Raw genomic sequence first — 72089 nt, forward strand, 5'->3', positions numbered from 1 at the left:
GGTGCTCACAGAATCAAAGAGAGCAGGTAAACGTAATACCTCTCAATGAGAGCACATGTTAAAGTATGATAAACTGAGATTTATGATGCAAACTAATTTAATGAAATTGGTAAAAATGTATCCAATTGTGCAAGAATTGTGCAAGAATGAAGTATTCTACTGTAGACTTCAGACGGGTTATCTTGAAAAATTGTATTAATATTTGGAAGGCATGACACATAAGTAATAATTGACATTGTGTTCTTCTGGGGATCATTGTTAAAAAGCACAGATTATATTGTCCTGATCATGTACAGGAATTTATGTACAGGAATTTATATAGCGCAAATCACCAAGCGGTTTCTAAGCGCTTGCTTAGGGAACCCGTCCTGGTATTCCCATGTGAGATAACCCCGGCAGGGTATCCGCAGAGTGAAAGCCAGGCATCCTGCCGCGAGGGGCCGTTGTGGAGATTAAGCAAGCTATTGCCCAGAGTCGCAGAGTGTGAACCCGTGAATCGAGTAGGCACCGGAGCGAGAATTGTCGAGTCCATGGACATTTTAGGACTCAAGCCCCGCCGAGCCGGGAATTGAACCCTGGTCCCAGGGTGATCTCTGCTTCCAGGTCTGCCTCCTCTAACCAGTGAGCCACACTTCTCCACAGGATTTGCACAACAGAAGACTGAAACGTCGACCATACTGTCCAACTCCTCATGTATTTATATACATCAAGTGACTGTGTTATCTATTAAAAATACTGGTCATTTTGTATGATTTTATTAGGAGAGGAGGTCGACCTATGAAATTAGAGTGTAATTAAGCTGTATCTTTTTTCATACGTAAGCATTTGTTTTCAACGTGTATGTTGAATGTACCCTATTAATTTTGAAAAGTGAAAAGAAAATACAATTTCTTAAAAAGATATTCCCGTGTTTGTCGTTGAATTTTGATCTAAACATTAGTTCATAAAATGCCTATACCAGTGATTTACACGCATAGGTTCAAAGAATTTATAGATATTAAATCTTTGTAATCTGAAAAAGTGAATTTTTGTATATAAGCAAAATCCCTTGTAGGCACCTCTACTTGATACTGTTGTTTCTGCCCAAGTCTCCAAGGGTATATTTGGTATCCCCACATCCTTACTAAATGTGGTGACACAGGCACCCTTGCACCATGGTGGTAGGATGTCAGTGTCATGTGGAGTTTGTTTTTGTGCAAAAAGACACACCTTTCTGCACAAAAACAATCAGTGAAGACATTTTTCTCCTTCAATGTATGCTGTGCATTTTAGCATACATTCAAAGAGAAAAAATTAGGAGAAATTAATAGAATTCTCCCTGTTGTGCCTTGCTACACTAATTGAAGGATGTTGCAGCATTCACACACATGTCCAGATTTATGATTTATGATAAAACTGGAGCTGTGTCTTGTTCTATGAGTGTTCTGTCCAAACACGCACAGTAACACCTTTAGAACGCCTTTTCAACGCAAAGTGGTATGTATGATGAGGTCGTATTTATATGGAAAAGAAAAGGTACACATACTGACTTTTCCTCTGTTTGTAAATATGAAAGAGTGTCTTGTGCTATGACTATGTTACAAAAAGTGACATATTGTTGGTAGAAAATGCTTCTAAATTTGCACCATAAGTGCTTAGGTATTGGCAGACTGTTACAATAACAACATATTGCTAGTTCATTGTTTGAAAAATTGCATGAGAGTGACAGGATGTAAGCATAGACTTATGTTTGTAATCATGCTCAAAGATGATTGCGGTTCTTCAGTAGGTACAATAAAAAATATTATGAACCAATCAGATCTTCTTTTTTCAGGTCACACAATTAACCCTGGGCGAAGCACTACGCTACGCTCGCGTAGTTTGCGAAGTTTGCGCAACTTCGCACTACGCGAACTGCACATAGCACAGTGCAAACATTTTCTGCTTGCTCGCTGTCCTCAACGTTATGTTGGCGACCGCGAGCAAGCAAAATGACATCCTCGCGAGACATTTTCCTTGTTCGCGATCAGCAACATGAAGTTGCCGATTGCAAGCATGGAAAATAAGCCTCCCGGCGAGATTCTCAATGCGGGGAGGTCAGGTATCTCATTGCGAGTGGTCGCGATGAGAAACTACCAGTCCGCATTGAGAAAGCTGCAGCTCGAGTAAAAATCTACTCGAGCGGCAGAAAAGAACAGCTTGCACTGTGCAAGATGCTGTTTTCAATTATTGCACAGTGCCGGATGCTTGTCCGCACTGTGCAATCATTGAAAGCGATGTCTTGCACAGTGCGAACATGCTACTACGCAGTTCACATAGCTACGCGTAGCGCTACTTCGCGAACTAAGCCCACCCCTACACACAATATCCTATGACAGTGAGATTCCATAACTATATTGGTATAAACTGGGTGTTTTCAAGACTATATTAATACTTTGTAGCTTCTTGCACATTTGTTTGCATAGTATATAAAGAAATTAACTAGTACTGGCATTAATAGTTAGACCAATCCTTAACTATACAAGTAATAAGTACAGTAATTTCAGTACTGCAAACAGAAAAGACGATACATTTATAATTACTTACGTTTTGGCAAACTGATAGGACACCTTTATAGATTAGTGAAGTGAAGGGATGGGGCCTGATGTGACATGTGCAAACACACTCTGTGACGTGTTTTAAGTTAAGGAGTTTTGTCTCTTTTAATCCTGAAAGTACCTCAGCCCTACTAACACACCATGTCTCTCAATTAAATACCATATAGCTGTGTTGCAGAGAGGTCCTCTGAAGCTGTGTCGTATTTTATACGTCTCTGCAATGCAACTCTCTGGCACTTTCTACACATATCTGGTGAGTTAGTTGGCCCCCAGTGACACTTGGTGTTAACTTTATCCTGTAACTTAAAACATCCACAGAGCATCTTTCCACACATATCTACTTCGTCCATCTCCCCTTTCTTCACCTGTGTGCAAACTCAGGCCATTGTGTTTCAATATTTACTATATGTAGCTGAAAGGGTCAGTATGGGAAAGCAAGAGCAGTAACAGGGTGTTTGCTGGAGTGTATGGATACCGACTAGGGAATTGTAGGCCTGAAACACAAGTGAAAATATGGTTAGACCACTACATGCATAGTTCATAGGAGTTTAAAGCAGTCCATGTCTTAAGGTCTAGCTCGCTGCATGAGTGCATAGATACTTACTGAATGATTAGAGTACTACAAAGAGATACACTGGCTGAACTTTAATTGGTTAAGTTTTACTTTAGTGAATGGATTAGTACATAGTACTTAAAGAGTGACTATGGGATTGCAAGAACAGTCACAGGATGTTTTCTGAATTGCATGGCTACTGACTGGGGTTTGTAGGCCTGAAACACAAGTGAAAAGGTAGTTAGACCACTACATGCATAGTGCGTAGGAGTTTAAAGCAGTCCATATCCTTATCCTAAGAACTGGCTCGCTGCAGAAGTACATTGATACTAACTGAATGATTAGACTACTACAAGGAGAGACACCGGGCGAACTTTTGATTGTAGACATTAAATGGATTGGACAGAGAGGGTTAAAGTGAAACCAATTGATACCATTGGTTAAATCCTTTTGGCCTCTCCAACACCCTGACCTCATAATTGTGCACTGTGGTGGCAATGACCTAGGCACTTTGACTGGGGTAGGTCTGGAAATGCTTATAAAGGACACATAGACAGAATTGATGTCACTTTTCCCCCAAACTGCTTTTGTCTTGAGAAAGCTAGGAAACATGTCAATAAATCTGTTTCTGCTTTTCTCCGAGATTATAAGATGGGGTCCATTTACCACAACAATCTGCAGTTCAATATGGATGGCATCTATAGGAGAGATGGTGTACATTCTACAGAAGAGGGTAATGGAGTCTTCCTCTTTAACTTTAGACTCGGCATAGGGGCTTGCTTGTGGGTACCAAAATCTCTCAATAAACACAAGGGCTCTTTTTGGACCCACCCACGATCTAAACACATAAGCTTGATGTATAGCTGAAAAAAAAATATTTTTTTTTGCTTGGAGTCACGCACCTAACGCGTCAGAGTTGTGCACACAACACGTAGAAGTTGTGCACCAAACGCTCTGGAGTCGCACACCCTACAGGTTAGAGGTCGTGCATCCACCTCGTGCACACCAGAGGGCCGCACTGAGCACCGCGCTGGGTGAGCGACTCCTAATTTTACCGTAAAAAATTAGCCCCTATCACTAATTTCTATTATCCCCGGAAACCCCCATCCCCATGGGGCTTACATAAAAAGTTGGGGGCCTTGGGGGAACCCCAATGCCCCCACGGTCCCAGCCGGCTCCCTGCTTCCTTTGGGAGCCGATATTGCTTTTCTACATGGGGAGCTGCTAACATGCAGCTCCCCGTGTTGACAAGCAAAATTGTATGGATTTTGAAAGAGAGAGCAGGTTTCCTGCTCTCTCTTTAAAAATCCAAACCAAGTTTGCTATGGGAGGGCGGGAGCTGCAAGACTTCCGCCCTCTCATAGCAAACTGCAGTTTCCGGGGATCGGCATCCGAGACACTGCAGGAGCCGGCCCTGGGGGGTCGAGGTCCCCAGGGCCGCAACAAGGCTCCAGGAGGGGGGGCCACACAGCCCACTCCAACAATACACAAAGCCCTGGGGGGTAGTGGTCCCTGGGGCTTGGGGGTTCATTGTGCCCCACCCACATATTTTGCTGAGGGAGTGCCTTGGAGCCCCCCAACTATTTATTTTGTAACCCCGGGGGGACGGACCCCGGGGCTGGGGAGCCCCTCTGGGCCCCCATTAAATGTAATAATTTTGCCTCCGGGATTTGGCCCCCCCGGGGCTAATTATTAAAGAAGCTCAGTTTTATTGTATTTTTTAACGGTAGGATCCGCGCACCCTATGGCAACCTGCCTGTTTTTTTTTTTTAAATAAAAAGATTTTGGGGCCCTGGGAGTCCTTGTATTTCTACCATGCCCCTTTTATAAGTTTTGCACACGTATTCCACTAACTTCTTCAGCCTTGCATCTACCGAGGCACAAAATGGCTGCCAACAATTCCTGGTTTCTAATGTTGACAACCACTTGACAGCCAATTAGCATTCGCTGCGCGATCGGGACGGTGCGCTTAGGGAGTGCTCAGGATGCGCGGATCCATCGGGGCCATAGATATATATGTACTTTTAAATGTCATTTTCTCAGGAACTACTGAACGGATTTTACACCATTTAAGCAAAAGGCATGAGTCTGAACTAAGGACTACCTCTTTGCCAAATTTGGAGTAATTCCGTTCAGCAGTTCGGGCTGTAGCCCAGATGAACAGTTCCTAAGGTAAATTGCATGGGGAAACACGTTTTGGGACCCCCCCTTTTATCTTTGCCCCCGCATGACAAATCACCTCAAGACTTTCAGGATAGGAGCAGACCATAGCTGGCCATTAGTTTTGAAAATTTCGCGAAAGTTTGTCAACCGGCGCCAAAGTTATTCTAAATAGAATGTTGCAGATTTCCTATGGAAAATAGGTCCTAACTATAACTATATATATATATGAACACACCATCCAGCTCCCACAGAATGAACCATACAAGCAGGCACAGACACAAAGCTGTGAGGGTACCAATTTATTCTTTATGGGCACCCTCAACCCATGAGATAAAAGAAGATGCGCCTTTCGGCATAAGCCTTTATCAATCTAGTTGGCCCCATTTCATGCACTCTATATATAGTCACTCCCACTGTAAGTAAACAATGAAAATAGAGGGCATACTCTCCAATGAGACTCCACAATGTATGGCTCACAGAGCCTATGAATATGTACTGCAAAATTATGTTCACAATATAAGTAAGGCCATTGTTGAAATATAAAAGTGCACATTGCATGATTTAAACAGCTTATAACAATTGCCTCATACTGGCTGACATAGATCAAATAGCATTTGCAGGCATTGTGTGCTGTAACGTTATATTGGGAATAATATTAAACAGCTAAATGTGCCGCTAAACTAAACCCTCTCGTAACGCCTGAACTCGTGAAATTTAATATATGCATGTTTAAAATTAAAAACCATCATACTGCTGAAAGTCATTCCCTTGTTCCAAGGAGACAGTCTCAGCCCCAAAGAAGATACCGCCTCTGATCACAGCAATGCAGTGACGCGCCCGCTGATCTCCATTTTGCAAACCGAGAGAGCTCCTGAACTGTATAAAGATGCTGCATTCCATTACAGTTATAAAAGGGCATGGCAGGGGAAAAATGGTAGACGCACTCCGGAGTATTAAAGTACAACAAGTGTGCAATGTCAAATATCGGCGTAAATGCCCACCACTCACCGGAATATAAATCACAGGACTACCAATCCCAGAATGCCCAATGATGATTCAAAAAATTGTCCTCAGGAGATACCGGCAAATCTTGAATACCATAGGTATTGAATAGAGGATACATTTTGACCAGGGCCGAGACGAGAGTCTCAAAGTCTAGAAGAATAGCAGTAAAAATAATAACCAGGCATAGACTCCAGGTTGAAGGGAGCCAATGGAAAAATAGGTGAGTAAGCAAAACAAGCCTTACCGCTTCTGTATAGGCATCAGCAGTGTCCAGTCAACAGTAGGTGCCAGTCTCCTGGGCAAGGAATTTATTGCTGGGAGTCATGGACCCTGCGCTGGCAGTCGTGGAAACCACCCTGCTGCAGGACCCAGTTCCTTCCCAGCTGCCATCCTTGTTCCTCTTCATGGACGTTAAACTAGGGGCTCCACCCATAGCACTCCCGTACTCCTCCAACAACTTTATGATCATGGGCGGACAGCCACAGACGACTGGGGTTCTGTGAAAAGCGTGACGACCGCTCACGCTGCATAAATAAACAAACCTTCAGCTCCCACAGAATGAACCATAGAAGCAGGCACAGACACAAGGCTGTCAAGGTACACCATCAATTTACTCTTTATGGACACCCTCAACTCATGAGGTAAAAGAAGAGACTCATTTCTGCAAAAGCCTTTATCTATATGATTGGCGCCATTTAATGCACTCTATATATAGTCACTCCCACTGTCAGTAAACGATGAACATAGAAGGCATACTCTCCAATGAGACTCCAAAATGTATGGCCCACAGAACCTATGAATATGTCTTGCAAATTATGTCCACAATATTAGTGAGGCCATTGTTGAAATATAAAAATGCACAATGCATGATTTAAGCAGCTTACAACAATTGCCTCATACAGGCTGACATAGATCAAATATCATTTGCAGGCATTGTGTGTGCTGAAACGTTATAATGGGAATATTATTAAACAGCTAAATGTGCCACCAAACTAAAACGTCTCGTAAAGCCTGAACTCATGAAATACAATATATTCATGTTTAAAATTAAAAACCATCCTACTGCTGAAAGTAATTCTCTTATTCCAAGGAGACAGTCTCAGCCCAAAAGTAGATAATGCCTGTGATCACAGCAATGCTGTGACGCACCCTCTAACATCCATTTTGCAATCCGAGCTCCTGAACTGTATAAAAATGCTGCATTCCATGACAGTTATAAAAGGGCATTGCAGCGAACAAATGGTAGCCGCACTCCAGGGTATAAATGTACAACAAGTGTGCTATGTCAAATATTGGCATAAATGCCCACCACTCACCGGAATACAAATCACAGGACTACCAATCCCAGAATGCCCCATGATGATTCAAAAATCTTTAAATATTTAAAAACACCTCCATTTTAACTGCTTTACCTCTGAAAAACTACTTATTTCAGCTACAGCCTGCTACTGACTACTATTGCTCCTTAACTTCAAAATGCTTAGAGTACAGATTGTGGGCCACAGCTATATCTGTTGGGCTAAAGAGGCTGCAAAAAAGAGAGGTACTGACAGGGACTTGGGCTTGTCAAATGTGCAGATACTTGGTTTGGCCAGAGAAGGTTAAAGTTGAATCAGTTGCTGCCTTTGGTTAAATCCATTGTGGATTACCAAGCTCCTCACCTCATGATTGTGCACTGTGCAGACCCCCCAGGATATAGCGGCATGGATTCGCAAATTTAGCGGCACAAATACGGAAATTTAGCGGCACAAATATGGAAATTTAGCGGCATTTTAGCGGCACTTTATTTTACTCATAAGCATTCGTTTTCTGTCTTAAATCAATGGAAACTGTTTTAGCAGAGTATTCCACTTTGATTAGGCAATCTGGAATATGGAATAGAGGAAGGTTGTAGTAGAAATATGTGTTTCCAGCTCAAAGGTTACTGCGCCCAAGTAAAATGTACATCAGCAGTTAGTTCCACCTCTTCCTGGGGAAACATTTCATAGCAGCCGGAGACACCGAACCTATCTTTTTTTAAAAAAATGATGTGTCCTCTCCGACGCCGGCTTCCAGAGCAGTGCTCTGCCCTGCCCGGAGTTTCCCTGATGCAAGTACATCGGGTTCTGCCCCACCACGGGGGAGGGGGGCAGTAAACACATATATGCGCACATATACACTATTTTACACACTAGGTGTTTCTTACAGTATTCTCTAAAGTCGTGTTTTAGTATTTTTTCACGGTGACTGAAGATTGTGATGACATCAGTAATCATGAGTTCACCGGACACTTCCTGAAAGAGGAAAATAAAAGCAGACATTCAATGACCACCAACATATCCAAAAATAATATGTAAAAAAAATATATTCTGAACATATTCGCAAATTACTATTCACATACTTCTTTCAAAGCATGTTTAAACTCATATTTTTGTACTACGTTTCTTTAAAAAACATCTTTCAGAACTATTTTCCGTTTTCACAGTTATTTGGGACATCGCGATGACGTTGTTATCCGCGACGATTGCACCTTTTCCATAAAGTGAAAACACATATATTCCCAACACCTATGCAGAGGCAGCTAAGCAACATGATATAAAAAGCGGACAAAGACTGACAGGGGGGATAAAATAAATCAGAGAAATCCAATGGAGGTAGAAAAACTGTCATTAGGGGGGGCTATAAGATCCAAAGCCCAGAGCACTTTAGCATATATGCATAGAAACACTACCATCTACATGACAGGGATACCGAGGCTTAGCCCAAATGTATATGAGAGCAGGGATTCTATCTGTAACAAGGCTATACACTGGCTGCGTCATGTGAGAGGGTGTAGGTCAGTCATCAGGGAAGATATGGTTAAAGTTACAAGACTGTCCCTGTCTAGCTCTGTTACAGTTTGTATCGAAATTCAGTTGGGCAACACGGCACTGGCAGAAAACTTAGTGACCCTGAAGTATAGAACTCCCCCCCCCCCCCCCGGTGTATTCAAATATACAAATTAGACAGTCTCCATTATGGTCAAAAGCCAGCTCTTATGATGACTCAGACCTAAATAAAATTGACTGACTAGGGAATGGCACGCAATACCACAATGTATCTCATATATATCCAATAGGAAAAACTGGGCACTGGCCTAGGCCCATTGTAAACGATATTGAGCCAGGGGAGGAGATGCCACTTAGTAAAGAACTCTCGGGCTGACAGGAAAGAGCGGGGGTCCAGAGCACACCCTACTAAGCATAACAAAAGAGAGTTGTGAGCTCCAAGGTTTTACCAAAGGCTTTGTTGAGAACGCAAAAATAATTAATTTGGTCTCTTGGAACATAGCGGGTCTCTTAAAAAAACTGGATAGCCCAGAATGGAATCAATTTATTGAGAGATTTGAGATTTGCTTGTTCCAAGAGACATGGAGTTTGATCCCACTTTATAAAAATGGTTATGCTACTTATTTTATTCCGGCAACCACTGTAGGGAGAGGCCGCCCATCAGGCGGTCTCCATATATGGATTAGTGTGGTACTAAACTGGACTGTTTTGGTGCATAAGTTACCAACAGAAGACATACTACACATTTCCCTTAAAGGCCCACACATCGCAACAATTATAGAATTCTTTTGTGTATATGCTAGAGGCATACAGGGTGGCCAATCTTCCCCTACGATAGCACTACTTGACTCAGTACTAGCAGGTCTTCCCCCATTGTCTAATATTATTGTAGGTGGAGACTTGAATTGCACATACGAACCCTTAGCTGAAGAAGATTTGGTGGGATCCAGTGCAGAGGACTTAAGACAGTCGATTCCCTTATTAAATCTGTAACCCATTAAGAAATGGTCTCCAAGAGCGATACAATTAAACGCTCTAACATTAGAACACAACTTACGTGCTCTAAATGGGAGGACTCCCTCTGATGCAAAGGGGGCAATGACGTATAATAGACTTAGTTGCCCGTCGCGCAATGATTACATCCTACTGGACACCAGATCTTGTGGAATACTAGTGGACATGGAGGTTATACAATCTCAAGATAGTGATCATAACCCACTATGTATAAAAATCAAAGGGGGGAATGAGGGTAGAGCGATAAATGGCCCATTATGATCACTAAAGAAGTAATCCCCACGCATTGTAATCGCAAGCTAAAATGGAACAGAGTTATGTGCCAAGAGGACAAATTGACTAGTATCAAAGAATTTGTGCAACTAGAAACCAGAGTTCTGGCGTCCTCCATGTCTCTGCAGGCGAATAACCCAAGTTTTATTCTAGTTGATTCTTACAAAAACTTAATAGAGAAGATCTGTGCCTTCTTCTTTACTATGGGAGAGACTAGAGGGCCCATAAAGAACAAACTTCATAACAAGGGAACCCTGTAGTACACGGCAGGCTGCAGGGCAAAGAGAAAGGCTATTTCGTCCTCCATTAGGAGAAAAGATCCAATAGCAGTGAAGCTAGCCCGCAAGGACTATCAAATTAGTATAAAATTGGCTAAAAAAGAGTGGGAGGAAGAGCATTGGCAGCAACTTAAAAAAGCTGCCGGCTTGAAAGATTCAACCACTTTTTGGAACTTGGTAAACTAATTTGAGAGAAGGGATGCAGAGCCCATTCGAACCACATTACTGAAGACCAGTGGTACGCCCATTTTGCACAAGTGTACTGCGACCCAGTAAATTTGGGGCAGCACACAGTACCACCAATTACAATTATACCACAGATCCATAGTGATGCCGAATCCTTTCATCCCAGGGAAGTACAAGATGCCATTAGAAACCTATCTCCTGGTAAGGCAGCAGGCCCGGATGGGCTCCCTGGCGATTCATTACTATATGCACATGGATTATGGTCAGACTTCATCACCCTCCTAATGAATTTGATTCTCCAGGGACATCCTGTCCCTGAGTCATGGAAGGGTGCTGAGGTTGTGACCATATAAAAGAAAGGCAATAGGGAGGACCCGGCCAACTATAGACCAATTAGTTTAATTGACACTGTTCAGAAAATAGTTGGCAGGGTCATCGTTACTAGAATAGGGTCCTGGATAGAGGAAGGCAGTATACTCACCCATTTCCAGGCAGGTTTTAGACTAAATGTAGGAACAATAGACCAGGTCTTCAGGCTGTATGCTATCTATTGGAAGACGGTGTGTGTTGCAAAGGGTTGTTTATATCTAGCCTTCATAGATTTAAAAATGGCATTTGATTTGGTCCCTCGAGATAAACTCTGGAAGGTGCTGCTGGATATGGGGTTCCCGAATTATCTCTTGGAGTTGATTGTAAGGCTCCATCAGGGAAACTACGCCAGAATCAGGTGGGGGGCCCAGGGACAACTAACAGGGAGGGTGCCTGTACAGAGGGGAGTCCACCAGGGATGTGCGATGGCCCCGACATTGATCTCCCTCTTTATCAATGGGGTGGTAGACCATTTGAGGGAGGACTCTGCGGATGCCCCTGCCCTGGCGGGTGAGAAAACACATACTCTCCTCTTTGCAGATGACACCCTCCTACTGTCCAAAACCCCTTCAGGGCTCCAGAAGCTACTAGACAGATTCGGCGTATTTTGTGCTGAGAGGGGGCTCACTGTAAACACAGCCAAAGCCAAACTGATGGTGTTGTCCGCAGGGAGAAAAGCCAGGAGAATAAGTATAACCTTGAATGGGTCCCCACTAGAGGTGGTGGAGGAGTTTGACTACTTGGGTGTCAGGATAAATAACAGAATGAAATGGGACTCCCATGTGGCCAAAATGCTCCTAAATCTTAAAAGAGCTGCTGGAGCAATCCTGAGAAATCAGCGCTTGTCCATCAGCAGACCGGTAGACCCAGCTCTGGCAGTCTATGATGAAAAGGCCTTGGCCTCTGCTATCTATGGCTCGGAGCTGTGGGGATGTGAAAATACCATGGACCTGGTAAGAGCGGAGAATTAGTTTATGAAGGATATAGTTGCCCTTCCGCCCTCTACTCCTCTTAAACCCCTTTTTTTAGACATGGGAAAACACTCAATTGCAGACGTAGTGCGCCTCCGTCCTTTGCTGTTCTGGGTGCGCCTGCGAAGGACGCCAGAATTGGCAAACTATGCCCTGGTGTTGGATGAGTTGATTATCTTGAATAGTTCAAATAAGATCCACTGGCTAAATAAACTAAAGCAGCTGGTTTTGAATCTAGGTTTGGGAGAATTTTGGGTCTCCCAATCCCCTCCCCATAAGCAATTTTTGTTTTTTTTATTGGGAATGGGTTCAGGCGGAGGAATTAAAAAGCACAAAGTGGGGGACTCTAACTACAAAATTTTTGGAACACAAACCCACTAAGAAGTTTGAACTCTTCCTAGACTTTATCCAAAGCCCAAGAGATAGGTCGCTCTTCATGAAAATGAGATACGGAGTACTTCCGCTGAATAAATTCATGGAGGGATGGAAAGGATTGAGGACTCATTCTCATATCTGCCCTGGGTGCCCATGTATGAGCGAATCTCTACCCCATTTCTTGCTTGCGTGTATAGCATATAAAAAACACAGAACAAGATGGTTAAAACCTGTGTGTAGAGAGTTGGGAGTGAGAGATTTTAGGATTGCTCTGCATATTCTCTCATCAGATACTACATCTCTGTTTGTCGTATGTGGGATTGCTAAGTACCTATCAAATGCATGGTTCATACGAACAAGGCTGCTAAAAACTGTTAAAAACTAGACCATGGCACCCATCTTGTCACTTAAACCCACTATTGCATACGTCCTACATGACTTTTATATCATTATGTGTTTTATATGTAAATATTCTTTTATCTTTTTTAAATCATGAAATGAATCGAATATGGTATTTTAGACATGTGTGTTGTATGTTCGAATTGTTTGTACTTTTATGATATGTATATATCGAATAAAGTATTATAACATATGGCTATGCACACACATTAACTCACTATATAAATAACTCTATACGAACATTTATCAATGTCTCTATACCATTGCATACTAATGATTCGTTGATATATTTTTTTATATTTTCACCAATCTTCGCGATGACATTGATAGTCGCAATGTCCCAGTGATGGTAAACGGGCTGCACTGGGGGTCGCAGTTTAGTCGCGAATATCGTCGCTATTAAAAAAATCAATTTGCGCTCATAACTTCTGTCACTAACACCTCCATTTTTCAAACATGGGGTCAGAGTATTTCCACCCTGACCCCTTATGTGGGCTTTCACACAGGTTGTCAGCCCGGGGAACAGTTCCTGGTAGATAAAATGGCACCCGCAACTTTCTATTCAGGTTGCGCCCTGCCAATTAGAGCATTCCCATTGTAGTGTGCATTCACGATTCATTGCAAAACCTTCGTGAAATATCCGTGGCCAGAGATATCCCCATTATTTTTAACTAACATTTCTTAATAACTACTGAACGGATTTACACTAAATAAGCAAAAGGCACTTCCTTAAATCGACGTCTACCTCCCTGTCAAATTTGAGGTAAGTCCATTCAGCGGTTCGTGCTGTAGAGCAGGCTAAAGGTTCCTATGGGAATTACCATTACAAATTCAACCTTATTTCGCGCCCCAAATTCTCGGCCCCCACTGCACAGATCACCCTCAAACTTCCCAATAAATAGTACCCACTGTGACACTTTTGTGGCAAAATATCATGCAGATTGGTCAAACAACGCCAAAGTTATAGCCAAGTAAAAAAATGCTTTTTCTATGGAAACTAGGCCCGAACTATAACTACCTACTGGCAACTGCCAGTAGGTAATTAGGTTATCTGTGAAAACTGTAGACAATATATTGTATTTGCACTAAAATTGCAAGCTAAACTAACATGATTGGTGTTCGCCAATGACCTAATTTGCAACGCAGTTCTTATCAAATGTGAAATTAACATGCACATTTAAACTTAGGTGATACCTAAAAATACAACATCAAGCAACCAGCATTGTCAAGCATATTACTGAAAACTTCCACCTCGAGAACAGCAAGGACAGACGCTCCACCACCCTGCTCAACAACCTAGACAACCTCGGACTCAAACAGCTCATCATGACTCCCACCCGCTGTACACACGCTCGACCCCATCTTCTCCATCAGCCACACCACCGAACTCCACTAGACCGACCACCGCTGCATCCACTTCACCTTCTAGAAGACCACGGCGCACCACCACACACAACGGGCCCCCCGCCGCAGCTGGAGCAAAATCACCGAAGATCAGCTAAACACCACCTTTGCCCGAAACCCACCTACTGACACCACCAACCCCGACATTGCCCCCCGCAAGTTTAGGCAATGGATGGACGACTGCGCCAACAATCCTGCCCCGCTCAAGAAGCCCTCTAACAGATGCACCGACAGAAAGGCCACCTGGTTCACCGCCGACCTCCAGGCATCCAAGCAGGCCCGCTGCAAGCTCGAGAAGAAGCAGCAACAGGAACAGACACTGGACAGCAAAGCAGCCTACAAGAGCGCCATTCGCAGATACCAACAACTCATCGGAACCGCCAAAAGGACCTCCTTCAAAGAACACATGGAAAACAACGCACACAACAGCAAGGAGCTCTTCAAATCGTGAAGGAACTCTCCAACCCCAGCTCCAACTCCAACAACAGCCTGCCTTCACAAGACCTATGCAACTCCCTAGCCACCTTCTTCCACCGCAAGATCGCAAACATCCACGACAGCTTCAACAACCATGCCCCCTGACAGATACCAACACTTCAGACTCACTGCCCCCCAACCACACCGACCTCCTGCTTTCCTTGACCCACGTCAACGACAACGACAGCATCCAAATCATGAACACCATTCAATCCAGCTCGTCAGCAGACCCCTGCCCGCACCACATCTTCAACAAAGCAGGTTCCACTATCGCACCCCATCTCCGCAAGATCATCAACAACTCCTTTGAGACCACCACCTTCCCGGGGAGCTGGAAGCACACTGAGATCAACGCTTTACTCAAGAAACCCAAGGCGTACCCCAAGGACCTCAAGAACTTCCGGCCCACCTCCATACTTCAGTTCCAGGCAAAAGTAATCGAGGAGATTGTCAACAGGTAACTAACCTCCTTCCTCAAAGAGAACAATATCCTGGACCAGTCCCAATCGGGATTCCGCTGTAACCACAGCACCGAAACAGCCATCATCGACCGCCACCAACGACATCAGGGCCAGGCTGGACAATGGAGAAACCGCAGCCGTCATCCTCCTTGACCTTTCGGACGCCTTCGACACCGTCTGCCACCACACCCTACGCACACGCCCCCACAATGTAGGAATCCACAACAAAGCCCTTGACTGGACCACCTCTTTCCTCACCGGGCAGAACCCAGAATGTCCGCCTCCCTCCATTCCGATTTAAAGACACCAAGATCATCATGCCCCAATGATCGTCCCTTAGTCCAACACTGTTCAACGTTTACATGGCACCACTCCCCAATATCGTCCAATCGCATGACCTCAACATCATCTCATATGCTGACGACACCCAGCTGATCCTCTCTCTCACCAAGGTCCCCACCACCACCAAAACCAACCTCCTAAAAGGTATGAAGGCCATCACTGAATGGATGAAGAACAGCCGCCTGAAACTGAACTCGGACAAGACGGAGGTCCTTATCTTTGGATCCACCCCCTCCACCTGGGACGACTCATGGTGGCCGGCTGCACTGGGAGCTGCACCCACCACGGACCACGCACGCAACTTGGGGGTCATCTGGAATCATCACTATCAAAGGCCCAGCAAGTCAACGCCGTCTCCTCCTCCTGCTTCAACACCCTCCACATGCTCTGCAAGATCTACAGATAGATCCCCACCGGAACAAGAAGGACAGTCACCCAGTCCCTCGTCAGCAGCAGGCTGGACTACAGCAATGCCCCCTACGCGGGAACCTCAGCCAAACTCCAGAAATGACTACAACACATACAGAACGCCACTGCACACCTCATCCTCGACATCCCACAGACACATCACAGCCCACCTGAAAGAGCTGCACTGGCTCCCCGTCAACAAGAGGATAACCTTCAAGCTCCTCACCCACGATCACAAAGACCTCCAGAATGCAGGACCAGCGTCCCTCAACAAACGACTCACCTTCTACACCCCAAACCGCCAGCTTCGCTCTGCTGACCTCGCCCTTGCCACTGTCCCCGGCATCCAACGAGTGACCGCCGGCGGAAGATCTTTCTCCCACCTCACCGCCAAGACTTGGAACACCCTTCCCCTCCGCCTACGACAGACTCAGGACCTGCTGGCTTTCAAGAGATTCCTCAAGACCTGGCGGTTCAAGCAATAGCAGCACCCCCGCCCTCCACCAGTGCCTTGAGACCCTCACAGGTGAGTAGTACGCTCTATAAATAGTTTCATTGATTGATTGATTGAAAGTGTCTCTTACTTCATTAGTGAGAGTATACATAATACGTAGACTTTACCACTGAGCTTTGCAGGCATGCATCCATTTGCCCCCCTAGTAAGTCATTCTTGCATTCACCAACTTACCCATTCACAATAAAACATACAGAAAAATAAAAAAATACTGTCATGATCTAAGCTTGATCGGCGAATGTTTCCAATAAAAAAGTATATTAAACATAACTGTCAGTGGCTAACTTGCAATGGTGTTATACCTGATTAGGAATGCCATGGTGTCTAATATGATAATGATCATGCTTGCTGGAAACCAACACTGAGGTGTGAGCATACATTTCTCAAAAAGGAACCATCATAAATAAAGTCCTATGTTTCCAAATATGTTCAAAACTACAGTATTCAAACAATATACACCTTTTCTAGGAGGAGTTAACAAGTACTATCAAAGCACAAGTTTTTTACCCTAGAGTTTGCCAGAATGTGTGACCAATCCCAAATCCCTTGTCTGCTCGTAATGTGTGAGATTCAATGTAGCAGAATGTCATTCTACAGGCTTGAACACGGTGAAATACAAAGCCACCCCTAAAGGCCTATTTCCTTTAACTAATGCTATTCTCAATAACTAAGCCAGTTCTAATGTCTTTCCTGTAAATTGTCAGGAGCTGAGATTTTGCTAACAGGCCTAACTAACCCAAGACAAGTTTGTGAGTTTATTACAAGTGAGGTTGTGCAACCACACCATATAATAACCTGCTTTCCTTATATCATTTCATACCTAGGGCAGCTGGCATAACCTTTCCAAAGAATCAATCAGGTCTACAGCTTTTATCATTGGATTCCCATTTTAACCACTCCAGGGCTATATTTCCCAAAAGGCAACCATCAGCTATACAATAAAATTTTAAATAAGTTTAAGTTTAAAGTTCAAATTTAAAGTGCTTAAAATTGCGCAGCTACTCCATTGAGAGTTTCGGAACTCATAGATTAGATGGCTCAAATTCCCACAGTACATACATATACAATTATTTGAAAAACAATATACAGATTTTCGTAAGAGTTCCCAGTGAGGATTATCATTATGCAAATCTTCTACCAACAAAGGTTTAACAGAGGGGGATAACCAACCCCCCAAAAAACATTGTGTCATTCCTTGTAACAAAATAGCAGGCTGCAGCCTACAACTCAGTATATTAACAATTCACCCTTAAAAGTCATATTAGTTTTAATATATACTTTTTGCAAGAAATATGTTGGGTTTAGTTCCCTCGTAGTAACTTTTCATAATAAACAGATCATGCCTATTGCTTTGCTCATTAGGTTTTCATCATAACAACTTAGTCCTACTGTTTTGAGCATAAGAGTGCCAGAAAGCAAAAAATGTAATGCAAACACTCTTTTTTAAGTCAAGAGTGCAAAGGCTTACTAATCAAACGCTGTATTCAAAGAACTTTACATGTGGGTAGAGTTACAGCTCTTTTTCTTTTAATCATGTATGGTCTGGCGACAGCTGTGCTGTCAAACAGTCAAGCCAGAGCCACTAACAGCAAGTGCTAATTAGCAGTACAGCTTTTTTAAACGCATGCAGCTTAGTAGTGACAACTCACTCATAAAAACAGAGGGGCATATTATCAACACAAGCGATACAATTATCGCTTGCTTTATCGGCAGAAAACTGCCGCTAAAGCCGCTTTTGCGGCAGAAAACTGCCGCAAAAGCGGCTTTAGCGGCAGTTTTCTGCCGATAAAGCAAGCGATAATTTTATCGCCTGTGTTGATAATATGCCCCAGAGCTCGCAATTTGATGTGTGTTACCCCTTAGTCTCCGTGGCACTGCCTAGCCTGTGAATGCTATGATGTTTGAAAAATGGGTTGACTGAGAGCAGCGGTCGAAGTGAGTGAAAAAATTATGGGAACTGTGGGGCATATTATCAAGGACCGGTGTTAAAATTATCACTGTTTTATCGGCAGGAAACTGCTGATAAAACGGCGATAATGGGCTTGATAATACGCTCTTGTTAATTCCCATAGAAGCCCATGTTCTGATGTTAACATGGGCTTCTATGGGAATTAACAAGGGCGTATTATCAAGCCCATTATCGCCGTTTTATCTGCAGTATCCTGCTGATAAAACGGTGATAATTTTAACACCGGTCCTTGATAATATGCCCCTGTGATCCTGGCACGCATGAGGTCGGTGTCAGTGATTGTGGTGGCGGATTAACGCGCATAACAGAAAAGAAAATCTATTTTGTAATTATACTGTTGGATTTTTACATAGAGGTAACAGTAGGTAGAATATAATGCACAAACCTTAAATGAAAAACAAATGCAAGTTCAACTAAGTTTCACAGTGCAGGAGATTCCCCTTCTTTCCTTTTAACCTGAAGCAAATCAAGGTTGCCATTACCATTGCAGCAATGGTTATTCTTCACAAATACAGTATGGGAGCTGTTTTGGTAAAAGTAAAACGCCTGGAATGTTCCACTTCAACCGCAGGTTCAGACTGCTTGCAGACAGGCACTTAGGAGTTTCAGTGTCAGGCTGAGCAGAGCGGTTCTCTATTTCTGAAAGGGGAGCTGTACTCTTGTTCTCTTATCTCTGACCGATGAATCCAATTATGTGCAGGCAAGTTCAGTCTTCGTTTCAGCAAGAGGGTCCATCTTTGAAATGTAGTGGAACAATATCTGTTGATGAATGCAGCTTGATTGATGTATTTATTTGGCAAACGCGAGCTCGAGGCCTTACCAAAGACAAGTCCAAGAAGGTCCCTTTCGGTATGTCTCGTACATCAGCTTATCCCCTTTTTGTAGGCATTAGTTCAACATAAAACATTCTCCTTTAATTGCAGATCATTACCCAAGCACAAATTTGAAATCTTTAACCTGCTAACGGACGAACACCCTGATGCACTATTTCTCACAGAAACGTGGCTTCAGGAGAGCTCAGGTCCGGATATAGCGGCGGCATTGCCCGATGACTACGCTATAGTAATAATTGATCGTATAAACAAAACAGGAGGATTGTTAGCTATCCTCTCTAAAAAAGAATTCAGCTGTGACCTCACCCGCTTGCCTATGCCTAACAGTGAAGCTGCTACTTTCAAGCTTGCCCTTACACCTAATTATACTTTCTCTGGCGTTTTGATATATCACCCACCTGGCTCTGCCACGACTTGGGCAACAACTCTTACGGAGATTTTAAGCCCCTTGGTGATGAATGCGGCGAATTTTTCCCTTATAGGGAATGTTAATGTACATTTAGATAATTTAGCCTCCACCCTTACGTCTGAGCTAATCTCCGACTTAGCCTCTTTAAATTTAAGCTTACTCAATTCAGGACCCACTCAGTCAGTCAAATATCTTTATTCGATTATTAAAAATCATAAAAGAGCGAGCAATACATGAGAACAATTCATCAGGACACATAATATATATAGATCAAAATTTTATTTAAAAAGAACCCTAAAAACACGTTATACAAGATAAAATATACATTAATATTTAAAAAGAGTAAAATCAATAAAATGTAGGAGGTACACATTAATCAGGGACAAAGTGCCTAATTCTAGAGCGATGCTTGTTTATACGTGCACCAGCAACCAAGAAACTAGCAACATGAAATGCCACTTTTAAATTCGGTAGAAGTTGCAGGAACAGCATAGCTGGTTTTACCTGTGTAAAACCCATATTGCACAATATAGGCAGCAAATATTTTTTCCTACTCTCTTTATAATGACCGCAGAACAGGATAAAATGAGTCGTGTCTTGGATAGAAAAGTAATCGCAGTCACATGGTTCAGCATTTTCAGGTCTAATCCACTGTTTGAAATTACCTAGGATAAAGGGAATCAGATCAATACGAAATCTTGTTAGAAGGAAACGATGGTATGGTTCATTTACCAAAAAAAGGTACGGTTCCATACCTGGGACAGATGTTAGCGTACAATGTTTCCTAACCGTAGATTTGTTTAACTCTGTGGCTTCCCTCTCCAAGACATAACGATCAGTCAGGAGATTTTTGACTATCTTTATGTCTTCCTGATTTATCGTATGTGGGGAAGAAAAAAGTTCTGGTCGGCCAACCAGAGTTAGCTGCGTCTGAACATATTTTAGCCATGGTATACTGTGTGCTCTATCCAGGGCTAAACAATCTTTAAGGATGTTATGGTTTAAAGTAAGCTCCTGGTTGAGCCACACTTTCAGCCATCCAATAACTGGGGCTAACTTTAAAATGTCGGTAACATAGCCCAATCCAAGCTATGTGTGTATTATATATGTAGAAGTCGATTGGGGGATGGAAAGCAGAGTTCTCAAAAATTTATTTTCTACTTTCTGAATTTTGTCGTATTCATGATTAGTGTACCCCCAAATGACAGAGCCGTATTGAGCAACCGACAAACATTTGGCTTTATAGACCTTTATAATGCTTTCCATGGGGCGGGCTCCAAGTTTTTTAGCAAAACCAAGCAACCCAGCAGCCGCTCTTGCTACAGCATTGCTTTTGGCCAAAAGCTGGGGGCCCCACTTGCCCTTTTCGTCAAAAGTCACGCCTAGGTAAGGGAAGGATGGAACTCTCCTAACCTCTTTCCCATCACAAAAAAATGTTTTGGTCTTTCTTTTCAGGACCCACTCATACGGCTGGTCATTTTATTGACCCTATCTTTTCTAATTTAGAAGAAATCAGTGATCTGCCAGCATGGCCTATCTGCTGGTCTGACCATTTCCTGATTAAGTTCTCACTTCAAGTAATAATGCATGACTCAAAAGCCCTATCCAAGGCACCCACACTGATAAGGAATTGGAAAAATTTAGATATTGATACACTTAGCGCCTTCCTTAGTTCCCACCTTCCCAGTACACTACAATCTATATATTCCCTGTCCACGGCAGTACAGAACTGGCTTTTGACAGCAATTGACACATGTCTACCCTTAACCAAGCTAAAACGTAAAGGCCTCCGCCCTCCGGCCCCGTGGTTTACCAAGCTATCGAAAAAAGAAAAATCGGAATGCAAAACTTATGAACGCAAATGGAGAAAGAACTACTCCTTAGAAGCCAAAAAAATGTATAAAAGTAAACTTGCCATATACCACTCCCTTTGTAACAAGGCCCGAGCTGAACATCTGTGCTCGACCATCTCAGAAGCTTTAAACCAATCCAAGACCCTATTTAAAATGGTAAAAGAGCTGGCAGGGTCAAAAACTTCGGCCTTACCACCGGAACTAAACAAGCAACAATGTGACTCTTTGACTAACTTTTTCATACACAAAGTGGACAAAATCCACCTAGATATTACCACTGCTCAAAACAATAATTTACCAAAAGGAGAAAACTTGCCTTACTCTAGCCCAAGTTACGCCACCTATTACTTGGATAGGCCCACCCTTCTACACCCAAGTAGTAATCTGGTTAGCTGGCCCATGATTACCATGGAAAATCTAACCAAAATTCGAAACACTATAAAATCAGGATCTCCTCTTGATCCCCTTCCCTGTGCAGTACTGAAAAAACTAGACCCCCCGTCTTTGAGCACTGTCATGGATCTTCTTAATACCTTCCTTCGTGAGGACACCTTCTCCAATACTTGGAAGCACGCAATGATCCACCCTTTGCTAAAAAAGGCTTGAGCCGACCCGGATCAACCTTCGAACTTTAGGCCCATATCTTTGCTTCCTACGTTTTCCAAGATTTTGGAAAAACATGTATACCATACTCTTAGTGAATTTGTTGTCTCACAAGATCTGTTGCCTCCTGGCCAATCTGGATTCAGAGCTGGGTTCTCAACTGAAACCACTCTGCTGGGGGTTACAGAGAACATTCGCAGCCAATTGGACAAGGGCGGGACTGTGGCCCTAATATTATTGGACCTAAGTGCCGCCTTTGATACGGTGTCACATACCGTATTAATAAAAACACTTGGCTTGCTTGGTATTTGTGGCTCGGCACTTAGTTGGCTCATCTCTTTTTTAACAGATCGCACCTTCCAAGTTTTCTCCCACTCGGCCTGCTCAGACACCCTGGTTTCGAAACATGGGGTCCCTCAGGGATCCATACTTAGTCCTCTTCTTTTTAATCTCTATTTGAGCCCCCTAGCTAAAGTGGTTGAGGATGCCGGATTACTGATGTATTCATACGCCGATGATTCGCAGCTGATTTTCTCTCTCTCTTCTGAGAATTCTGACACCCCCTCCACACTTAAGGAAGGTCTTGTTAAAATAGCTGGATGGATTGCAAGATAACTTCCTCAAATTAAACAGGGAAAAAAACGAGGATATAATCTTTGGAAAAAACAAACTCCTGTGGGGCCCCAATCACTGGCCACAAGAAGTCGGCGCACTCCCTGTTCCAGTTACACAAGCACGTAATCTCGGTATCATTATTGACGACTCACTTAACATGCACCAACAGGTGATAAAAATCTCAGCTACGTGTTCTGCCATCCTCAAATGGCTAAAAAAAGAATTGCTGGATGCTGCCTGAGCCTACCATAAAAACAGTAGTCAATGCTCTAATTACTTCCAGGCTTGACTATGGAAATGTGCTCTATTTAGGGGCAAATAAAGCTTCAATTCGCAAGCTACAAGTCATCCAAAATTCAGCTGCCAGGCTACTATGCAAAATCCCTAGATTCACCCCAACCACCCGATATCTTCGTGACCTTCATTGGCTAAGAGTCGATTGCCGAATCAAATTTAAAACACTTTGTTTCATGCACGAAATCTATGCAGGCACGGCTCCCAAATATCTTCAGTCACTTGTCCATTTATATCACCCTGGCCGCATCCTCCGATCCTCCTCATCAAAAAAATGTGTCATTCCCAAAATTAAGCTCATGCGTATGGGTGGCCGGTCCTTCTCTTATCTCGGGCCAGCGCTATGGAATGCTCTTCCATTAGCTGCACAAAATGAAACGAACTACATGTGCTTTCGTAAAACCCTAAAAACCAGACTATTCAATATGTAGTAGCGTTGTCCCCTGAACCTTACTTACAGTTGCTCCACTTCTTGCGCCGGGAAACCCTTTGTGGGTAGCTGATGCGCGCTATAAATGCAATAAATAAATAAACAAAGAAAATTAGTGGATTTATGAACGAAGTGTCCAGATAATTAGCCAATCGATCCCATAACGAGTAGAAGCTTGGAATCTGTGTGGAAATAGACAGACACAAGCACGACAGCTCAGGCATCTGCGTTATCAGATAGGAGCTGGGGTGGGGTGGGGGCGTTGTTGGTGCGGCACTATTGCAAACAAGAGAGAAATATCTTGTTGCAGTTAAAAAAAAGTTGCAACAAGCAAAGCCAGATCGACGGTAGCAAAGGAAGCTTCCATAGAGAGTTTTTGGGCTCTGAATTACTTTTCTGTATTGAGAAGGAGAAAGAAACACCAAGAGCAGATTCCAGGCATGGATGAGGGGAGTCAGGTGAATATAAGTGTGTCTGTCACAGTGACCTAGGCATCTTTTGAATCTGTTTTAGTGCCTGCCTATTCCCTGCTGATCCGTGTATATCCCTCATAATCTACACCTACCCACACCCCTTCAAATATATCAGAAGGACGGTTCTTTTTCTAGTTATCTAAACATTTTGTGACATTGTGGCCAGTGCTTTAAATAGAAAGGTGCTGTCCGGGACTGGGTTCCTTCGCTTCTTTATTTAGAAAGGGATAGTTTCTGCACTTCTCAACACTGGTGCAATGCATTTAATGGAAGAGTACCAGCGCTTCTAACGAGCAAGTTGGCACTTTGCAGAGTGAGTACCAGCACTTCCATATTTCCATTTAAATCACTGCTTGTGACCCAAAGTTTTTAAGTGAGGTAAAGAGAGAAAGACCCCAGGCTATGAAGAACTCCCCAGTAGTACCGAATACAGTGAATAAGAATCACCCAAACCATACAAAGGCACATCCATGCAGTACCACCTGTTATTTCTGGCTCAGACATTCATATCCACAATGTTAACGAGAAAGACTAGTTCTGAGGTACTGGGTTTTTAAGAACCGGCACAGAACCGGCAACCCAGCGGTGTCAGGGTACACCCAGAGACCTCGGGTTCTTCCTGATTCAGACCACAGAAACTCAGAGTCTTCTAGGTGAAGTCAAGGATCGATTTATTGGCTGCAACCAAGGTAACAAGTGTCCTAGAAGTACAACACACGGGGAATTATATTCTCAGGAGACTGCTCGAATTTACAAAGTCAGGCTTCTCTCTTTATACAGAATTTCAGCTTCAGGCAAACATTCTTCGAATTTGTAGTATATCATTTACAATTCTTTGTTACAAAAGAAAAGCAGAGTCATGATGACATGTACATATTTCACTTCGTGCTGCCCACAACAAATCACCCGGCAAGGCCCAACATTTCATCAGATATCGGTGGACCCCCAATAAAACAGGCACCTCCCCACCATAAAGTAAGTGAAGCAAAAAGGGTAGAGACAGATGTGAGCAAAATACGGCAGGTGTGCGCGCTGAAATGGTTTTATGGCTTGTTGAGCCTTGATGCTATCTTGTTCGGCCACTGGGAGGGGAACTGACCTAACGAGTTTGGCCTGGGGCAATGGTTCCAACTTGCACATGTCAAAGGAAAGTCGATTAAGGAGTATGTGTCCTTGTGGAATTGAATTCAGCTGGATTAAGGCCTATGTAAAGGGCAACACATAAATGGAAGCCAAGGGTTCAGAACGCAAGTGACGATTTTGAGGTGAAATCGTCACTCGAATATGCTGAAAATATTTGTACATGGTGTGCTCGTCATTCTCGGTCTTTTGATACCAAATTCGTCATGTTCCGGCGAAGTTTAATTCTCGAGTTCAGAATGATTACACGAGTCCGGAATTTTTCAGAACCACAAACCCTCCTTTTGCCCTTACATAGGCAATTAATCTGTCCTCATGCTAATCTGAGTCCAGATCTATATTCCTAAAGTCATTGAGATGTTGCTGTAACATCATTCTAGTACTTAGTTCGTCTCTTGATACAGGTTTCCTTACACATGATGTGACACAAAGGCCACATATTGCAGGAGCACACTGCACGCATAGACAGAACAGAAAAAGAATGGCTAAGACCATTCCAATGACCATCAGGATTTTCCATCCCCAGGCAGATATCAGTTCCCAGAACCATCCCAATAACGACCAATCTCCTTTATCCACATGAATAGATTCGGAAATCTTATGTAGTTTGGAGATGGCCTGGTACACTGTTGGAGCGTTATCTGGGATGAAAACGCAGCAACTCGATTGGATCAATCTGCATACCCCACCTCGGTCTGCAAGTATGACATCTAACGCGACCCTGTTCTGAAGGGTCATAAGTCGGTCCGACTGGAGCTCAGCAGTCAAGTTACCAAGGGCACCAGCAGTTTCAATCACGGTGGACTCAACTACCCTTGTCAATTGCCTTATGTTCCTGCTGTTAGCCATGGATCCCCAGAATGGCAGAAAACCCTTTGCAAAGTCCCCAAATTCTTGGCCTGCAGTGTCTTCTGTACTCAAGACACCTCTAACTATCCTTGTCCTGTGGTAATCTGCCGCTTCGGTGTAGGTGGGGGGCAACAGAAATGAAACAAAACATGAGCCCGAAAAGTCAGGCGGCAACCATGTATAGGCTCTATCAAGGCAGATGAAATAAGTGCCCTTAGCTGCTAAAAACGCGGGGGAAGTCTGGACTGCAAAAACATATGTTTTAGTGCAGATACTTTTCCCTAACTGAGCCCTGGGATTCGTGCCATTACCTTGCAGACACAGATGAGGAGTATCGGATAGATCTACTCTCCCTTTCGTCTTTTCCTCTGTTCTAAGAAAACAATCGTGCTGTTCTGAAACACCTGATTCCTCTACAATTGGCAACAATGTGGCTAGGTTTAAAGTACTGCACCTTTTTATGTGCACATGACTCGCTAGCAATGTTAATTCGTAACTGGACAATCGAGCACTAGTTAAGTGCTGTGTCTTGGTTCTATTTAACAACGTGTCTACTGCATGTGGGACCATCACGACTAGTGTATTATTCATTACTAGACCAGCAGACTGTCGAATAGAAACAGCTGCTGCTGCTGTGGCTCTTAAACAACTTGGCAATGCTTTAGCTACCAGATCCAAAGTCGACGAAAAATAGGCACATGGACGCTGCCTACCTCCAAATAACTGAGTCAACACTGACAATGCACAGCCCTCTTTCTCGTGAACATACAATGTGAAAGGCTTACTGTAGTTGGGGGTACCTAACACAGGAGCCGAACATAATGCTGTGCGCAATTCGAGAAAACTTTTCTGACACTCTTCAGACCAAGGAATGGACTTGGGTGTATTTTTGCACGTTAATGCCACCAAGGGTTTGGCTAATAACTAAAAATTCGGAATCCACTGTCTACAGTACGATGTAATGCCCAAGAAAGCACGCACTTCTCTCTGTGTTCTTGGCACACTCAATTTCGCTATTGCCTGAATTCTTTCTGGGGTCAGTTTCCTTCCCTCCTTCAATAAGAGGTGACCTAAGTAGGTCACTTCTTGTTGGCAAAATTGCAGTTTGGAAAGTGACACCTTGTGATGAAGATCACACAGATGACGCAATATTGACAGCGTGGCCTTTTTACAAATTCCCTCAGTGTCTGCAGCAATGAGCAAATCATCCACATACTGTACAAGAGCAGCACCTTTAGGTAGAACAATCGTATCAAGCTGTTTTTTTAGAGCTTGACTGTATATCGATGGACTTTCACAGTAGCCCTGAGGAGCGCGTTTAAAGCGGAAGCTGCGACCTCCTAAACTGAAGGAAAAAATATCCCTGCTTTCCTCAGCAATCGGGATGCTGAAGAAAGCATTCTTCAGGTCAATCACCGAAAACCAAGAGGCAGATGCTGGAATCATAGTCAATAATGTGGTAATGTCGGGGACAACTGGGAATTGTGGCACAACTATTTTATTCACCTCTCGAAGGTCAATCACGAATCTGTACACAGGTGGCTGGGAAGGGTCAGTTCGTTTTAAAACAGGCAGAACAGGACTATTCCAAACGTTGCCACGTGTTTCTTCAATCACATCTTTTTCAATCAATTCGTAAACGATCGCTAGCAAAGCTTTTTCACCCTCACTAGATATCCTATATTGTGGAATTCGTGGCATTTGAACATTGGCTTTCAATGTTACAACATATGGTGGAATTTCTAAAAGACCCACGTCATTGGGACCAGCAGCCCAAAGAATATCTGGAAGAAACGACAATTCTGCTGGAAGTTTATCCCTCGACAAATACATGGGAGAAACCACTTTCTTACCTAAAGTAGGTTGCACTCCTGAAGGAGAACAGTACAAAGTCGCATACAATCTTTTTAACAAATCCAATTCTAGCAAGTTTTCACCACAACCTGTTGTCAGAATGAGGGGTGCTTTGAATTCGCAAGGACCAACAGAAAGAGACAAAGGGTCAGAAATCGGATTTCTAACTGGGGCGCCAGAAAAACCTACAGAAACGTTCATTTCGCCAGACAAAGGTGCGCCAGGGAGTTTGGAGTGCATAATAGAACTCTTTGTAGCACCAGTATCCAACAGAAAAGGCTCTGACACACCTGATGTAATCACCTCAATGTAAGGTCCACTCTGATCTACTGGAACTGAAACAACTCCCTCTCTTTGTCTATGGCTGTCCTAGCAATCATTACCCTCCAAATACTCATCTTCTGTATAGTAATCATCAACATAGTATTGAGCTGTCCTGCCAGATGCGTTGTTCTGCTGATCGAACCTATTCATAGAATTTTGTGGTGGAAGGGGACGTGCGTTCTGAGGGACGTTTCCACGTCCTCTACCTCTAGGCGCTTGCTGAATCCCACGACCTCTTACACCAGAAGTACCATTTGCACGCTGTAACAAAATAGGACAACTATACTTGAAATGACCCTCTTCCTTGCAATACGAACACAGGTTGGGGCCTACAGGGACACGTGGCTGAGTGTACTCGGGTCTTTGCGAGTTCCTCTGATACTGTTGAGGGTGCTGAAAATTATTCTGGTAGTGATTCTGGCCACTATTATTTTGATTACCACCACCACCACGTGGCGGATATGCTTGCTGTAATAAAACCTTCATTTTTAACTCCTTAGTTTTCTTTTCTGCTCTATCTTTCTCGTCTTTGTCTCTATTCTCGTGATATTGTGCAGTAGCCAATATCTGGGCTGAAGATGACACAGCCCAAGAACTTTCCGAATCTTTTAACTTTTTACACAATTCTGGAAGCAGATTGTGCACGAATTTATCGACGAACAATCTCTGACCACCTTCTGTGGTCATATCTTGACCGCTGTGGTCGACAAATGTTTCTTCAAACCTGGTGAAGAAATCTGAGACTGTCTCTTCTTTCTTCTGCTTGCATGCAGACAACTTATCCCAATTTACGCGTATTGCAGGCATTATCGTTTTCATGTAATCAACTATTCTACCAGGGAGTTCTGCTATCAAAGGCTCAGGCTTAGCACCACCAACTTGTCGGGCATCTGCAGCAGCAATATTAGCCCATGAGTCACCTAATTCCTGATCATGATCTGCATGACGAATTTTACCCCATAAAGGCTGTGGAACAACATTCCCAAATAACATATCAATATCGGCTCAATTCATTATACATGACCCAGCAGTCTGTGACAACTCTTTGTAGTACCCTGCAGGATTTTTACGCGGATCAGGTAATGTCTGTTTGAGCGCTAAAACTTCAGCTCGCTTCCATGGGACATGTACCCATACACGCTGAAAATGTGGCAGAATAGGTGGGTTAACAGTTGTGTCGCCCTCTCTCCATTGTGGGGGAACTTCTCTCATCGGGTATTGCCGCGCCTTTTTCCTAGTAGACGCACCAGGCTCAGATTGTGACCCAGAACTGCTCCCCTTACTCCGATATGATAACAATATTTCAACCGCTTGCTCTACATCGGGACCTACAATCATGCCCTCTCCAAACTTAAACCGTACACGACACAACTCTTGCGGGTTGCATTCCAGATCATTGTCTTCCAAATCCTCACAAAGGAAAACGCACATCTGTTCAAAAACATATCTCTGCGTCGGTGCTTCCCATTGATGGAAGACTTCCATGACAGACTCTACATCATACTTTACAGTGTCCATAACCCATTTCCGTGCTAACCGATTCAATGAGTCTCTCTCTTGATAGTCAGGCAGTCGACTTCGCAACTGTCTTCGTCTCATGTTAGGGGTCGTAGTAGGCGACCCAAAAAGAGGTGAGAAAAGGTTAGTGACAGTGCTGGCCATTTTCTGCCGAATGGAAGGTGAAACTGAAGGAAGAACGGGTGGAAAAACAGGGTGAGATAAGGCAGGGGCAGAGACAATAGCAGAGGAGATATCAGGAGAAATAGAAGGAGCACTAGGCAAAATCGTAGAGGGAGCATTAGGAGAAGTAGAAAGTACATTAGGCAGAATCATAGAAAACACAGGTGAAACAGGTGTGATCGGTGGGCCTTGAGGAGGCTGCACCATAGGGACAGGAGCCAGCTGGAGAACAGCTGGTGGGTGCTGCGGAGGAATAGGAGGCACAGGTTGCACAACTAAAGGTTGCGGGGGTGCCGTGGCATTTTGCGCATAGGGGGGTGGCGAATTTAATAAATGCGACATTAATGGATCTTTTTCACGCTCTTTTGCTGCCTCTTGCTGAAGAGACGGCAAAACTGGATAGCATTTATCCGTTGCCATTTTACGTTGCCTGTGCAACTGCTCACTCATCTGCTCTTCTTCATTGTCTTTAAACTGCATAGCAGCTTGCATTACTGAAATTCCCCCTTCTCTCTTATTTTTCTTAGCTAATTTGATTTCCTTCTGTTTGGCCTCCTTACGCCATAGGCGAAAAGAGTCAAACATTGCCGGCCGGGCTTTCTTTTTTAAAAGTTTAACTTCAAGGTTATCTAAGATTTCGGTATCAAAGCTACCATATTGGGGCCATTTTAAAACACCATCTTTTCTGGTGTATTTGATCCACACTTCATTGTATGTGATGGGGCCTACTCCGTGTTTGACATATAACTCGTAAGTTAGAGTTCCAACCAGAGGAACCGGACATGAGTCCTCCAATCGGGAGTCCCTATTATTACAACTTAGACAAAACAAATTTCCAAGTCTAAGACTAGGCATTTTCGCTCTCTAGTCTAGTTCCAAACTTCAAAGGATTATCGATTACGATATTTGTCGTGAATACACGAGTCCTTCGGTTTTGGTGCTTGCAAGTACCAACAATTATCCCAAAGGATACCCAAGATTTAGGACCAACTAAGGACTGGGAGACGCTCCACTTATACTTAACTGAGATATCGATGACGTCACCAGAAGACTCGTCTTAGTGTTTCGCTCTACCAAACTTCAAGGGTCCAAATCAGGGCGATAGCCAGGGCAGCAGTCTTCTGTAGCCGTTGGGAAGCGGGGAACCTCACAGCAAAGACCTTCGGACCACATCGACATGCAGGGGTCGATGAGGTGGTTGGCCGTCCTCCAGAATTTCCACACGAAGCTCCTCACGAACCTCTGGCTGACTGGTACCACTGGAATCGCCCCAAACGTTGGGCGCCAGCTGAGGTACTGGGTTTTTAAGAACCGGCACAGAACCGGCAACCCAGCGGTGTCAGGGTACACCCAGAGACCTCGGGTTCTTCCTGATTCAGACCACAGAAACTCAGAGTCTTCTAGGTGAAGTCAAGGATCGATTTATTGGCTGCAACCAAGGTAACAAGTGTCCTAGAAGTACAACACATGGGGAAGTATATTCTCAGGAGACTGCTCAAATTTACAAAGTCAGGCTTCTCTCTTTATACAGAATATTCAGCTTCAGGCAAACATTCTTCGAATTTGTAGTATATCATTTACAATTCTTTGTTACAAAAGAAAAGCAGAGTCATGATGACATGTACATATTTCACTTCGTGCTGCCCACAACAAATCACCCGGCAAGGCCCAACATTTCATCAGATATCGGTGGAACCCCAATAAAACAGGCACCTCCCCACCATAAAGTAAGTGAAGCAAAAAGGGTAGAGACAGATGTGAGCAAGATACGGCAGGTGGGCGCGCTGAAATGGTTTTATGGCTTGTTGAGCCTTGATGCTATCTTGTTCGGCCACTGGGAGGGGAACTGACCTAACGAGTTCGGCCTGGGGCAATGGTTCCAACTTGCACAGGTCATAGGAAAGTCGATTAAGGAGTATGTGTCCTTGTGGAATTGAATTCAGCTGGATTAAGGCCTATGTAAAGGGCAACACATAAATGGAAGCCAAGGGTTCAGAACGCAAGTGACGATTTCGAGGTGAAATCGTCACTCGAATATGCTGAAAATATTTGTACATGGTGTGCTCGTCATTCTCGGTCTTTTGATACCAAATTCTTCATGTTCCGACGAAGTTTAATTCTCGAGTTCAGAATGATTACACGAGTCCGGAATGTTTCAGAACCACAGTTCAGATGGCCTGATTTACTAATCTGTGCCCAGTTCTGGAAAACCAGATTGAGCATCGAAAATAATATAAAATGGGTATTTTGTAGGTGGAACAAATTGCTGAAATAGAGAAGGGAGAGCAAGACATAAGAAGTGACCTTTACGCTGTGTTCTATCAATTCTAGTATGGAATAAGAGGAGAATGAGGACATTATTTGTGGTTATTAGTTGAATCTCACTAGAAAAGTGTGGTAACCAAAATTAAACTCATCCATGCCAACTACAGGCTCATGGGCAAGTATATTTTATTCTTCTAGGTCATCAGCAAAAGTTCCACTGATTACATTGACAGAATAATGTAGTAAACACTGATTCTACATAGCATCAAAGAATGCGGAGTGGGTCAACAGCTGAATCCAGGCATTGCAGATTTCACAGGCAACACACGCTTGACTCCAAAATAGCAGATACAAATAAAATAATGTGAGCCTAAAAATGTCAGTAAAACTCTTTTGGCACAGAAAGAAAAAACGTGGACTCAAGGAAAGACCATTCCAAGCCAATTCATGACTATTCAGTACCATTGACCAACACATGAGTCCTTATGTTTTATCTGTGCCTCGTTCTGATAGTAATTCAAACCTAAATATGAAGGCAATGTTTGATGAATATGATAGATTCAAATAATGTTCAGCTAAGAGATCCCATTATTTTCTATCTGAGAAGGTGAAGCAGTGGGGGATCCTTTTGTGAATGTCTTAGTGGAGGAGCTCCTCCGTGAGCATTTCAAGAAAACTTCATTTTCAAGCGCTAAAGAGTGTAAAACTGTCAACATGTTTCAACTGCACACAGCAGCCTTAATCAGAACAGAGAGCACCATCTTGTGGTGAAATAAATAGTGACGTACATAATGAACATTAAGAACATCCTCAGGTTAGGGGGAAGAAAGTAACATGGAATACAATAAATCGCATTATTACCCAAACAGTGAGAATAATATTCACATACATAAAATATATTTCATTTTTCAAATGTGTAACACAAACCACAGATATGTCACATTGAAAATCTCCTGCTAAAAACCTGCAATAACTAATTGATTTAAATTTCAATACAAGTGAAAAAGATCAGGTACAGTGACACTTGATGAAAGATAATTGTCCTCCATATAATGAATTTCATTAAAAAATAATATATAGAGAGAGCAGGTAAAAGCATAAAATCATTATGTAAACATTTCACACACCTGCGATCACATCTTGTTTGTAAAAAACAATTAGTCAAGGCAAGTGCCTGATGTCATCCACATAATATTCACCTTCAATAAAGCGCAAAGTGCTATACAAAATTATTTTTGTCCGTTAGGCAGAGAGTATGAAGCTCTCCATTGGCCAAGACAATACTAATATAGACGAACCATTCGATATTTCATAAGGTCAAATTACTAGAATTCTTTGTAGAATAACTAAAACACATGGCCAGCCAATAATACATTTCCATAAATACAAACATTATTGTATGTATTTCTTCTCATATAGCCATGAGATAGACATCAGACCATGAATCCATATAATTCACAGAGTAAAGGATACAGGTAATGAGTAAATCAATATATATGTTATACATTTCAAAATCACCTCAGTACGAGTGGAAACACACCAAGATAGATGTAAAGTATATCAATATTGATAGCAATAGTTAGAGAAGACTGGTGTACAGTTCTTCATCAATATTAAAGCCCATTGGTTCTTGCTCTCTAGTTCTAGAATATACCAAGTTTCTAGTTTGTGCAGCTCTTTCTCTCTGTCGCCCCCTCTTTTCCTTTTTGCAACTTGTGCCTCACAGCTGTATTTCAACACAGAGGGATCACCTTGCTGATGTTTTTCATAGTAATGGGCAACAGTGTAACTGCAGTCCCTGTGTATGATGGCACTTATGTGTTGTAATATCCTCTTATGCACCAGCAAAGTGGTACTGCCCACATATGTTTTTCTGTAGGGACATGTGAGGATATACTCCACAAACTGAGATTTGCATGTAAGATTACCTCGTATCTTAAAATCCTTTTTAAATGGGGTCCCAATATTCATACGATTCTCTCCGTTTTTACATGCTTTACATTTAAAGCACTTTCTAAAGCCATCATAATTGGATAACCAGGTTAAGGGTCTCGTGCCAGTGTCAAAATCACTTTTAACCAGATGGTCGCTCATGAATTTGGATTTTCTTTAACTTCTCATTGGACGCTTAAGAACCAATGATGGGATCTTCTCTTAAGAGATGCCAGTGTTTAGACATGGCCTGTTGCACTTTCTGATGCTCTTGATTATATCTAGTTATGAACCTATGTATCTGGATGTTTTCTATCTTCTTCACACTCGTTCTAGAGGGGTTAAATAGCGCCTCTTCTCTGTCCAATTCTCAAGTTCTTGTACAAGCAATATCTAGGATATAATTAGAATACCCTCTTTGTTTAAATCTCTCAAACTTTTCTCATTCAGTTTGGGCATAGGACTCTGGTCTGCTATAATCCCTTTTGGCTCTATAAAATTCTCTAAAAGGGATGCTTATGATCAGAGGTGCAAGGTGAAAGCTTTTCGCGAGGAGGATGGTATTCCCTGATGTATGTTTTCTAAATATCAAAGTTTTCAAATGCCTCTTAACCATTTATGATTTTTTTAGCCACGAAATCTACCAAAGTGGGACTGATTATGGCTGTGAATTTGAGGTTGAGGTTGTTTCTAGTGAGCTCTTTCACAAACCTTGAAAAGATATCCAGATTATCTCTCGCCATACTCTGAACATATCTTATTTTGGTCTGAATGGAGTGATACCTCCTTCTTTAATCAATGAATCAGTACTTTCGACAGCCTGAATGGTTTCTTCATGGCTGTCCATTCTTCCTTCTTCTTGCAGAGCTAACAGATCCCCAAGTAAATTGCTGTATGCCATAGGTAATTCATCCATTGTCACTGATACACCATATCTTCCATTCTGGCTTCAGTAGTACCAGCAGCGGATTCTCGCTATGTATGTGCTTTAGTCAATTTGAGTTTTATTATGAACTTATGCAAATCCATTCTGGTGCTCGAAAAATCGAAACTATTTTTATAGCAATAAGAGAGTTCCAATTCCAATGTTCTCACGACTTTGTTGATCAGATCAGCAGACCTTAAATTTATAACAGCAACATTGTCATTGCTTATTTGTTCTTCTTTTTTTGATTGCATGTACTCCTCTCTGTAGAGTCTTCTCACATTCCTTCTTCGCCCTTCGCCAACCCTCCTTTGTTTCCACCTCCTCTGGGTCTTCCTCGCCCTCTTCTCATTTTGAACTCTTTGCGTTGATCTTCCTGAAAAAACGCAATTCGTCAGATGAAGAAAATTTGACTGCTGCACCTTCTTTTCTTGTCGGGTCATCTAGTACAAATTCGGATCCTGAATCAGAGCTGAATTCACTTCCAGACTGTTCTTGGTATGATTTATTTATTTCTTATATTCTTTGACATCGCAAATTGTTGAAGCGTTTGGCAAATGTATATTTTTGCCCTCTCTGATAGTCAAGGCGATCACGTAAAAACTTGACGGCTTTCCTCTCTTTAATTCTTAGTTCAACCTTATTTAACCATTTTTTAAGTTCTCCTTGGAATTTTTTAATTCTTTCTTGATTGCTGTCTTGCTCCAGTTTAGTATTCACCTCTTTGATATTTTTAACAACTTCAGCTCGTTCTATTTCAGCCTATTTAATCAGCATATGGATCACCCCCATAGAGATTTGTGCATTATGTTCTGCTCAGTCCTTGAGGAGTACTGGGTTGGGGTTCTCGTATGTAGGTGTAATCATTATGCGCAAGCCTCTCGGTACACGTCCTACCTGGACAAATTGATTGAGTAATGCGCCCTCCCACCAGCGCAATATTTCGCTTTTTTTCAATTTCTCTAGGAGATTCACATTCTTCCCCAAATCAATAGTAATTGGAATACTAGTATTGCCTTCGTAATCCGTTCAGAATTACTTTCATCAAATAATTTCAGAGCTTCCTGCTCTCTGGCAGCACATTCCTCCTCACTCATCTCCACGCTATATTGACTCTTGATTTCACCTTTTTCAGTACAATGCGCTTCATGTAGTACACCAACCTATGTTTGTCGCAAGTACAGACCCCGGCTCCCGCTGTCACTAGCCGTGCCACTTACCTGGAAGGAAAAAACCACATCTCCGGCGTCCTCTGACTCAGGAGATTCGTATCTCCCACTTCCGCTCCTCAGGCAGTGATATTTGGACTCACGGGGGACACACCTGCCTCGTAACTTTCCCAAAACATCCAAAAGTGGCTGCTGGCCTGCTTCCTGAATGCCAGTGGTTCCGTCCTGTTAGCAGCTTGCCGCCAAGCAGCATACACATGCAGACATGTATCCACTTAAACAGAGCAATATGGAGGAACTCCTAGGTGAGAATTTCAATAAAACTTTATTTTCAAGCGCTAATGTATGAGGGTATATAAGTGGTCTGTGAGTTAAGCTACATAGCTCTAGGACTGTACTGAGTCACCTGATTCACCCTGCCTGGCTAATGAGACTTTGACAGGAAAGAATAGTCTCCACACTTGCTAGATCTGGCACTCTATTAGGAAGTCAAGGCAGTTTGTGTTCGGTGCTTCTTGGATTCTTGGAAGAGAATGACAGGAGTAACTGCCCAGTCAGCAGTCTGAAAGAGGACCCTTCCTTTAAAAATCAATTGTAAAGAGCAGCAGTTGCCAAAAGCACTACAAATGGCTCATTTCACTTTTAGTGTGAGAGGGGCTCTTGTTTCTATGAGACATGTCTGAACCAGTTGAACATCGTCCCCTTTCGTGTTGTAAATCACTGATGGTGATGCGGAATCACAGAAGCCTATGAATCTGGGTGGAGTACTAGAGTCCTTCTGGATCCCTCATAGTTCACAGAGATTTCTATGCCACAGGCTATGTAAGGGGGTTAAAAAACAAGAACTTCATAGGGACCAAATATCCCTCTCACTGTGAGAGTTTTATGAGGTGTAACCCATTACCACAAAAATTGTAGCAGGGTTCATCCCCTGAAAAGGTTAATAGACCCCAACTGAGTTACCAATCAAGAAAATCAAAAGGAGGATGACAGATAAAAGATAGGTATAGTTTTGTTGACTGGGTCTCTTTTCATGCCATGTTTTAAGTGCTGAATGGGACATCCTACAGTGGGAGACAGGGCCATTTCGAAGATTTTTGGAGCTCTGGCCAGAAACGGAATGTAAGAGGCCCCTCTAATTTACACAGACGTGGCACATTCAGGGCTGTTTGCATCTCAATGGATGCTCCTGCACCTGAAGATGCAGTCCCTCCCTCTCAGGCACCTACAACCACCTCTTAACAGCTCATAAAAAACTGAATGTGTGTAGGTTGCTTATCTCCAGAGAGGGTTAATATTGCTGTGGAGCTAAACAGCAGGGCAATAGTCATCCCACTGTACTTCTGCATGGTTGGTTGGTGGAGGCCTAATTGCAGCACTAACCCGAGGAATGTGCATTCTTGTAACTGGGGCCACCCTCACCTCAGTTTTGCCTCGCTACACTCTTTGCTGAAGAGGACTCAACTGAAATAATGCCCCATTCCCTCATAGAAGGAATTTTTTAATAGGGGCAAGGTGTAAAAGACAAATGGGTTGAAACCCAAAAAAGGAGAAAACAAACATTTAACTCTCACCAGTATGTACCATTGTCAACGTTTCCCTCACTTAAAGCAACAACTCTCAAAACAGGTCACACCCTGTCATTCCTCTAGAACTCCAACTAGACCCTGATGTCCTCTCCATCTTCCAGCGCATCATTCACCTACCATTCTTCAGCAAAATCATTGAAAAGCAGCCTACATATATCACTGACATTGTAACAAAGCCAACACTCAAGATACACTTCTGTATGGAAACACTATAGAAATTGTGAAGGATGTTGCAGTGACCAAATATAATTAAAACTCATGTTATACATTTCATCAACTTTCAACAAAGTCAAGCATTTCACCCACTACCACACCCTGAAATCTCTAAAGTGATTAACTGGTGATGGCCTCCACTGGCCCTTCCTCTACCTCTCCAATTAACATCTGTCAGCTCAAAAGGGCTGCACCAGATTTCAGAAGCTTCTGTTCACTGACAGAGTGCTCAATGATTCAGAATTGCATCCAAAATATTCAACATCTACATGGTGCCCCTTGAAACTCTATTCATAGATAACAGGATCAAAATCCAAATACAAAATTCTCATTCCACAGGCCCTCGCAACAGGATGTGAAGGCGTTCATAAAATGTTTAAGTGATAACTGACACTGAAATACAGGGAAAGACAAGGTTGTACACGAGTAAAGATAAAGGCCCACATGCATCAAGCATTTTTGGAGTCGCAAACAATGCGATTCCTTAAAATCGGCCGTTTGTGAATGCAAAAGTGCTGTTTGGGATGCATCATGCTATTTTAGAAATTGCAATTTTTTTGCAAATTCTAAAATTGCGATAGCACATAAGAAATCGCAATTGTGCAATTTCTAAAATGCTATGCATCATTTCTTAAAAATGTGCGATTTTACAAATTGGAAGTGCAAATTACCACGAAGTTCAACCTCGTGGTAATTTGCGAAATTGTTCAAATATGCACAAAAATGCATTTTTTAAACTGTTAAGTTACAGACACACATGTCCTTAGGACATGTGTGTATGTAACTTATACTGAAAAGTACATTTCATGGGTGCAGGGGGGGGGGTCATTTGCACCCCCCTCTCCACCCTTGAAATGCATTGATGAATTTCGATTTCAAATTGCGAATTCGCAATTCCCATTCATTCCTATGGGCATTTTGGCCCATAGGAATGAATGGGAATTGTGAATTCGCAATTGAAAATTTGCATTTTTTATGCAATTCGGTAAAAATAGCGATTTTTACCGAATTGCAAAAAAAAAGCAAAAATATTCATGCATAGGCTTTTGCGATTTCTAAATTGCGAATCGTTATTTTTCGCAATTTAGAACTCGCAAAAGCCGATATTGATGCATGTGGGCCAAAGGCATTTGATATTTGGGGCTAAATACACTTCATATTCAGTCATCCTGGTGCATTGAAAATGAAGTTTATGAATGAATCTAGGTTGCTAATCCCCATCTGATTTGCAAAGTAAAAAGCTTCTCTCCTAATTACCCAATATGGTGCCATGTCAATTCAATTTAATTCAATAAGCTTTATTTGATTTCTTACAAAAAATCATAAAAGCATGTACAATGAAATTGTTTGTATTTATCATTAATATTTCAAAGTTGATAAAGCACATACATTTAAATCATTGTTAACATTTATAATATGATGGTTTTTCTGCATCTGATTACATTCGTTAAAAAGCATGCTGTAGACGTAGTAAAATCTTCAATATTTAAGAATTGCAAAAGTAAAAATGCAGGATGGCATTGTCTAAAACCAAGTAATGTTATGATTGACAGGATCCACCTCTTTCTTTGTACTATGTAAAATTTGCAGAAAAGGACTGCGTGTACTGTGGACTGCACTGACACATCGTAACATGGACATTTACTTATAAGAATGCCATACGTGGTCAGTATCAATTGATTGGCTTGAACTGTTGATCTTGCTATTTCTGCAGAGAATCTGCTTATCTCTTAAAGAGTCATGCTTATCTCTTAAAGAGCCATGCAATCTTTTCTAGTTACAGAGAGTGTACAGCTTGGATCCTCATAATATTCTGAATGAAATAAATTGTTCATAAAATCTTTTATATAGTTCAGCCATGGGATGTCAATAGCCTGGTCAAGTACAGTCTCTCATAATGTCACAATTAAATTAGCTTTCGTGGTGGACAAAATCCTATGCCACAGAAGAACTGGCTGTATTTTTATTAAGTCCATTATGTAGGGTAGACCCAACTCTGCATGACATGTATAAGTGGAAGAACTGCTGGGACTGCCAAGAGAAAGCTTAAAAAGGCGTTGTCCACCAACTGTGGTGCCATGACCGTCTTGTGTATAGAGGCCCACTGGTAAACCGTGATTACTAAGCTGTGTCCGTGCTGCATTGGCAACTTATACATGCAGCGGGTGATATTGAAGAAGAGTCATTTTATCATCCTTTGTAAAAGCTCATAGGTGTTAGCAATCATGTGATATTGATAAAACCAAAGCTAGAAGTGTACAACAAGTGAGTAGCGTTGGTCCTGCCTCAGAAAGAGAATATTCATCTTGATATTCGTAGAGTCACCAGACTTGTTGGAGGATGGGAATCATGCAATACTAGTCTACCCACAGATGATGGGTTAAGCGACCTTCTCACACAATATCATTAGCAAATGTCCAAACTCATATAAAAACATACACATACATGTCGACCAATTGACCCATACTTGCATTACGCATTACAGTGGACCCACTCACAGCATACTGGACTGCATATGATGCTCACAGCAAAATGAAATGATAAGCTGATGAGCTAAGTGTTGTATCTAGGTTTATTCTGGGTTCCCTGCAAACACAACATGTTGTAGTTGAGAGATCCCATTAGAATGCGGGGGTTGCTTGGATTCGAGGGAAAGCTTGAGAGTGGGGAGAGCGGAGACAGTTGCAGAGCTGGCTGTCAGCTCCCTCTTTTGAGCTACCGTATTAAATTGAAGACAATAAATAATACATCACTCACACGTGCCTCCTGAGTACATTCATGTTACTGGTGGGGAGCGTGGGTTCCTTCCATATTTAACAATTTTTCTTGAACCAGTCTCATAGGATCTGATCTAAAAATCATGTATAATTACAGGCAGATGGCAGCAGTGTAAGTGCTGCCAGAAATGTGTCTACAGATTCACCTGGGAATTGCATTCTCTTAAAAAATGTATACCACTCAACCCCCTCATTCCTCTAAGTTTTGGTCTAACTTCAGCAGTGCTATTTCGTAAGTATCCAGGTCTGACTCTTCATGTTCTTCCTCCAGTAAGTATGGTATATGTTTCAACATACTCCTGCCGTCAGACCCCAAACTGTGCTTAAGCATGGCCAGCTTACGCAAAACAATACATATGTCACCTCCACTGCTTCCACATATGCTTGAAAACCCTCCTTCCAATCCTCCTATGGAATGTGAGGTTCCCCAGGTAAATTCAAGAACGGTGTGGGTGCCATTAGTCCACCCATATTGAGTTGAAGGAATAATGTGCTAGAACAATATGACCCTGAGTTACAGTTTGCTTGGTATCAATTTCCAACTTTGTATTGGATTATATGTCACTAAGTGGCTGTTTTTTATAATCCTGGGAAACTTTTGTTGATAATAAATTCTCACTTTTCAGCTTTAGTGGGTTAAAAGTCTCACTTTTCAATAATAGCGCAAGATACGTGTAAGGATGTGGTCTGAAATCTCCTACACTGGCAGTGGGTAGCACTTTTCAATAATAACGCTTGGTAAGTGTGAGGTTGTGGCCTGAAATCTCCTATATTGGTGCTGGGTAGCAAAATCTGTCAGTCTGAATAGTGTTTACGGGCGCTGCTAGGTTACAGGCTTTAAGCGCAGGCGTGCAGCTTTTTTCCTCTTAGGGAAGCATTGCTCATTGCCAGAAATGTTGCTAGGATATCTTAATGTCAGCGTGTGCTGACAGCAGTGAAGCCGCATGGTATCCAGGCATGCCTCATTGCTAGGCAGTCTTGTGCATGCGCACTGAATATAATGATGCTGAGCCGGCGTGAGTATAGCCTCACCGGCTAATTTTAATGGCCCGTATGTGAGGTGATGCTCAGAGATGAATTATTGGAAGTACCAGAAGAGCTGAGGGGTACATTTTGATGTAGGCACATCAAGGGCATACTGGCATTAGGGCGACCAAGCGCAGGGTGAGGATGCAGTAATGGTGGCCGGGATTTAATAAATGTGTTGTGAGGGCGATTAGGGAGTGTATGACGTGCCCTCAAAGTGACAAGTCGCAGGGGATGGTGGAGTATTCATCAGTTGAGAGTGACACAATGGATGCTGCCTGGAGGAAAATTAGTCTTGACATTTGTGGTTCATACAGAGTGCTGGGTATGTGTTCTAAATTTACTCTAGTAGATTTTTTCAAGGTGGCCAGCAGTAACGTTTACTGATCATGTGACTACTCAAGTTGTAATACAAATGTTTGGATGAATTTTTGGATAGAGAGGCGATACCAGGGCACGTGATCAAGAGATGAAGTAATTTTTGAGAATATGTAGCATGGAGCATATTAGTTAATCAGTTCATTACCTACCAGAGCACTGGGGTTGTTGAGATGGAATAGGAATTTAAAGGAGGGCTTACAAATGGCATTAGGCCAGGGCAACCAGAGGGTTGCAGTGAAATAGGATGGTGTGGGCATATTGCACGACACCCAACAGTGCCTCGGTTGCAGTGAAATAGGTAGGTGTGGGCATATTGCACGACACCCAATAGGGCCGCAGGGAAGGTGCCTTTTGAGGTTATGCAAGGAAGGAAGGCACGAGGTCTGCTTTCTGAAGGGGTGGAAAGTCACAACTGTACAGAAAATGTTACTAGGCTTAAAAAGAAGTTTGAAGTAGGAGAATGTTTTAGGGAGCCTTTACTAGTGCCTTTACTAGTGAAGAAGGTGTATCCATACCATACCATATTGTTAAGTGATGGCAATGTGTGCAACTACCAGAAAGTGAAGAACGTTGCTGACTGTTGGTTGAATGAAGAGGTAAAAGGCAGGGAAGAAGTCCAACTCGAGAAAGAGCAAAGGCAAGGGGAACGTGATCTATCTCATGAGATGGTGCAAAAGGGAAAGGGATCCAGCTGATGAAAGGATCAGAGGGAGGCCGGTCTGGCATGGCGATTATGTGATAGGATGCACTATATTTTGTTGAATAAGATGAGGGTAACATTCACATAAGGAGAATTCAAGAAATGTATAATCTGATTCAAGAAATGTAAAATTTGATTTAAGAAATGCAAAAGTTTATTTTCTTTTCCTTATTTTTTCTTTAGTTTTCTCTTCTGTAAATTGTTGTAATTTACTTTTGTTCAAATGTTATTGTTGTTGTTTGATATAAGGAGGGAGATGTTTTGTATCTGGGCTTGATCTGTGTTCTTCTTAAACACGTCATCATATAGAGATTGGAATGCTGGGGCTGGTTGGAATGCAGGGAAGGCTCGAGACTGGGGAGAGCAGACACCAATGCAGAGCTGGCTAGCAGCTCCCTCCTGGAGTTGCTGTATTACTTCGAGATAATAAATACTACATCACACACATGTGCCTCATGAGGGGCTTCATTCCACTAATTTTGTAAACTATTGAATCTTTGCAAATTCCACACATGCTGGTGTCCTGGTCAAGCCGGTGTTAGCAGCATACATTTACTTCACCATAACACTTCTTCCTCTATCTTTAAAATGCTTGCCATTTCTAACCCTGAAATATCACGTCCGTCCAAAGAATGATAGTGAAAATGTCTTAATTCAAATGGGGGTATCTGTTTCAGGGTTGGGTGCAATAGTCACTCACCACAAAGAAAAAGAAAGGAATCAAATAATAAGGGCCTAGGTCTGCACCCCGCAGGCTAGAGGCAAGCGCAAGTCTTGTTTTGATGCCCTCACACATCCCAAATGATGTCATGCTTCATCATCGGGCGATTGCATCTCGTCAGGCCGGTGCTGCAATGCCCTATGGATCCCCCGAAGGGTTGCTTTGGTGGAGATCTTTTTTGGTACTTCCGCTTGATGAGTGAGGGTGTGTGATAAAGGGTTCTGAGAGAACAAATGAGTGGGTGAGTGAATAGCTAAGGGATACCAGGGTAAATTAAGTTTAATATGCCGGTTCCCTTGCCAGGTTAAAAAACCTGTAGTCGTGTGTTTCTGATGGGGCGTAATGTGCAACAGTAACTATTAGGTCAACATGTTTTGCACCGTCTAAGTGGTCAAAACAATCCTTGGTGCTTCTTCAGGACCAATGAAGTGAGTTAAAAGTGGGTCAGAAAAGACCGTGAGTGGGTCAAGAACCCTGCTCAAAAGGAGCGACCCGCCCTTGAGAACAACTACAGCTCTATTGATTGGCCGCTCCTGTTGCAACCTACGAATATAAAAAGTGCAAATTTAGAAAAACAAAAGTACACAGTTGACGTCAATATAATGCTCTTTGTGGAGGGCAAATAGTAGACTACATCACATTTCTGAATTGCTTTCATTCAAAGAAGGTACACTGATCAACCAATGAGGCAGACAACATATAATAGAGACCAACTCCACAATGGGATAAATTCATAGTACTTCCCCATCATTGGTGTGTAAGCCAGTGGGTAGAGTAAATTCTGATCCTGGTGGTGGCATAGTAGAGCACTGTGTGGTTTAAGCCGGGCGCTAGTGGTAGAGCGCAAACTAGACTGAGAATTAAATAAAATCATCTGCTACATCCAGGGACTCACAATGATGGTGTAATATTGAATACACCTAGATGACAATATGGCTACCATTCTAAGTGCATTAATTCGTAAAATGTGAAATAAAGGTGCAGAACTATCAAGAAAAACCAGTGTCAAGGCATGCAGCAGTAGTTCTTACCTAGTCTGGAGTATTTTGTTGCTCCATCGGCTAGCACGTGTAATCGCCCGCACCATAATGGGCTGAAATTAGAAGATACATGCAGAGAGGAGACAATGTTATCATGGCTGCTCAAAAGTAATACATGGAATATGAGCATGAGCCGATGGTGGTTGAAAGTCTGCTCATCCTATCAGTACTTACGGTTGAAGTCTGGTGCATTGTCTGTCAGCACCTACCCCTTAACACGTCTGCCTGCATGTTACCAGCCTGCTAGTCACTGCCATATGATATAGTGCAGTGACCTCATCTGGGGAGTGTAAACTTCCGGGGGCGAGGAGGAGGGCGGTGGTGCACATGCGCGGGCGCCATCTTGGAGTGACTTTGAAGAGGTCTAGTTGTGCAGGCACCACCTTGGAGTGATGTAACCCATACAAACAGGTAAAGTGGTGAAATATAGATACATAGTGCAAAAAAGTTTGTGGAGCCGCATGGTGCCCTCAATGAAGAGTATATAAGGGAGCTCTCTAGTGGGGAGGGCTCTTACACGACAAGGATATGCAGTAACAGTGGAAGATGCAAATACAACAGTGGAGAAAAGTGCAGCATCATGTTGTTAAGTGAAGTGTGGGGCCCGACTTGATCTGTATGGCCCCTGTCTATGAGATGTAGCCCGGGCGTGCATGATCACTGGTCCGAGTGTATGGGCCACGTGTCTGCATGGAATACAGGGAGGCTTTTTTCCATGTAAATGTTGTGGGTGGTCAGAGAATGGCGTAAGCGGCAATTGAAATCTTATGTCGGAGCCCACATAATAGTGTCTTCAGAGGTGTTGGCGGGACCCTAGTCATGTAAGCAAGCCACCTCAGGGTTAGAGGGGCACCCTCGCATCAGGGGTGCCTGGGCCTGATAGACCTCAGAGTTCTGCCCACAGAATCTCATTGTTCAGACCCCTAGGGTTTGTCTGAAGGTGGTGTAGCCAATGTTGTTCACGCCTCAGGAGTGTGGTGTTGTTCCAAGTTAAGTTTGCTTCAAGGATTGTCCATTTTATGTCACTAACTGAGTGTCTCATTTCAATTAAATGGTTGCACATTCTTGTGGCCATGCACCCACACAGTATTGTGCTTTTGTGTACACTGATCCTTTTCTTAATAGGTCTGGTGGTCATACCCACATAGAAGAGGTCACATGGGCAGGAGATAAGGTACTCACAATTCCTGGAATTACAAATTATGTGTTGGCATTGTTCCCACAAAGTCTCCAAGTTGTAGTTTCTTAGTATGCTTGGTAGAGGAACATGCGCTGCAATTGTCACAGGGGTAGTGTTCAATGACAGGTGGTAGAGTTTCTTACATGGACAAGGTCGTGTGTTAACCAGGAGGTCCCTTAAGTATGTGGTTCTTTTGAATGCAACCCTGGGTTTGGCTATGTTGAGAGAATCAGAGTTTAAGATCCTCCAGTTCCACAAGACAATATTCTTGACTTGGTTGGACAGGGGGGGTGAAGGTCGTCAGATAGGTCATAACGTACTCACTCTGGTGTTCTTTGGTCTCCAGAAAGGCCCTGGCGGTTGTTGTTTCTAGCTCTTTTTCTGGGATTGTGTATAGCATTCGCCGAGTAATTCCTCTCTCTCGGGTAAGAAGTGAGAGGAGTTGCTTGCGAATCAAAATCGGTGATGGAACTGCAATTCTGTTGGATGCTCAAAAACTGGCCATATGGTAGGTTCTCTTTCAGGGCCCTGGGGTGGTGGCTATCGAAGGAAAGGTGGCTGTTGCAGTCTGTTTCCTTCTTGTACGTCATGGCATGCAAGGGTTCATTTTTCAGGGTTATCAACAAATCGTCACATACGTTTAATGAGGTCAAAGAAGATAGGGATTGATTGGAGAAGTCAGTACAGTGCAGATTTGAGGTGGATTTGCTCACTCTTGACTTTTAGGAAATTAGTCTGTCACAGTTTGGAACCTAGCCTTTGCATAGGTAGGATGGCAGTATTGTTCACGTTTACCTGACATGAATAGGGCTTACCATATGCAAGAATGCCACCTTTGGAAGGTTTCGGTGGCAAAGTGTGGCATGGGATCCACCCAACTGCCGGAAATTTGGCACTTGGTTGTTTGCATTGAAGTAGCTCATTTCATCAACTTTTATGCGGTACCAAGTGTTATCTCAAATGGATCTAAATCCCATGACACAGAAGATAGGAACTGTCTCTACAAGGCAACAACCACAACAGTAGAGCTCAGTTCCGCTTGTACAACTCTTTCACACAAAGGATACTCCGATGACAGCGCATTGCTCTCCACTGCGCAAACTGCACACTGTCCACAGAACAACCAGGCATCTCAGAAAGGAATATGCCATGTGCAACCAGTTCAACTCTGTCCTGAAAACAATAGAACATGCCATCCATTCACACACATAACAACCAAAGATATATTAATCATTTCTAGACATTGATTATCTAAACATCATGGGGCAGATTTACAAGACCTTTGCAACAGTTTTACGCTGCCCTTGCATCACTTTTGTGACGCAGAGGCGGCGTAAACCATGCGCCACGTTGCGACTTATTTACAACATAACGCATCTAGGCAGATGCGTCATGTTGTAAAGCCCCGCACCACATGAAACTGCGTCAGGTTTCATGTGGGCGTTCTGTCGCAGGGTGGGCGTTCCCTCACAGGAAAGCCCCATAAAACTGACTCAGTGAAATCTACAAGATTTCACTGAGTCAGTTTTACGACGCTGCTGCGTCAAATCCTTATGCCTGCTTGAAGCAGGCATAAGGAGTGACACACCACGTTAAGTATAGGCAGCCCCTGTGCATTCGTGGAGTTGATTCGCGTTTGTGACGCAACTCCAGCAATGCGCCGCCGGTACACCACAAGATGCGTCACGCATCTGCCCCTCCTTGCCCCATGGTGCGCCACATTGTAAATGCGACACATCCGTGGTGTGGCGCAAGGGACGGATTGCGTGATGCATCTGTTCTGGTGCATCCCTGCTGATTTGCAGAGATGCGCCAGAAGTTGTAAATCTGCACCCGCAGTATAGAGAAGATCCTCTCGAAATTAAGTAGGGCATTGTTATACAAGAACTTGCTATCATAACTAAACAATGTCATACCTAGTCAATGTTAGCTTAGTGTGGAAAACACTGCAAATAACCTGGAACGTTAAAAAAGATCAATGTTGACGACATTCAAAGGCTGCATTTCACGTTCTGCAGGGCTGAATCTGTCTGCATTTTATGCATTACTATATCGCCATACTCGCCCCTCTCTATATCTGCTGAGCTTTGAAACATTTTGAAGCAGCAGAAAGGCAGCAGGTTAATGCTAAGTAAACATGGGAAACTGCAGTGCCTGGAGGGTGAAATCAATTCACTTTGCTGACTGGAGCGTGAATTTAGAGAGAGGAAATCCAGGGTTTGTTCATGTCAGGGAATCACAGGTTTGGCAGGAGCACAGGAGCATTTGCTACCATTGTCTGCTTCAAAGGCATTTTTAGTGAAAGAGGATTTTGAAAACGAAAGATGGAGCGGGATTAAAGTGTTAAATGGGTGTTAATGGTAGTTACTAGACATGCCATTCCCTGAACATTCTAACATCCTTTCTTGCCAGGCTCTGATTTGAAATCTTACTGAGAGCAGCTGGGAAAAATTTGTAAAACTTGAACCGTCTCCAAACTCCAGGATATGCTGTTGTGCTGACAAAACAAATAAAGGCAAGATGTCTCTGCTTCACCACAAGATTTTGTCCCTTCCGTTAAAGTGCTTATATGTTCTCGCTCTGAAATCACATGCTCACTTAAAAAATAAAGGGCCTCATTTATGAAAAGTGACGCATCGCTGCGTGAAAACAGCGATGCGTCACTTTTCACTGTGCCCTCCTTGCAACACCAATGATGTGTCATATTTACAGTGTGACGTATCATTGCGCAAGGAGTTACAGAGACATCAGTATTTCTGACGTATCTGTATGGCGCAAAAGTGACGCATTGCTGGAGTGTTAATTGCAAACACAACAGTGATGGACAGAATGTGGATCAATGTCACACATTCACCCCAGTCCAAAGATCTGGGCCCAAATCCATCGTTTTTCCACTCCACACCACCCTGGGTTAGACAATGGCGATATGCAAATCAGGGCTGACCCTGTGCCCCATGGGAACAGTCCAGTCCAAACTACAAAAGCCATGTCCTTCCCAGCACGGAATCAAGCATCCGAGGACCGGCCCAGTTGCGAGGTAACACCTCTCATCAGCCCGGCTAGCTTGACTCCAGTGGTGTGGAGTGCCTGGGACTCACGTCTGAGCATCCCCAGTACACTTAGAGCGGTAATTGCAAACACAACAGTGATGGACAGAATGTGGATCAATGTCACACATTCACCCCAGTCCAAAGATCTGGGCCCAAATCCATCGTTTTTCCACTCCACACCACCCTGGGTTAGACAATGGTGATATGCAAATCAGCGCTGACCCTGTGCCCCATGGGAACAGTCCAGTCCGAACTACAAAAGCCATGTCCTTCCCAGAACGGAATCAAGCATCCGTTCTGGGAAGGACATGGCTTTTGTAGTTCGGACTGGACTGTTCCCATGGGGCACAGGGTCAGCGCTGATTTGCATATCGCCATTGTCTAACCCAGGGTTGTGTGGAGTGGAAAAACGATGGATTTGGGCCCAGATCTTTGGACTGGGGTGAATGTGTGACATTGATCCACATTCTGTCCATCACTGTTGTGTTTGCAATTACCGCTCTAGGTGTACTGGGGATGCTCAGACGTGAGTCCCAGGCACTCCACACCACTGGAGTCAAGCTAGCCGGGCTGATGAGAGGTGTTACCTCGAAACCGCGCCGGTCCTCGGATGCTTGATTCCGTTCTGGGAAGGACATGGCTTTTGTAGTTCGGACTGGACTGTTCCCATGGGGCACAGGGTCAGCGCTGATTTGCATATCGCCATTGTCTAACCCAGGGTGGTGTGGAGTGGAAAAACGATGGATTTGGGCCCAGATCTTTGGACTGGGGTGAATGTGTGACATTGATCCACATTCTGTCCATCACTGTTGTGTTTGCAATTACCGCTCTAAGTGTACTGGGGATGCTCAGACGTGAGTCCCAGGCACTCCACACCACTGGAGTCAAGCTAGCCGGGCTGATGAGAGGTGTTACTTCGAAACCGGGCTGGTCCTCGGATGCTTGATTCCGTTCTGGGAAGGACATGGCTTTTGTAGTTTGGACTGGACTGTTCCCATGGGGCACAGGGTCAGCGCTGATTTGCATATCGCCATTGTCTAACCCAGGGTGGTGTGGAGTGGAAAAACAATGGATTTGGGCCCAGATCTTTGGACTGGGGTGAATGTGTGACATTGATCCACATTCTGTCCATCACTGTTGTGTTTGCAATTACCGCTCTAAGTGTACTGGGGATGCTTAGACGTGAGTCCCAGGCTCTCCACACCACTGGAGTCAAGCTAGCCGGGCTGATGAGAGGTGTTACCTCGAAACCGGGCCGGTCCTCGGATGCTTGATTCCGTTCTGGGAAGGACATGGCTTTTGTAGTTCGGATTGGACTGTTCCCATGGGGCACAGGGTCAGCGCTGATTTTCATATCGCCATTGTCTAACCCAGGGTGGTGTGGAGTGGAAAAACGATGGATTTGGGCCCAGATCTTTGGACTGGGGTGAACGTGTGACATTGATCCACATTCTGTCCATCACTGTTGTGTTTGTAATTACCGCTCTAAGTGTACTGGGGATGCTCAGACGTGAGTCCCAGGCACTCCACACCACTGGAGTCAAGCTAGCCGGGCTGATGAGAGGTGTTACCTCGAAACCGGGCCGGTCCTCGGATGCTTGATTCCGTTCTGGGAAGGACATGGCTTTTGTAGTTCGGACTGGACTGTTCCCATGGGGCACAGGGTCAGCGCTGATTTGCATATCGCCATTGTCTAACCCAGGGTGGTGTGGAGTGGAAAAACGATGGATTTGGGCCCAGATCTTTGGACTGGGGTGAATGTGTGACATTGATCCACATTCTGTCCATCACTGTTGTGTTTGCAATTACCGCATTGCTGGAGTGTGTCACAAAAGTAACGCAACTCCAGCAATGTATCCTTTCACATGGGGCAAGCCCCATGTGAAAGGGCCTGCGTCAGTCTTACGCCTGCTGTGCGGCAGGCGTAAGAAATTGACGCATTTGTCTCCTAGAAGTGGCGCAGTGAAATCCCATAGATTTCACTGCGTCACTTCTACGACCCTTTCTTGCGACAATACGCCTCCCCTGCATACATTATACCTGGTGCAGGTATAATGTGGCGCAGGGGTTTACAAAGTGACGCATCTACCTAGATGCGTCACTTTGTAAATATGGCACAGCAAGGTGCATTTTTTACGCCACTGGTGCGTCACAAAAGTGACGCACCAGCGGCGTAAAAGTGACTCATAGCCTCATAAATGAGGCCCTAAAGTGCGCATGTTTGTGATGAATGGTAAAGAGCTCAGAAGATTCTACATTTACTTACGATCCACCAAGGGTATTAGGGATGATACGCCTTGCACTTAGAAGTTAGCAAAATAGGGTAACATGCGATGAGCAAGGATGGCACTGTATGTCAGGGCCGCAGCTTTTGAACCATTTGAAGACTCATCCTGGTATGGACCGGCTGCTAATCTGGCTATGTTGTATGGCATGATCCAGATCAAGGATTGATTGAGAGAGGGGACGAAGGATGACTGGAGGAATGAGTGGATGTGGGATGAAAGAAAACAAGCAAGAGACAAAATGATAGAAAGAGAGAAAGAAGGATGGAAGAAGGATGGGTTAAGCATAGAAGAATGGATGGATGGAGGGATAGTCAAAACAAGGAACTAAGACCTGGAAGAAAAAAAAAAGAAAGGAAAAGGCAGCATGAAGAATTGTGAGAAAGACGAATAGATGGAAAACCTGAAGGGATAAAGAGAAATAATAAAGATGAAAGAAAGAGAAAGAAGAGCAGAAGGAAGAGTGGAAAACAAAGAAAAGGAAGAAAATGAAGAAGGAAATAAAGAAGTATGGAAGCAAAGAAGAACGTTAAGGTAGAAACTGAGGGAAAAAAGAAAGAAAGGACAAACTTGAGAAGGACAGGACCCACAGAAAATATAGACAAAAGCACAAAGCAACTCCCTAAAATATCGTCGATTATGCATAATAGAAGCTTATCAATTCCCGAGGTACTTACACCTCAGGTACAACCGCCCTCTTCCCACCAACACCAAAAACAGGGATATCCAATGACTCTTCTTCCTGGCGATTCGCCGGTTGTAGACCCTCACTTAGATCTCCCACCAGAAGCCACCACCAGAAGCCACTCACTACATTGTCATCTTGGGCAATGTACCAAGAAAACAAGTTGTTGAAGAGGAATCATGGGTATCCCTAAAAAATAAATCACTACACTGGTTGAGCACAAGGATAGGATTAAATAGACCGTTATTCCAGGGCTTTAAAATGGTTAGACGAGCGCAGTGGGTGGGATCTCGTGAAAAAATGCTGGCAGGTGACTGCATAGTTATGACATTCGGTTCACCGGTCCTAGTAAACAAAATATTGAGCTTTGGTGTAAACTATACCGTAGATACCGTTGGGATAAATATTCTACCACTGGGTTTCTTCTATCCTCCCAGAAGAATCGCTCAGATTCCCACCAACTGGAGACAACATTTTATTAATCAAGTTCAAATGCAGCCAATTTCCACCTATAATAGATTCAACGCTCTCTCAGGGCTGGATAACAATGAATGACTGAAAGCGGTAGATATCCCAATAGGAGGATCACCGAACTTCAGTCCTAGCTTGGTCCCCAGCCAACTTGAAACGCAAGTGCTAGTAGATTGTCCTAGCAGTTTGGGAGCATTTAACTCCCTGAATCCAATTCCGCATCGCATAGTACCAATTACAATGTTTGAGGCTGTGGGGCCCCATATGATTGCTGCGGAGAAGGAGATTGAGTTGACAGCCTCCATATCAAATATGGAGTCAGTAACCCAAGTCTTGATAGGCCAGCCTGAATTAAGAGGTCTGAATCTTGATGCTGTTTTTTGGAACGTAGCGGGGCTTCATTCCAAAAGGACAAATGATACTTGGCTGGAATTCGTGAGGAATCACAACATCGTCTGTTTGCAAGAGACCTGGTCAAGCACCCCAATTCATTTGGAGGGGTACAAGACTTTTTTCTCGAGAACCACGCCTTCTATTTCAGGAAGACTGAAGGGGGGTCTAATAACGAACATTTCAAATGTTTTAGCTATTAAGGAAATTGTTCCACTGAGTTTGGAAAGCAACTATCAGATCCTCATGTTAACTGTAAACAAGACGTCCATTTACTTTTTGGTTAATTTTGATAATAACCTTAAGGAAGCTGATTTAATTGATGTTTTAAACAAGATTTCCTTCTTGTTACAATTGGGAACAAAGTATATTAACAAATCTTTTATGTTGATTTGGGGGGGGTGATTTTAATCTATCACTATGTAAAATGATTAACACAATGAATTGTGGAATCCAGGATGAGTGCGGGAATAATTTAACGTATTTTACTCACACAAAAATTGGCAATTGCATGAACGAGATTTTGGCTGTAATGGAGTTGGGTTTTGCAAATGAACTAGTAGTTCCCCCGGATACTTTTTCCTCCACATTTAATGGGAGGGGGCTTTCAAGTACAATTGTTTTTACACTAGTTTCCCTCAGTATTGCTCCAGTTATACAAAATGTCAACACAAATAATAATTCACTAAGTGATCATTTTCCCAACACTCTCTGATTACTTTTAGCAACCGTCATGGTGGAGCCAAACCATTTGAGTCCTTTGGATCAGCAAACTTTGAAATCAGATAGATTTAATGGTTTCTCTATAAATTGGGAAAAAATAGATCCAGTACTGATGACAGCTAAAGTGGTTAAGCGCGCTTTGCCCTCATTTGAAATTTGTCTTAACTCAAATTCCTCTCATGATGAAATTCTGGCCAGTTATAAAACCATTACTAGAGTTGTACAAGATGAATTAGGTAAAAAAAAATCCAAAGAGAATATTAAAAAGAGGTGGTTTAACACAGAGTGTACAAAAGCCTACTCGAGACTAAAAACTGCACTAATCGGGACAAAGAAGAAATTTCTAGACTTAGAAAGGCCTATAATGTGGCACTAAAAACCCGAAATATTGAGATAAGAAATGGTCTATGGGACCAATTAAATAAGAGCTGCGCTATGAATGATAGTGCTAACTTTTGGAGAGTAGTCAAATTCCCCTTTCTTTTAGACATGAATGATTCCCCTAAGATAGACTTTGAAGTAGACGACAAAGCATGGGTTGGCCACTTTTCCCAAATATTTAGTTTGGCCCGCATGTACATTCTGAGCATCTTGAGGAAGATGGGAGGAAACTATACCCCAGTCAGATAACATACCCTATCCCATTAATTTTTACGCACGAGGAGGTGATAAATGCATTAATGGCCTCCAAATCTGGAAAAGCACCAGGGCCTGACGGGGTGCCGGTGGATCTTTTTAAACATAATTTGGATTTATAGTCCCCCATTCTTACAAGAGTGCTGGAAGCTGCCAATACTGTAGGATTAGATGAATCCTGGTCTGCTTCAATTTTAGTACCGATCATTAAAAAGGGCGACCAACACAGTCCAACGTGCTATCGACCTATATCCCTCTTAGATTCCCTTGGCAAGGTCGCTGGCCACATCCTTGTCCAACGACTTCAAGATTGGGCTACTGATCATAAAATATTCTCTGATCTGCAGTACGGGTTCCGTGAGGGACTGGGTACTGTGGATCAAGCTTTCAATCTTTCACTGTTAATGGGGAAATACGCTCAAGCAAAAGGGGGGTATTTACATATGGTCTACGTCGACCTGACTGCAGCCTTTGACTGCGTCAGCCATACAAAATTGTGGTCGATCATTTCGCAAATGGGGGTAGATCCACCACTGGTAAACTTCCTACGAGAGCTCTACTCTGGTAAAACAGCAAGAGTCTGCTATGGCCTGTGGGGAGAACTTACCGACCCATTCCGGGTAGAGAGGGGGGTGAAGCAAGGTTGTGTCCTGGCCCCCTTCTTATTCACCCTGTATACCAATGGGTTAGAAGCAGCGATGCTGGAAGATAGCCAGGACCTGCCCACCATTCGTTGTCGTCCAATACCGGCATTATTATATGCCGACAACGCGATGATTATGGCAAGAACCCCCCTGCAGCTACAGCGGGCTCTAGATAAATACTGTAGCTTTATGAAAAGTCTGAATCTCATGGTGAATATAAAAAAGACTTATGTAATGCATGCAGCCCGTAGATCAAAAAAGGTAAAAGGTAAAAGACATTTTTATGAATAATATTAAGTTGGAGTGCACGACTTCCTATCCTTATCTTGGGATTTTAAATGTCAATAGGTCTTTATGGACACAAGCCATAAACGCGAGGAAACTATCATTTCTTAGGGCTACCACTGCTCTTGTCATATTTGCTCAGAAGATAGGGAAGAGGTCCCACCCCAGAAATGTTAAAGATATATCAAGCCAAATGCATTAGTGTAGCAAGCTATGGCGCAGGGTTGTGGGGCCACACTAAAGTGGATGAGCTACAGAAGACCGAGAATAGCTTCTTGAGATATCTACTGGCAGTCCCCCAGAGCACTTCGATATATTGTTGCCATTCAGAATTAGGATTGGATTATATGTTGGATATTGTTAGAATCCAACCAATCATGTTATAGCATCGCGTCTGGACAACGGAACAGTGTGAACTGTCGCGATGCCTTATTCAGGATTGTCTCACGCTTGATAAGATGCATAGGATCACCTGGGTAGCTTTTGTGAAAACTTTTTTTGACGATCTAGGTCTTCCGAGATATTTCAGTCATCCACCAACTATTTCCGATATATCGAGGAAAGAATTAAAAAAGATATGCCTGTTGCATCTAGGGCAACTGCGACTTTCTAACGAGATAGGAAAAAGCTCAGAACAGCAACATCTTAGCTATTCAGACTACTTTTACTGTGCAGCCCTATTTAACGTATAACTTGAACTCATATGAAAAATTTTTATTGACTCGCTTTAGACTTAACATCTTCCATCGCCTAATAACTTCCCCCCAACAGAATGATTGGTCTAAGAATCTATCCGCGTGTCCGTGTGACGAGGTTTCTCAGCAAACTCCAATTCACATAGTGTTGTTTTGCAGATTTTATGTAAATCCACGAAGGCGATGGATAGTTCCTATATTGAGATCAATGGGATTACGTTGTTGTCGTCCAGCTTTTTTAGCACTCCAATTTCTGGAAAACGAACTGTATGCTAAATCTATAGCCTGTTTTTTGAAGTTCTGTATACATCATCATCCTAATCTTGATTAATTCCTGATGCACAGGCATTTTAACTTGAAGCACTTTGTTATAATCGTTCCCTTTTTTTTCTAACAAATACTGAATTTGCAATGTATTGATTTTATCGATTGTATTCATTGCCCGAATCTGTTTTTATTTGTACTTTTATGGTTTTTCTACAAATTATGAAAACCGAATAAAGGAATTTGAATTGAATTGAGAAGCACAGGAAGATGTAAAGAAGGAAGCTAGAAATAAAACCAAAAAGAAAGATGTATCAAGGGGTTTGTTGAAGCGCGACAACTCACCCATAAGGGTCTCAAGGAGCTAGGGTGGGTGGGGTGCAGGTTCCATTCCATCAAGGAGGGGGTCTGTCGAAGAGCCAGGTTTTGAGTTTCTTGTGAAGATGGGGTGCGATGTTGTCTGAGGTGAAGCAGAAGGGCGTTCCATGCTTTGGCCTTGAGGAAGGAGAAGGTGTGGCCTCTCGATCTGGTTTTTCTGGAGCGGGGGACCACAGCGTAGGAGAGCTGGGCTAATTGTAGTGTCCATTTCCAGGCATCAGGGGTGGTTGGTGAGAGTTCAGTGTGATGGTTGTCTTCGTCAAAGTTGTCGTAGATGCTCTTGATTTTGTGGTTGAAAAAAATGCTCAGTTTGTCGCAGAGGTCTTGTGAGGGAGGTATGTCGGAAGACTCGCTGGTGGGTTGGGCGAACTCCTTGATGATGCTGAAGAGTTCCTTGCTGTTGTGCACGTGGGTGGAGATTCTGTCTTCAATCTCTTTTTTCCTCGCTTCTCTGATGAGTTGATGGTGGGCGTTAGTGGCGGCTCTGAAGTTGTTGTGGGTTCCTGTGGATTTGATGTTCCTCCAGGCCTTTTTCGAGGCGGCTTGTGAGTCTGGACTCTCGAAGTTCGGTGGTAAACCATCTGGCTTTCTTGGCGCGGGTATTGTTGTTTTTCTCGAGGGGGGCTAGGGTGTTGGCCCTGTCCGAGATCCATCTATGCAGGGTTTGGGCTGCGGTGTTGGGGTCGTCGTTTTCCATGATGGTAGGTGTGGAATTGTTGAGTGAGGAGGTGAGCTGGTCGTCTGTGATTTTGTTCCAGTTTCTTCATAGTAGCATGTGCTGGTGTCTGTGGATGGTGGGTGTTCTGAAGGTGAAGTGGACACAGCGTTGCTAGGTCCATGGGAGTTTGGTGGTGTGGCTGAAGGTGATGGAGTTTCCTGTAGTCAAGAGGGGGTCGAGGGTGTCCTGCTGAGTGTTTGGGCTCGGTCACGATCTGGCGTAGCCCAATGTTGTGGAGGTTGTCCAGGAGGGATGTGGTGTTGGGTTCCAGTTGGTTGTCGAGGTGGAAGTTGAGGTCTCCAGCAGGGTGTAGTTGGTGGATGCGAATGCCTGCAGGGAGATGATGTCTGTTATGGAGGCCACGAAAGTTCTGCGGGGTACAGGAGGTTGGTAGATGAGGGTTCCACCAAGGGTGGCGGTGGGGCTGGCCAGTATCTTAAAGTAAAGGTGTTCCATCAGATCTGTGAGCTCGTCAGGGAATGTGCTCAGGCGGAGGCTGGATTTGTGGACGATGGCGATTCCTCCTCCCGTGCGAGTGGGGCGGTCCGTCCCGGAGATCTTGTATCCCTGGCGGATGGCAATGGCGATGTACGGTCCCGAGGTGGTGGTGGTCCAGATTTCGGTGAAGAACGCTACGTCCAGGGTGGTGCTGTCAAGGAGGTCCCAGATTTCTGTGGCCTGTTTGTGGAGGGAATGGACATTGACGAGGATGTATTGCAGGGTCTTCAGTTCGGTTTGGTTGTGTTCTTGCGGGCGGGTTGTGCTGGCGCCATGTTCTTGGTGGTGCCGCAAGTGTGCCGACAGTGGTGATAGCTGATGGGTCCGTGGGTGTCCGCTGGTGATGCTAGCTTGCAGTTGTTGTTGCGGCCCGGGTTGAGTGCGTGGAGTGTGGCCGGGTCGTAGCGTTGGCGGGGCAGACGTCCAGGGTTCCTGGCACTGGTCGCGGTCAGGTCATGGACGGGCGTAGACGGGCTTGCCTTTGGCGCGCGGCCGCCATTAGGTAGGGGTCGGGGAGGGCTGGGCAGCTGGGAGGCAGGAGCGGGGATGGGAGCTGGATTGGGCCGGTCGCACTGGGGGAGTTGCCGTGGGGGCAGCAGCGATGGGGAAAGCAGGCGTCAATGAAATAAAGGAAAGGGGGAAAATAAACAGAAATAAGGCACAAAAGAGCAGAAAGGTGAAAAATAGAAGAGGGCAGAAAAATGAGTGAAAACTAGTGAAAGAGCAGAGCGAGAGGAAGGAGACAGAGGTCCACTGGAACACCAGGGATGAAGCGCAGGGAAATCTGCAGGTGGAGATATTCTGAAGAAAAATTATGAACAGAAGTTAAATTTGAAAGAAATTTTGAAAGACGAAAAGAAAAAAAAGAAGGGAAGAAAGAAAGAAAGATGGAAATGAAAAAAAGATGGAAAGAAGCAAAGAGAAAATAAAAGACAGAAGGAAAGAAAGAAACTGGGATAATGGAAAATCATACTGAAAGAAAGAATTATAGGAAGATGTCAGGAAGGAAAGAGAAATTGGGGAGCCCTTCACACCAATATCTTTGGGTGGATAATCCATGTCTTTAGTACTTCTTTAAATCTTTTTATTAAACCTATAGCTGTATTAAATAATTTATTTGAAAATCGTTCTACAAAATGCTAAATGGAGTCCCATTTTCCTTACATAGTTTACTTAATTGAAAGTGTTGTCCACTTCATTATCTCCAAGGAAGGCCATGGCATCCGTTGATGAATGTAACTCCTTAAAGCTCAAACACAACTTTCTGTCATCTTTCTACCTTCTCCAACCAAATTATTTGAGAACGAAAGTGTAAAATGCAGTATGAGGCCACATTATTTTCAGAATCTCCTCAGTGGAGCAAAACCTCGCAAAAAAGTTTTTGGTTCTTTTGCATTATTCACTTGTTTTTTCAGTTTTGGATACAATTCAAAGTGGGGATTATTTTCCGGCTACTCCCTTGGTTTTAATTACACTTACAGCAAGTGTTTCTAGGAAACAAGATCTTTTCAAACACCTCTTTGTTCTGTTACCCAAATATTCTTCCTTATGTAGTCATTTTTGCCTCTCACTTTTTTTGTTTAGTATCTGTGGAATGACTTTTCTATACTTCACAATATTTCCCTTCATGTGAAGATAAAGGTGGAAACTTGAGTTTCTAATTTGGCATTAAGCTGGCATTTGGAAAATTAATACATGAAAAGGGTATAGCTGCGAGCAATGATTTTCCAAAAAACACAAAGGTTGAAGTGAGATTATAATTCGGTGAACATCTCAGTTAAAAAAAAAAACCAACAAAAAAAACCAAACACTCAACTTCACTAATAATAGATTCCTAAACTAACTAAAACTTCCCTCCCACCACACACTACTTATGGCCTCATATAATGCATCACTTATGACATGCTCAATGACATCATTGAGGGCAGTAAATTATAACTGGTGAATTTCAAAGTGTTTTTAGTTTGAAATTGCATTTTTGAACTGACTTGTCAACTAATTACAACCTGACTGACCTTTATATTTTTTTTGATTTCAAATAAATAAAAATATGTATTGGTTGATTTTTAAAAGAAGAAAAAAGAAACAGAAATAGAAACAAAATACAGAAATAAGAAATAAAAGTTACAGTGGACTATGATGAATAGCAAAATATCAATCAGTGAAGTCTTTTTTTAATGTAAAGTAAGATAATATTACCAAACCTAACTATAATGTCACTGTAACATTAGTTTTTTTCGGGGAATTACCAGGACTCTTTAAATGTAAAGTTACAAGTCATTAACACTGCCACCTATGATGTCACTTTAACCTTTAAGGTAATGTAAAATATTAGTAACATACCTTACTGTACGTAGTTTACCAGACACGATATAAGGAGGCTTGAGTATGCGGAAGGAATGAGCTCTCTGTGAAGAGCTGCACAGTGAGGACAGCTTCTCTGTAGTATTGGCTTGCCCACCTATATGGGATTTGGAGTCCTAAGGTAGTGGGCTTTCCATGAAGAGCAGCATAGAGAGTGCATCCTGTACCTAGTAGGGGCTTGACTACCTAACTGGGCTTTAGTCTCTGGAGGGAGTTGACTCTACCCACAGTCTCTGTACTGAATGCTGACTATATATAGTAGGGGCTCGCCCATCTAATGGGCTTGCATGTCTGGAAGGAGTGAGCTCTATACACATTCTGTGCACTGAGAACAGACTGTGCATAGTAGTTCCTTGCCCTCCAAATGGAGCTTGTGCTCTGTAGGGAGTGGTCTCTAGGCACAGTTTATTCACTGGGTGCTGACTGTGCGTTATAGGGACCTGCCCACCTAATCGCGCTTCGTGTCTGGAGGGTGCAGGCTCTATGCACAGTCTATGCACTGAGTGCAGACTCTGCATAGTAGGAGCCTTCTCACCTAATGGGGTTTGGGTCTCTCAAGGGTGTGGACTCCACACACATTCTGCACACTGAGTGCAGACAATAGATAAAAGGGGCTTGCCCATGTAATGGGGCTGCATAATGTATTGGGAATGCATTAGCTGTAAAAAACGTTGAACACTCCAAAGGATGTAATTTAATTTATTTTTGAGTCTTACTTGGCTCTGTGGGTGTTGCACAGGACTTCACAGGGCTGTGCTGAGTCCCATGGGAGTCCAGCTGGACCGTGAAAACATTTAAGTTTTAAAAAATAACTGGCACAGCACGAGGGTCAGGATCAATGTTCCCTTTAATTGTTTTCCTCAATGTGCAGTGATAAATGTGCTCCATGCATTGCAACTAAGGCTGCGTGCACTGAAGAGACTCAACAACTTAATATAGAAACACATGCGGTGTGCAAGCTACCAAAATACATGGCATAGTAAGGGTGCCATGGTCCCTAATACAAACCAGAAAAAATGGCCTGTCACCTCTGGGTTGATATTACAAGAAAGGAATTACAGCTGCATGGTGAGCTCCTTGCTTCCTGGGCATGGGTGCCACTGCATCTTGTGCCCTAATCATTCTAGCTATAATTGCTCTCTGTTTGCTGTCACCATGCCACTCTTATTTCCTTCCCCTCCCTTTTCCTCTCCTTGCTATATTTTCTTTACCTTTCTTTATTTTCCTTTTCCCTCTCTTTCCTACATGTTACTCCCTTTTCTTTCTTTTCCTCTCCATTTCCTGCTTATTCACTTTTTTAATCTCATGTTCATAGCTCATCCTCTCCAAACAAGCCCACTTTTCTCCCTTCACTCAAATCTCCCCTTTCTATTTCACTCCAAAATCGTATTTCCTCTCTTTCTTTCTATTATTTCTGTCCTTCCTACATATCTCGTGTCCTATCCAGGACCTTTTCTTTCTTTCCAATTCTCCATTCCTATCTTTTCTCTTTTTATCTACTCTCCCATCTTTCTTTCCATTCTATCTTTCCTATCTCCTTGTTCATTTTCTAATTGCCCTTCCTTTTACTTTATTCTCTCTAATTCACATCCAATTGTTACCCCTCCATTTGTTTCCTCTTTATTATCTCAGCTCAAAGCTGCCCTCCTCCTCCCACCCTCTTTCTATCCACCTACATTTCTTTCCATTCTTCTGTTTTTATTTATTGTGGCTGCCTTTGCAACTCAGTATCACCTTCCACTCTGTGTCTTTGTCCTTTTTTCAACCTCATGAAAAGCTCATGCACAAATTATTGAATGAATGTTTGTCCTTGGCTCCGCTGTAGCCTCTTTTCTAAATCTTACCAGTGGCTGCCTGGGATCAGTTTCACTCACTGTGGCAATGACTCTTACCCTACCCCTCCCAGAGGAAGAGATCACTCAGAGCTAAACTCAGGGAAACATTAAAAACACTCTTAGTAAAATCAGGGCAAAACCAGTTTTGGGTTGTGTAGAATAGAAATGGCTTTGTTCGTGCATTGCTCTGTGTAAGTTAGCATTCGCAGCACCATTTTGTATCTGAGTGCATTTTGAATCATGATCGAAACTAATCCTTTGCTATTTCCAAGAAACAGCCTCTTCTAGGTTATGTTTTTCCAAAAGCTGAGTTTTGCTACACTAAGTAATGCACTGCTCTTATTAGCACATACCTCGCTCACTAGATAGAGGCCTTCTCCCATTTGTCTAGAGGCAGGGGCGACCAGAGCGACCTTGTATAGTAGATAGTGTGTGCCCAGTCTCAGAATCAAAACGTACTCTCCGTATTTTTTTTTCTGTTCAGCTGCACCTGTTTGGAAAATTCCATTATGGGCGTGTTTTAGCCCAGTTGCGGGATGTACATAATGTATCTTAATGCTGGTCGACTTCAGTCCCTCTGCAGCACTCCTAGTGACTGGGCAGACCGGGTTCCAATCTAAGCGTACCTGAATAAACAGTTATTGGTTTGTATTCCCTACTGTCTGAATGACTCTTCATTTGGTATGGAAGGCTGAGAGGTGGTCATAAGTGACCCAGGTGACCCTAATCGGGTCACTTCCTTCAGTTGGAGCCCAAACAGGGACTCCTTTGGGTGAGTGACCCATCTCCTTCCGAGATGGAGGGGGAGGTCGAGGCTATCGTGGGGTTGGACAGACAAATCAGGCATCCCTGCAAAAATAGTCACTGGTACTCGCAGCTGACCCTTCTGTCCCACCGGATGGTGCCTCGCTCATCGGTCATCCTGACTGGAGTTCTGAACTGCGAAACCCTTGAATTTGACTGTTTTGTATGAAGAGTCGGCAGTGCAGAATAATTGCATTTGATCTGTTATACATCAGGTGAGTCTGTTTTGGTTCTTTGTGGCTATTGTACAATTTTGGTTTGTACTTGGCACGGTCTGAAGATCATTTTTGGAATACAAGCATTTGCAATTGCTTTGCCAGGAATAAATAGTGAACTTGTTTTCTTTTGAGAATGCCTGGGGTCAGTAAACTATTTTCTTTGTGCTGTCGCTGTTGTTTTGCAGATGCTCGATCGGAAGAAGCTCAGCTGGCACCTCCAGACGGCACCCCAAATTTTGATAGGTATGTGAAGCATGGTCTTGGCCCTATCATGTTTAGTACATTATGGCACAAATATAGGAGGGACAATGCCCAGTTACAGTGGCCGTTGGCGGGCACTTTTGATGAACAAAAGATTGAGTTTTTACAGGAACAGTTGTTTTAGAGACGAAGTAGGCAGTCAATGATTGATTTTCTTAGGACATGGCAGAAAACAGTCAAATAAAGACGACTGAGGATGGAAAAGGATGCACGAAAGGGGAGAATGCAGACATTGACTCCGAAAGCTGTGACATATGACGGAAAGACAGGAGGCAGAAGTTAAATGTTCAGATATAGGGTTTCGACTGTAAATTGACAGGTCTTATATGGCCCAAGAAGAAAATGATGCTTTTGTGGAAGAATTATTAGAAACTCGACCCCCACCTCGGTATGCCCGACAAAGGATGTATCCTGTAGTTCCCATATATCCACCACAGCCTGTTACATCTGTTCCCACTGTTCCTGTATCAACAGTTGTTGCTTCGACGGCTGTTGCTTTGGCATCCCCTGATTCTTCTTTGGCTTCCCCATCTGTGGGATCTGTGACTGTCGCTACTCCTGTTGTCTTGACTGCTATATCTCCTGCTCTCTCCCCTTGGCGCATCTACCAGCGATGCTTGTGCCTGTTACTCCTTGTTGCATCTCCTACTTTAGTTTTACATCCTCCAACATCTTTAAGTAGTGAAACGCCAGTTTGTGGCTCTGAGGATAGAGCCTTGATAAAATGGGCCAGTTTGTTCGATCTGAGGTGGGAGATGTCGAGAAGCAGGTAGTAGCTAATCAGGCTGCGCAGTGGGGTCATAATCCTATTTACAGTGCGGAGGATGTTTGGAGAGTAATGCAAGGTTATGAGCCTTCTGTGCAACAACTTGCCCTTGAGCATATGTCTGCCACGTTCATTAGCCTCTGGCAGCAACATTTTGGAGATGAGGCTCAGCAAATTTTATTTGATATTAGAGATCGTTTGTATGCTAGTGGCGTGGAGCCTGGCCAAGTTTTCGCGAACCTGGCTACCTGGGTTGCTTATAGGGGCCAGTTGCATGATAAGAGTCCTTCTACAGTGTCTCAGTTTCCAATGCTAATGGTGCATCCCATATATCACCCAGAGATACTGGAGTTAACGGAACAGCATGCTGTTGTTACTAGATGGGGAGTAGCGGCCAGCATTAAAAAACAATTGGTTTATACTCTGTGGAACAGAAGGGAGGTTTTATCCCTTAAGACTCATTTGCCTGACCCTAGGAAAAATCCTACTACTTATTATAAAGAAATGACTGAAGCTGCCTCCTCTACTGTAATGACTCGATGTAGGAAATGAACTGAACTAACTGTGTTGATGACTGACTCCAAGATGGCGGTGGCGGCAGAGGAGCAACATCGAGCCTGAGAAGCTCCGCTCACCGTGGCCGAAGAGCAGTGCTTCCCACTGTGTGTGGGGCCACCGGAGGATGGTCAGGGTGCAGTTCGGAGTGCTGGAGCCCCGGTGCCAGTCGTTAGCTCTCCTGGGACGCCGCTGGTCTGAGTCAGCTGGCCCAGCGTTGCGGCGTGATCGGGCTGGCCAGACCCCGTGAGGTACCCACAGATGGTGTGACCTCTCCTGGGACTCTCGGGTCAGAGTCAGGTCGCCCGACGTTGCGGCGTGATTGGGCCGGCGGGAGGTGCCCGCAGATGGTGTGAGAGGATGCCAGGTGACACGGGGCCCAGACCGGCTGGGAGATGCACCCTCATGACTGGGGAGGAGCAAGGTTCCGGTCGCGCAGAGGCAGCCTGGAGGTGCACTTGAGGGGGTGAAGTGTGTAAGAGGCCTGGCGCAGAAGGGCCGGCCGCTCTGCCCTCATTGAAGCGGTGCTACTCCCCCGGAAGGTCAAATGAGTTTTGTGGAGCAGCGGAGGAGGTGGCGGGTCCTTACAGAGTTTGGACTGGGTTAGGACTGGACCCAATTGCCGGAGCGGGCGCCTGAGGCAGCATTCGAGGCAGGAGCGGCGCTGATTAGTATCAGGCATGGGGCTTACCTGGCAGAGGAGCGCAGGATCATCAGGCCTGGCCAGATGCCTGAGACAAGGTAAAGGCTTGTGAGCCCTACCGGCATTTGCCTTCTTTCTGCCCATGGGGGACACACAGGAGTAGCAACCAGCAGCCCTGGTGAGCCAGCAACACAGCTGGGTGTGGGACTTGGACCCCCAGCAGGCCCCGGTGAGCATTCGGCACTGGAGGTGACGTTATCCTCCCTGCGCCCTTAAAGCGCTTAAAGCTTTAAGGGTGCGTTCTAGCCCTTCAGAGGCCGGCCGGGCTATTATCATTAACATTCACAGGACAGGTTTGGTTGTGGTCAAAGGACATTTGCTGAACTTGATTTGATTTGAACTGTGCTTGCAAGGTATTGGGCCTGAATTACGTCATAGGCAGAAAAGAGGCCGGGCTGGGTTATACTTTCTTACAGTCTTACTGTCTAAATGTGATTATTAGATACCTAGCCCTGCAGGAAATTCAATTAACGGGGCACAGATTATCTCCGGATCCTCAAGTGCTATCTAGTCGTCCTACCCTCAGCGCTTTAAGCTCACAAACGAACACCGTTGACGGAGCACTACAAACTAGCAGGTCACACTCCCCAAGCCCTGAGCTTGCTAATGTTCAGGACATAACCGACTCCCAGGTTACTCCAGTAATGCCAAATGTAGTTACGAGGGCCCAGAAATCTAAATCAAAAGGCGGAGGTAGCTCTGCACCCCTGCCAAAGAAAAAGAAAGGGCAGGTAGTTACTAAGTCATACAAACAAAGCCACCTCTAAACTACTAGGTGGTAGGAGTAACCTAGTGGACAGGTAGCCTACACCTGAAGCCAATCAAGTTATAGCTCCAGTTGAGGTGGTTCCCATGCCGACTTTAATTCACAGCTTGGAGGAGGGTTTTTGGGGTAAATTGGAAAATGTAATTACACTGCACTTAAATTCTATCCTTCAAAAATGAGAGGATATCGAGAGCAGGTTATCATGATGTAGAAAAACAATCACCTAGCGTTCCCACATTGCCTATAGAGCACAGACCTAGGCTAAATAAGACCATGGGCGGAGCCAATAGAGGGGGTGTTTACAACCCGGAACCTTCTCGGAGAACTATGACACAGGAAGGGTCTAACCAAGGGAGACCGGAAAGTAACTGCTCACAAGTCACTGTATCTTTATTTCAGACAGAAAGATTCTCCCAAAGTGATTGTCAGTTTGTAAATCCCCCGAACACTTATCAAGTGAATAAGGCCTGTAACAATGTTGTGGAAAGGCCCCAAAGCTCCCGTACCACTGTTGATCATCACTCAGGTCATTCACCTTTCAGTGGCACTAATTCGAACTTACATAGGCCTCCAGTAACAACACCCTATATGGTCATTTTAGCTAATGTTCCCCCATTATTGCCTGGTGACAGGGAAGACTGGCCATCTCTGAGGAATACATCTTTGCATTGTGTAAATGCAAGGGCAGGTATAAATAATAATCTACTATTCTCTGAGCTTAAGATTGCATGCAGGGATAGGTGGGTACGTCCAACCAATAAGTCACTGGCGGGGGATTGCATTGTATTGACCTTCAGGCCACCAGGCCTGGTAGGATCCATATTAGAAAGGATGGCTGACCAACCTATGAATGAGTTAAAGATCTCTATATTACCGTTGTTTTTTTTACACCAACCACCTAGATTTCGATCATACTTAGTGGAAGAATAGAGCTCATTAAGGACAAAACAGTATCCACAGTTTCCACCCTGGTATCACCAAAATCACTTTGAGCCACTAAGTGGTCTTGCTGATATAGACTGACTAAAACTAAAAATGAATGCATCAGAGGACAATGCCCATGTATCTGAGATTATTCCCAATACACGTGGGAGTGATAAAGAGTATACACTCTCTATGGACCCTAAACACAGCTATTGCCCCCCGCAGCTGTACCATAATAGAAGCTAGAAGGATGGGAAAAGCTGGGACTATTGGGATATATCTGAATGCCACTCAAGCTGAACGACCATTGGATAGTGGGGATTGCAACCCTTTACAGGCGCAAATTGCCAACCTAATAGCCACAGCCTGCGTCTAATTTCTTGGAATGTTGCAGGCCTTTCTCAAAGGTTTTTAGATGAGATATGGGTCCAGTATGTCAAAACCTTTGACATTATTTGCTCACAAGAAACGTGGAGTCGGGATGATGTCTCTCTCTGGAGGGATACAACACATTAACGGTTCAAGCTGAACCATCATTGGCAGAGAGGGCAAAGGGAGGCCTCGCGACCGTAATTTCGGTACAGTATGAGTCGCTAAGAATAGAATAAGTAATTGAAACCCCATGGTATCAGCTGATAGTATGTTTTAATGTGATCAATGTACCCCTATTATTAGTCAATTGGTACTACAATATTTTTGATACACAGAATGTTGTGTTTATCAATTTGCTTGACATTGAGCAAGGTTTGTGGGTTAGTAGATACGGATGATTAACCTATGACCCACTTTAAACATACCATACAGGGCAACACCTTAAACTCCATTATTGTTGTGAATGACCTACGTATGATTGACATTTTGGTTAGCACTCCAGTGGTGAAATATCTGACATTTCAGGGGGGGTTGTGTAAGTACTATTGATTTTATGCTGATTTCTAGTAGGTACTCACACCTTGTTGATAACTTTGCAGTTGAACCCAACCCTGCCAGTGATCATAACCCCCTTACTGTTTCCCTGCATATTGAGGCACGATTTTGAGGAGACTATTATTAAATTAAAACAAATCTTATTCAAGTAATGACCTGCTTAACCGATAGTTCACAGCCAGATGCAATAATACAAAGTTTTGAAATTATTCGTGATGACGTGGCTAAGAATTTGCTCAGACCGGTGAGAAAAGGCAGTCTCCCAAAATAAGATGGTTCAATGCTGAGTGTTCTGTGGGGCAAAATAAATTGGATAAGTCATCACATAGTGTCCCCCGGGAAAGGGATATGATAAAAGTATTAATGCAACAAAGGGGGAACCTTAGGTGGACAATATTTAATGGGGTCCACTGTACTGCTCCAATGAACTGGTAACAACACAGGGTACAAAGTTCCCCAAGGAAAACGAAGAAGTGTGTGTAGGGAGTGGAGGGTATCTGCACAGGGAACCGGGAGGTTCCCTTATTGGAACTGGAAGACCTCAGACACCCAGCAAGCTAGATGTCATGCTTCATCACTGGCCTTCTGCTCCTCGTCAGACTGGCGCTGCAATGACTGACGGGCACCTTAAAGGTGCTCTTTGGCGGAGTTCTTCTGTTCCGGCCAGTTGGTGAGTGCGTGTAAGGTGTTCAATGATAGTGTAGTCGTGCGGGAGTGGTGAATTAAAAAAGGTAAACCAGTCCACAGTGACCTTTATTGATGTGGCTGGTTCCCTTAGTTAAAAACGTGGGAGGGGAGATAGAAAACCAGGGAGGGTTATAGCTAGCTACCTCGACCCTCTGGTCAGGTCGACATGTTTCTTGCCTATCTGGCAATTCTTCAGGACCTATAGTGACAGTACTACACAGTGAACAAACAAGTGTAAGGAAAGAAAAGAAAAGAAAATTACAACCTCACTAGGTCGGTAATTGGTAGGCTAGAGGTCCTACTCTGGTATGGTGACCCTAGAGGGATGAAATAAAACAAGTTCAGGGTAATGTTGGCAGCAAAGCCAGGGTCAACAGACTCCACAGAAAACACACACATATTTACATAATTAAGATAGTTGGAGCAAAAAAGGTAGTTAAAGCAACCAACGATGGTTACACCCCAGTGTGGTGTACCCTAGTAGTAGTCCAGACTGATTACAATGATATGTTGCATTAGCACGGGAAACGGGGATGCATCCTGATTAAAAAATGACGAAGGCATAGCCAAGGAAACAACAATAGGTAGGCTCTTACCCTGGGAAAAACCCTATCGGGCCCTGCAGACTGTTCCTTTGGGACCTGCACGGTCTGGTTAGGTACCTAGGGAAAGGAATGAGAGATAGAGGGTGCCAGGTTCAGAAGGGTATCGTGCGCCAGCAGGTATTAGGCTGATCCAAGACAGCCCGGGTGGTCAGAGTCACTAATCACTGTCCCGACCACTCGAGGACGCTGCCAGGAGAAAGGGCTGAGCCTTAAATGTAGATTCACATACATCAGCGCAAAACACACAGGGGAATAAACCAGGTGTAACTGTGTCAGGCAGCGCTATCGCAAAAGACCAAATCGTCCTCCACTCGGCAAATCACCATGAGGGTTGCATGATTAGTGGCGGAAGCTATAGTCCTATGTCGCGCTACTGAACCGCCAACACAAAGTGACCTCCTGTGACTGTCTCCTCGTTGAAACAGTGAATTGACCCGGCTCAGACATTCCCGGCAAGCAATCCTTAAAGGGGTTTGAGAAGTCAATGGGAGACACGACTATCCCGCGTCAGACTCGCGGGCAAACCAAATAACCAAGTGTCCACAAAGTCACAACAATCGAAGCTTACCTTAGCGGCGTGCGGTCATCGCCTCTCACACCTACCCCCACAAACGCGAAATCCGGTGTATGGAACAGCTGGTGCCGAATAAGCGGGAGCCCCAGCGTTATATGCGCAGCGCGTTCAATCCACCGCGAGGACGCTGCTAGTGGCCGTGGTTGATGACGTCAGCCCGAGCACATGCGTCTCGGTAGTACGAGAGTGCGCAATGTCAACACTCACGGGGGAGGATGAAACACTGCACGTAGTGGCGGCCATATTGGTAGAGGAAATGGCACTTCTATAACTAGCCACAGGGAAGGGAGTCGCTAAAATCGGTAGCCCAAGGGGAAAAGAGTACATAACTCGTGTATAAATGTTGTCAAAGAGGATTTTGCAACCGTGATAAAACGATGTGAGCCAGAGGGTAGCCCACATCCGTCTAGCGCAATCACATGGCAAGGCTAGTATAAAGTGGGGTCAGGGTGCCTGTGATGGAACTATAGTGTTAAGGGGACTAGTGCATCACATGGGAAGCTCATGTATGTTATCCTCATCTAATATGAATAAGGGGCTAACAGGTAACCCAAAGCCAGCTTTATCTTGATAGGGAGGACCAAGGCACTGCATCATTTAGGCCAGCAATGTCCAAACGTAGGCGGTGGACCTAACGCTGTTCAATCCTGAACAGGGAATGTTGTGTAATGGCCGGGTGGGATTCCAGTACTAGTTGGTGGGCATGCGTGGTATAATGCTCATACAGTCTCGTGCGTGTTTTGGAACACCGGATGTTGCTTTTGTGTTCCATTATCCTGAGTTTCACCTGTCTCATCGTCATCCCAACATAGTACATGCCGCAGGGGCAGATGAGTAGGTATATGCACTTGGTACTATTACAGTTGGTGTGTTTGCGGAGGTGCCATGTGAAGGTGTCAGTCAACCTTACTTCTTTACACTGTACAGTTTGAGGGCACACGGCGCAGCCGCCGCATTGGTAGTGACCGACCACTGATGGAAGCCTCCACAGTGTACTTTGGCTGCTAGTATTTTGTTTCCTCGGCCGTGTGTGTATCAGTGTGTCTTTAAGATTGGGTGTTCTCCTGAACGCAAAGCGGGGCCTCGGGATGTTAAGGCCCCCCGTGTTCAGTATATTCCAGTGTTTGTTAAGGGTTTTCTTAATAAAAGCTGAGTTTTTAGTAAAGCAGGTGACACAGGTAATTATGTCCTCATGTTCCTTAGTGTGTGTTTCTAATAAGGCCTCCCTTGGGTTGTTTAAGGCCCTTTTGCTGGAATTTTTGATTAGCCTGGCTGGGTAGCCTCTGTCTAAAAGTTTTTGTTGGAGTTGGCCTGCCTCCTGCTTGTAGTCTGACGCAGTTGTATAGTTTCTGCGTACCCTGAGGAACTGCCCAAAAGGTAGGTTGTCCCTCAGGGCTTTAGGATGGTGGCTACCATACAGGAGGAGGCTATTCCTGTTAGTGTTCTAACTTGTTCTTTCTGAACAAGGTGGTACTTAAGCCTGTAGGACCCAGATGTATGGATAGATCAAGGAACAGAATTGTTGTGGCGGATATGGTGCCTGTAAACTTTAGAAAGGGGTTCTGGAGATTGATCCATGCACAGAAGGCCTCGCAACTGTCACGGTCAACCTTCCATAGGACAAGAATGTCATCTATGTAGCGCCGCCAGAGGGTCACAGGGTGGCTGAAGGGGTTCTGCGTCGAATAAATGCATTGCTCCTCGAAGGTGGCCATATAGATGCAAGCTAGACTGGGGGCAAAGGTCGAGCCCATCGAGGTCCCCCTGATCTGATGATATAGTTGGGACCCATACTGGAAAAAGTTCTCCGTAAGTGCTATGGTGGCACAGGCCATGATGAAAGAAATGGGAGTCGGGGAAACCCACTCCTCCATATGGAGGGTGGATTCCACTTCTTCCAGTGTTGCTGTCTGGGGGATATTGGTGTATAGCGCCTCTACATCCAATGTGAGGAGCAGGTCAACACTTTCCCTCCCCTTGATGGTATCAATGAGGCGGAGAACATCCCTGGTGTCCTGTAGGAAGGATGGTATTTTCTTCACTACAGGTTGAAGAAAGACATCGCAGAATTTAGACAGTGGCTCCAAAAGTGACCCGATCCCTGAAACAATGGGTCTACCAGGGACAGGGTTCTGACCCTTGTGGATTTTGGGGAGGGTGTAGAAGTAGGGAGTGATTGGATCATTGGTGATTAAAAACTCAGCTTCGTTTTTTGTGATCCATTTGTCGGTTTCACCCTCCAAGACTAAGCTGGTAATGGCAGTCGTGAGCCTAGTGGTAGGGTCCACCCTGAGAGGTCTATAGTGGGTGGTGTTGGCAAGTTGTCATTTGCACTCAGTGTCGTAGTCGCCACTGTTTTGGATCACGGTTGCCCCCCCTTTATCTGCCTGTTTAATCACAATAGTCGGGTCATTGCCCAGAGACTGTGCAGCCTCCCTCTAAGCCCTGCTGAGATTGTTGAAGCTAGAGATGTTGGGTCTATTCTCAAGGCTCCTGAGAACAGCTTGCTCGAAAGCTAGGACTTCCGGGGGAACCATACCGTCAGTCGGGGTAAACGTA

The sequence above is a fragment of the Lissotriton helveticus genome, chromosome 11 (assembly GCF_964261635.1).
Source record: "Lissotriton helveticus chromosome 11, aLisHel1.1, whole genome shotgun sequence".
Lineage (NCBI taxonomy): Eukaryota > Metazoa > Chordata > Amphibia > Caudata > Salamandridae > Lissotriton > Lissotriton helveticus.